General features: G+C 38.9%; 2 long non-coding RNA genes across 2 annotated transcripts; one reads left to right on the top strand and one right to left on the bottom strand.

Moving 5' to 3' along the window:
* Positions 1-22516: 22516 nt before the first annotated feature.
* LOC135281009 (uncharacterized) lies at positions 22517-25451 on the bottom strand. Its single transcript, XR_010347795.1, has 3 exons — positions 25428-25451; positions 24805-24876; positions 22517-22741 (listed from the first exon to the last, which is right to left on the bottom strand). It is a non-coding gene; the product is annotated as an uncharacterized LOC135281009 (long non-coding RNA).
* LOC135280667 (uncharacterized) lies at positions 25354-51867 on the top strand. Its single transcript, XR_010347542.1, has 4 exons — positions 25354-25510; positions 26766-27011; positions 49169-49272; positions 51533-51867. It is a non-coding gene; the product is annotated as an uncharacterized LOC135280667 (long non-coding RNA).
* Positions 51868-72089: the final 20222 nt, after the last annotated feature.

Below are 72089 nucleotides of genomic sequence, written 5' to 3'. Positions count from 1 at the left end.
CCCAACTGGCTTGTCCATCTGAGGGCTATAATTAATCACTGAATCGCAGCCATACTTTGTTTTGGAGGCTGGGTCCCAATCCAGCAGGGCACTAAACTTTAAGCACATGACTAATTCTTTAAAGTCAAAGGGATTACTCATGTGCTGAAAGTCAGCTGCATATTGAAGTAGTTTTCTAGATCAGGCCTCGAGGAGTTAGGGAACATTTATATTTATTGTACAGCAGCACCAAGTTCCTTAGTTTCCCTTTTCCTCACTCTTGTCCTCCTTGGTGCCTGGGAATTTTCTTTACAGCAGCTGTGCAAAGAGCAGGATGTCATCCACTCCCAAAGTGTGGGATTGAGAACTTAGTGTTCAGACTTAGTTTTGTAGACTTTTGAAAAAAAAAAAAAGATTCAGAATCTAGTCACTTCCACATTTAGGGAAGTTTCTTATTTATGTTCTGTATCATCTGATCTTCACACACCAGTAGTTTATGTTGCCATGCATTTATTTCTTGATGTGAAGTTTCTTTATCATATCAAAAAATAGACAGACATGTAAAAATCAGTATTCAAGAAAACCAAGAGAAATCACTTGTTTGGATCTTTTGTAGTAAGTGATTATATTACTTCAAATTCAATTCTCAGCTTGCCTAAACAGGTAGCAACAGCAGTTTTACATCACTTGAGGATTTGTCTCCTTAGGAACAAACAGGCCTCACAAATATGCTTTTTGAATTGTAAAATGAAGAGGGAAGTGAACTCAGCTACATCACACAGGCTAAAACCTCCCAAGAAAATGTTTTATACTAATTAAAAAAAATAATAAATAAATTAAAAAATCTGTCTTTTGAAATGAAACTAAGATTTTCTGAGGGTACGTCAAGGGTTTTATTACTGGTTCTACATAATAAAGTAATTGTGTAATTAGTAATACATTTGTCACTCCTTTACTGAGGAAAAAGTAAAACACGTACTGCTTTTGTGTAAATCCTGACAGTGGTGATTTTTTCCCTGAGAATTATACCATTATATCATAAAAGTGTCAAGGCATGAGTTTACTGTTCCTACTAATATTCTAAAATATTCTCTTAGGCTGACATCTCTGTCAATTAAAATTAAACAAAATTGCATTCTGCCATATACACTTCAAATAGGAAGCTTTCAAGTTTATGGCTGTTCTTTGAATTGATTTTTAAGATGGCATCTGTAAAACTTGGCTAGTACAAGATGAGGTAGGATGTAGTTAAGGTTCAGTCAATTTTAAAAATGTTTTAAAGATCGTAAATTGACAACTGAAATAGACTGAACATCCTTGGGATTTTTGGGCTGTCAAATATAAATCCATTTTTTTAAAAAACAGAGCTCTTGCAAACTGAAAATTTTATGAAAACATGTTCTTTCCTCTCCCCCTTCTCCTCCCCCCAGCTCCTTTGATATTTTTGCAATAAGTTACACAAACAAGAGGGCTTCTGGTGTTGTTTCCAGTTGCTCGGTCTCGCGGGATTTGGAATTCTTCTTCTCCTGGTGTTTCCCACAGAAATAGAGTGAGAACGTGCTTTCTCACGGGACTGTATTTCTCATGGAAAATAATAGGGTTGCCGGCAGCAAACGTTTTCTGCAGTGATGCCCTGCCAATAAAGTCTTCAGGGAAATTATTGCCCTCAATAAGATGAAGACTAGTAAATTGGAACCCCCATCCCTACTCCACAAAGATATGTCTTTAGGAAGCTTTCTCCTTCTATTATTCCCTGGAAACCCTGACCTCAAGAAAATGCTGTAGACAGTAATGCTTGGTTTACACTTAATTTTGTTCCCCAGAATAAAGATGTCAGTTAGTGTGTAAAAATGAAAAAAAAGAACAATCTTCCCTCCTGGACACCTTGACTAACACATTTATATCAACACAAGCCCTGGTGTAGACAGTTATGTTTAGAAAAGTTTTTTACAGGATAGCTTTATTTTGTAAAAGAAATACTTCAACTATAAGAAATGACCATTTTTGCTCTTAAAAATGGCATCCTCTGAAGGGGAGATCTCTGACACAGCAAAACCCTCATATGTGTAATCTTGTCTAAGGTGTGTTGAATGCCTTCTAGTATTACTATTATTATTATTATTATTAGTATTATTATTATGGTTTTACTATGTGCCCAATTCTATCATAATCCATACTATCAAAGATGTAAAAATGGACTGTATTCATTTAAAGCACATATTTTTGGAAAGTAATCTCCTGTATGGGAATTCAAATTCAGGCAGTGTGCTTTCCACTGTTGGAAATGCAACAGGTCTCTGTAGAGTGGCTAGGGAAATCTGCTCATTCTTAGAGAAAAAGTTTCTGGGAAGGGAAAAAAAAAAAGAAGAAAAAAGCAAACCTTCCCCCATGGAAATTTGCTCTGAAAGAAATGCAGGTGTTGCCATGCAGGAGTTCATGTCAAGAGAAATATTTCCCCAGGGTCCCATGAGAGGAAAGGGGAAAGGAGGGGGGACTCTGGGGTGCGTGACCCAAGAGTAGGGAAAAAAAGCAGAGGCTGGTGACAGAAAGACCTTAATTCATGCACCATGTGCTTGAGTGATGTGTTTACTTTCAACCTTCAAGTCAAATTCAAGCAGCAGCCAAAACCCACAGATCAACACATTTTTAGTTAAAGTAGGCTCATTGGCACCCTCGGTCCCCCACCAATTTCAGAAACAACATTAAATCCATATTAATACCCACTTTTAGTTATTCATGTCAAAGGAGATGGTAATTATGGGTAAGTATGAAGATTAGGATGAAACCAAATAGTTGCTGCTGGAGGAGGTAACATAAGCATAATTATTTGGAAGGGTTATTTTTAGTCTTGTTGGAGACTTTAAATCTAGTTCTGTTCTGGTTTAGGTCGTGTCTTTAAGGGCCCTTCTAAACCAGCCCATTCTCTGATTCTATGACTCTAAGAGGGAAATTTATTTTTTAAGCTGCTCTTATCCTAATTATGTCTTCTGGCAGTGTTTTAGGTGTTGTAAATCAACAACACTGAAGTTCAGTGCAGTTCACGCTGGCTTACCCTGGCTGAGCACATGGTTCAGCTGAGGTAGAGATGGCCTGAGGTTTTCTAGACAAAAAGTGAAGGAAACAGTTCTGCTCCAAGAAGGTAATGGTGTTTTTAATTTAGCCTTCATTATTAGCCTGTTCCTCCAGGAAGGGAGCATGCTACATACAGAAATGAACTCAAAACCCAAATGTTGGGGTGAAGTAGGAGGCATCAGAGAAGACTTTCTTTTTCCAAGGCCTGTGAATTACTGAAAGTGCTTTGTCTAGCCCTCCTGCCTTACTGATTTGGGATCCTTGGGGCATCTCATGTGCTTTCCTTACAGAGAGGGTAGAAATGCTGACAGCATCTCATCTGGGAGCAGCTCAGGGTACTCATGGATTTAAGGCAACAGGGGTCTTTCAAGTCTGATTTTCTCCATGAGCTGTAAAAGCCTGCTTGGTTCTGAGGCAGACACTGAACCTGAGAACTATCAATGAAAACTCTTCTTCAAGCAGCAGTGACATCCATCACAGAAATTTTTTTTCTTTTTTAAAAATAAAGAATATAAATTAATTTTATTAGAACAGTGATATGACAAATACATATATTTTCTGAGAAACTCCAGTGAAAACAGACCAACGTTTAAAGAAAACAGCTATGCAAAATTGGGGTTTTTTTGCCTCACCTTTACGGATTTGTATGAAAGCGTTATTTTTGTTTATTTCTGTTGACTCAGACATCTGTGCATTTTATTGCCTGTTCTCGGGAACTTTGCAATGTTTTTGTGAAGAGCAGTAGGAAAGCACTGAGGAAAAAATTGAGTAGATATAAAGCCTTAGAGAAGTGGCACAACAGGCAATTTCTCCATTTGCTCCTACAGATATTGAGCTGAGCTGGGGAAATTACTTTAAGTACGTAAGATGACACAATTACTGCAGTTGGGTCTTTGTTTAATTTTCAAAAAGACAATCCTGGACACCAAATTCAAAGGTGATTGGTTATGGGCTCTTCAGCCCTTCACCTCTAGGTCACTGAGTTCAATACCACCCCAGGTTGTAGCTCGGCACTCTATCCTTTTTGAACAATTAATGTGAGAAATATATATCTTTATTTTGCTTGTGACTTATGTAATGACAAATTTTGTGTTTTTACAAATATGAGCACAATCCAAAATTATTTGGTGTGTGGGTTATGGGGGCTGATATCAGCTTGTGGACTAATCACAGACTATTCACCATGACTGTTGCTTTGAGTATTTCCTATTCACGAGGCCTGATTAAGATGCATAGCTCTGTTTCATTTGGCTTCATTGGATGACACCCGTGTTGCAAAGAGCTTTCGACTGACCTTCTAACCCTTTCGGTGAAAATATATTGCACGAGTGCCCACAAGGCTCTCCTGCAGTTGTTTTTTTGTGGGCAAAATTTCACAAGTGTTGGTGAAAAGTGCCTGATGAAGAACAGAAACAATGTTTGAAGAGATGTATAAAATTTATTCATGGTGGTGTTCTGAAATGCTATTTTTGAACTCCTTCCCTCGATCTTGAAGTGAGCAAAAAACTGTTGTGTGAAAAATTCCCGTGTGAAATAAATGAGTGGTTCCCCTCCATTTCTCAGTGAACATTGTAAATAGAGTCACAGCATTCAGCAGTAGCTGAATAATTTTGAAGCAGTCTCAGCAGCAAAGTCACTGGATACTTGGAATTCAGTGTTGCCCTGGCCATAGTACTCCTGGGTGTAGTACAGGCATAACTAGCTAGTAATATATTAAGTTTCCTGTACTGTCATTTCAGGTGGAGTACTTTTACTAAGGATGTCAATCTCTATATCTATTAACCTTTAACCAATTAATTTCAGTTTAATTATTTTTTTTAATTAAAAAAAAGAGAAAAACCCAAATTCAGTGCTGCACAGAAATAAGAAATGGCCAAACCTTGTCTTAGAGTTCTAATGCCAAAGAGAGAACAGGGCTACAGTCCAGGCCAAAAAATTGGCTCATTTAATTACACCTGCACAGTATTTCAATAGTATGCCTTGGTGAGAGGGGCTTTTAAGAGTAAAGTGCTTTGAAATAAAGCTATTAAATGCATACAGAGACATTGATCGATACACTCGAGTTATGGGGAGGGGGGGAAGGAGGGAGAGGGAAGAAAAAGTCTTTTTTTTCTTCTCTGTAAGAGTGGATTTGGAATCTTCAAGTGCGTAAGGATGGTAAACGATTGCTAAAAGTCCAAATTAAGAGGTATTAGTCTATTGTGTGGCAGTCAGTCACATCATATTCACATTGCTGTTTTCTTGTCGGAGGTTTTGCCTTGATCTACCCCGGACCACATTGACAAGTCACAATTGAAGCATTCTAAATAATCCACAGTGAAATAAGGCATAGGGTGTCACTCTCTAGGCTACAGAAAGCCTGAGCGCAGTGAAGTTAGAAAGGGTAGCAAAGCCCTTTTCAGTCGCGTTTCTCAGCCGATTAAACTCATTCAGGGCCAGGCTGCTGGAACGAAAACAGAAAGATCACCTCCTGTTCGCCAGTGTTTTGTTGGCAACAGCAGACAGATGTAGAAAAGTAGAAACATTTTTACTATAGCAACAAAGGGGAAAGGGGTGGGAGGCAAATTTAAAAAAAAAAAAGTTGGAATTTGTGGTCTTGTTAATGTACCAGGTACTTTGGGACGACACACCAGATTAAGAGACTCTGTCAGCACAGATTGGAATTCAAAAGATCCATGTGAAATGACTGTGCAGTGCAAATCTGCATCCTCCTTTCTCCCCAAACTCCTCCACTGGTACAGTAATTAACCATAAGAACAGATTGACACATGGAGATCCAGTTCATTAACATTTTTTGTTTGGTTGGTTTCTTGGCTTTTCAGAAAAACCCATTTAAGACTGATGCCTTCTTTAAGAGTAACCCATCCACCCATGCAGCCACACTGATGTGACATATTGTGACACAAGATGCCACAGAAAACTAAGCCGAGCCCTCAACTGAAGGCTTGATTTAGCCATACATTCTCCACAAGTCACCGATTAAATTAACTGTTGTAGATTCAAGGCAGGAAAACGATAATTCATCTACTGTGAGTAGTTGTGCAGAAATGGTTTGCTGCTGCAGGAAAAATAATCTGCAAAATACATCTTTAAAATATGGTACTTTTCCCTTTCAATGTATTAAGGTAAATAAATTCAGTTGCAGGAAATGCAGCACATTTTTAAGAGGTCGCTGCAATGACTTTTTACCTGCTGTGCATGATGCATTTGTGCATACACAAAATACAGTCTTAGAAAATGCAGATTTGCATGTGCAAATGAGTACACAGATGTTCAGATAAAAAGAATCAAAAAGTTTTTGCTAACTTTTGGTTTGGAAATCCACATACATCTAGTTAGGGATAAGTGACATTTATTTCATGTCTCTGCAATAAAAAACTCTCAACTAAAACAAGTGCAGGAATGATTCTGTAGCTGTGTAATTAGGGCAGTAAATGGGGGACCCATGTCCCAGCCTCTTCACTAATAAAACAATTCTGTACAAAATAATAGTTATAAAGTCATTACTGATTTTTGTTCTCTACCAAGACCTGTGCTTAGGGCAGTTATTTCAGATATGGCATAAATTTCACTTCTGTAAAAAAATTGGGATGAAAAGGATTTATATTGAAGTGTTTCTACCTCCTAACTAAACATGCTGCTGATGAACAGATTAAATCCAAAAGTTAGCTCTCAGAAAGCCAAACATTGTCACTGCCTTAGAGTCTTTAGTAAATTTATCCATTAACCTTTATATTTACGTCAGTGCTGAGCCCTTTTGAAGACCAGATCTTTGGAGATGATTGTATAGTTTAATGTTTCTGAAAATAAAATATTACTTTAAATTCCTATGTCTGTTAAATACCTAAGATCTACTCATTTTCACTTGGGTATTTTTGGAAAACGAAATCCAAACCCAATTGCCCTCTGTCTCAAAGCAGGTGATAAGTACAAGGAAGACTTTGCAAGGCCTGTGGAGGGGGCAGGGGGATGCAGGGGGGTTTTGCTCCAACTTGTCACCATTGGGATAACGAGTTCTGACCCCTTGGAAATCAGAGGCAATTCCCCTGAGAACATGGAGAGCAATGTCAAGCACTTTAGCAAGTAGGCTCCTCCACAGATGAAGCACTTGAGCTTTTATGCACAATGACCTGCCCAGAGATGTTTTAAAATCTCTTATGGTTCTGGGCTTAGATCCGAACTTTGATCTAACAGCTCACATGTTATAGACCTCCTTTTCCAGCCCTCATTTCCCGAAACCTTTGAGTCTTGCCGACTCTGGGCTCAGCATTTGCAAGGACTGATCTAAAATATTGTGCTCATTTATCACTGTGTTGTGCTTTTACCGTGCTTTAAAAATTTGTGCAATATATATCAGGTGTCTATGGATTTTGGCATGGTGTTGGGTCATCTCAGAGATTTGGCATTGTTTAGACTGCAAAATAGCACACAGGGTCAAGAGCAGTCAATATTGGGCCTATAAATTTTTTGGCTGGGCTCTCATAAATTGTCCTCTAATTTGTGGCTTGAAAAAGGGGGAAAAAAATATCAGAAGTCAAATCACATTGCCTCTACAACTGCACTTATGTTTTCAGAGAAAAAGGAAAAAGAGCTGTCCTTCCTAGCACTGTGCTGAGGTATTTGCTTCTTTTGTTCACATTGGACCACTGAACCAGGGACCAGGTTGACTTCTGATGTTGTGGTCCTGCAGTGAAATGCAAAACTAAATCCCCAGGCTGAATTTCAGACAAACAGTCATTTTATTTACTTATATTCATCTCTTCTGGAAAAAGGGGGGGAAAAAAAGAGAGAAAATAGCTTGCTTAATCCCAGTACTAACACAATATTGATTCACATTCATGTTCAGTATTTATTGACGTGCATTGCATACGATGGAGGCTATCAATTAGGCTACTCTGCTGAAAGGAAGGGGCAATCATATTAGAAAACAGATGAAGCTCATAGTTTATATAGTCCTAATTTTATGTAATGTAAACCTTTCAAACCCTGGGCACATGAGAGTGAAAATGCATGTCCTGATGAAAAAAATGCAGAAAACAAATGGATTTACTCTCCAGCTAATTACTGTGGGTGACTGTCCTCCGAGTCACATCATTGTTTCCTGAAGTTGTGTAATTAAATGAAACTTCTCTTAGTACAAACTGCATTTCTGTGTATTTTATTATCCAACATTAAATACTTTTGTACAACAGCTCAGCACAAGGTTTTGTTTTGTGAATGGGTCAGATATGTGAATATTTGGATGTGGTGCATAATGTTATCATGTTCCTTCTGCACACTGAATCTGAGGTTCAGCACACTGAGCCCCCATTAAACATCAACGTCAAGGAGAGAACAGTGGCATATGGGCAGTATTCAGGAGACCAAGTGGTTGCATGCAGAAATCAAATATAAAACATTCCTTTTTTTTTTTGCCCCTTGGAGGTTTTATTGCATGGTTGCAGCTGGATTTACACTGTATTTAATAAAACATTAGTAGCCATCAGGGATTGAAATATGTAACGTAATTCTCTTTCAGTAAAATAATTCCATAAATCCAAATATGAAGCTATTTGTTTTTTTGCAAGTACTGTATGCCCACAATTAAATTAAATCCTATATATGGCTTTTTTTTTTCACCATGGAATTTAATGGAAGCAAAATCCATCTGCAAAGTTGATTTTGGATACATATTGACATTTTTTTGAGCTGAAGTAGGCCTGGTGGCTAATAAGTTTTGGGGAGAAAGAAGGCTGCTGGCTCTCCGTCCTTGATGAGCTACTTATGATACAAAGCTATGGAAAAATGAGGGCTGCATTGTAGAGGCAGGTGAAGGAACTCCAAATTGTGCACCAAAAAGAAGTTCAGATTCAGTGTAATTCTCACCAAAACCTCTGGTCTCTACCTACATCTGGACCACTAAGAAAATGACCTGAATGCAGCAAGACTGCCTTGGCCAGGTACTTTTCACCTTCTGCAGTGACCAAGGTGACCTAACCACACTGTATCATATTTTTCATCCCTCAGATGCTTTTGATAAGTTGAAAACTGTGGAGAAAAAAAAAAAAAGAAGAAAAAAGAAAGAATAATCTATATCTTACTTAGCAAGTGTAATGTTTTGGAGACATCTTGAGTGTTTCTGGCAAAAGACACAATTGGTCATATCTTTAGTGGGATGCAACAATTGCGTTGAGGTTTGCACTAGCTACAGATTATTTTCTTGTAGGCATTGTGCTAATTGTAATGAAAAAAACAGACAAAGGGAAAAGAAACAGAAAGACTGTGCAGGGAAATAAAACAAAGGTATTAGAAAATGAAGCTTGATGAGATATCTTGAGAGCTCTCCATACAGTTTGCAGAAACAAAAAGTCTGAGTAGGAAAAACCAGCTATTTTGTTATTTTTTAAATGAAAATAAAGATAAGGAAAAGAGACTCGATGCTCCCAAGGACATATTCTTGGCTATTACAATAGGGAGCCATTTTCCAAGTAGAATGAAGTTTCTGTTTTGTAACAGCAACTGTGGGTAGCTATGCTAGGACAGGAAGATGACTCCAACTGGAATTTGACTAGATCCATAAAATTGCTACTATTGTACTTCTGTGTGAAACGTGATCTTTGAAATTGCAGATCAACAGTCTCTGATGTTAATACTTTTCTGTAAGCAACAAATTTGGCAGCAAAGTACCAGTGCTGGGGGGTAGAGATTCAGTGTCTTAGAGGATCTGTGCATCACTTTGTGGAATGCCTGAGGTTTTATCCAATTCTCCTCTTAGAGATCCAGTGGAGGCAAATGAGTGATCCAGTCTGGCCCATGTAGCTGATGTTGCATGAACTAATGATGGCACAGCATGAAGCAGAAGGTGTAGCATTTCAGCCCTGTGAGGAGTTTGGGCAGAGACGCAAGAACATCTGAAATGTGAATTCTTAATTCATATTTCATACAAATCCTTCAGCTTCCCTGCACCAAAAGCTGCAGTAAAGGACCATGATCTCCCATCCTAAAGAAACAGTTTTTCCTCTTCTTCAGCTTAGGTGGCTCTTGTATTGAATAGCTGCACCTCACTGAAGATCAGAGAACTCTGTTTTAAAGAGAGAATTGTATTTTAAATTGTAAAAGTCCCCAACACTGAAATCGTGCAGATTTATACTTTTTAAACAGAATAAATGCTCTCATATTTTTGAATTTTTGCTTTACTTTCTTGTATTTACACTTAATACTTTCAATAGTTCATTTTCACATTGTCCCTGAAAAAAAAAAAGCAAAAGGAAATATTAAATGTGCAGCTTGTAATCATTCAATTTTTCACTTTTAGCATTTCTCATTAAGCAAGTGTGAAGCTTCTGGAAAATAAAAAAAAAAAAAACAGAGACATTTGTGAGCTGGGGCTAATTATTGTTTTCAGTAAAAACCACTGACCACATTCCTTTATTTTTCACCCTTTAGTTTAATGCAATGTTTTATGTTAGATCAGGTAGGAGACTTCTTTGTATTTATTTTTCTGTTTCTGTCAGTTGTAGCTGAAGATTGAAAAATCTGACTTATTGAGATGTTCAGGACACTAATCCAGATGAACTTTGAAACACTGGGATGTGAACCAGGCATGCATTCAGATGGTGGATTCACATCATCATCCAAGTGGACTGAAATTTGCCACAAAGGTCTTCAATCATGGTGCAGAAACAGATTTCACTGTTGCTGAGTTCTGATTTTCTTTTTGTTTTCTTTTGTCCTAGCAACTCAAGAATAAGACAAGTATTTTCTTCTAGCTGCTGGTAAATACTTATCTTTCTTTGGGGTCAGTGATTTTTCATATGTCTTAGTACACAATGGAATTATTTAATTACTTTTGCTAGCAAGTTTACAGACAAGTATATCCCCATCATACTGCATATCCTCAAATAAGATTATTTACAATCCAATCTAAGGAGTGCTGACTGGTGTCATTGGAAGCTAAAGCTGCATCAGCATTTAAATTTCTACTTTTCTGGGCAAAAACCCAACTGGCTGATTCAATTAAACTCTTTATGTTATATATTATCCAGAAGTTCACAATCTGAAGTGATTCTGAGAGTCTGAAGCCATGCCTTTATGATTGCAATTTGGTAGCAAGACAATTTCCGAGGACTGTTTTACTTGAACTGCAATGAAAATGTCAGGACATAACACACTTTCTGATGCGGGTTTTATGAAAGGCACTCCAAAATCAACCATTATTTCAAGCACAAGCAATAAATAACCTTCATTATTCATTAGAGTGTATATATGCATTTGTGTTTGCAAATACCGTGGTTTCCTGAGCAAAGAACCCTTTAATCAAAAGACCCTTCACTCATTTAAGGAGGTAACAAATGGGTAGGCAGGAGGCACGGGAAAAGACACTCTCTTTAATCGGTAATGGAGATAATCTATAGAGTTCCTGCAATGCAAGTAGTCCATCTTCCAGGCATAAACTTTAGATAAGGCGTAGGACGTGGAAAGATTCATGCAATATTGTGGAGCTACTTTTCATAACAGTCATTTGGACGAATTTTGTTTATGGTCTATATTGAACAAAGAGAATGGACCTTTCCCATAGCCCGTAAATCACGGCCCTCCTGAAGGGTGTCTGCAGTGCTGCTCCACTATTACTATGCACAAGAACATTAACACCACTGAAATAGTCTCTGAATTTACTGCTATTTACCTGCTCAGATTAGGTGCACCTCTGCAAACAGCTGACACAGTGTGCCAGACCTGCAGCAGCCCTTCCATCTTCAAACATTGTGTTAGAATGCCAAGCAGCCTCCCCATGTATATTTAATTTACATGAGGGTATTTATTTTTCTTATTTTTAAGGAATTTTTTAAAAATTTGTTTGTGAAGAAAATGATGAATTAAAACAGTTTATTTATTTTTTTTTTTTTTGCAATTCAAAAACCTAAATTCTGGTTTCTAGAACTGGCATTGTTTTAACAAATTCAAAATAATTTTCAATTTTAAATGATTTTATTTCTGGGGTTAAAAATTAAATTGGAGGAGATCTTGAATGCAAACAAGCTGAGTGCTCACTGTAAAAGACTGAGATGCTGTTTCTTGGCCTTTCATACAGAAGGGTATTTGTATAATGAAATCTCTGGGTTTGGTGAGAGGTGAAATTGGGAATAACTCTGCTAGGAATGGATTTTTTATAGTTATTTAAGAAAATGGAAAAAAAGAGATATCAAACTGTAATGACCAACAATTTCAAACAGAGGCTTTGGGATGATGCTGGAGGATCAGATCAAACCAATTAAAGCACCGGGGAAGGATACTGGCTCTCAGCCCCTAGATAACAGCTCAGAGAGGAGGGGAGGAGGAGGAGGACTCCTCTCTCTTTCTCTTTCCTGCCTCTTTCTTTTTTCCCACTCCTGCTTTTCATAGTGGGGGCACTAATGAACTTTTCAAGTCCCATGAAGACAACCCTTGTGTTCTGATTAGTTGCCTTACTTTTAATGAATTGTTTTAATCAAGTTTCAAAGCAGGCACTCTATGCTTCATTGCAGCAGCCCAATGACAATGAGCTGAATGTTACCAAGACAGTGCATCTGATGGACTTTAATGGATTTTATGTGACAGTGTCTAGTGGCCTCATATTAGACATAGCTTTACAACAGAGAACCCATGGGGTTGCACTATGCATTTAATCTATACAAACTGTAAGGATAAGGGAGAGGGAAGCTGTGGAGGGGGAGAGACTCTGAACCCTGAAGACCTTCAAAAGACATGCATTTCATACTAATAAGAAACAGTCTTCAGTAATTTTCTTTTTTTTTTTTTACTTTTTTTTTTTTTTTTTACTTTTTTTGCAATAGCAAAGTCCCGCTGTGTTTTCTTAGGGAATGTCATGAGTATAATATCTCCAGGGCTTTTTGCAATAACATTCTCCAAACATGAAGTTATCTGGAAAAATTAAGCTCTCAAGGAAATCTTGGCAGGGCTGTAACATTTCCTGGATTTCAGGTAGCGATTCTGAGTTGTGATCTCTTAAGTCCGTAACAATTTGCTATTTCTAATTTATTGCTTCATTTGTGACTGCTGCTACAGCGAGGTAAATTTATTCTGATTTGCACAACCTAAGTCTTAGCTCTGACAGTGACTAATTATTACCTGAGTTAAAATAATGAAAGTGTCGGAAAGTGTCCGAATGCAATTTGTTAGGAAAACATGTGGCATGCTGTGTTACCCAAGCCCAGAAAAGCCTAAGTGATCAGAAACCATGGAGAATTAAGAATTTTTCCCCCAAAGGTTACAAATCAATGTGGAAATTTTTCAGGGAATTGGACTGCTGAGGGGTTCCATCCACTGGAATATAAAATGCAGACCGTACCTTTCTAATTCTCTTCTTAAGAAAGAAAAGTTAGTCCTTTAGAATAATCTAGAATAATATTATAATGGCAACAGAAAGTTTCCATCAATTATAGATTATTGTTTGATATTATTTAAATTATACACTAGTTGAAGATTGTGTTGCAGCCACTCTTTCTCAGAAAAAACCCAAACATCCAAAATAACACATAGAAAACAAAATCTGTTGCAAGAAAATCCAGAAGTAGGAGCACCTTTAGCTGATGTAACAGAACTGCTCAACTCCAGCTGTGTAAAATGAATCCTGAAATGAAATGGTCAAATGATGTTAATGACTCTGTCTGCTTGCGAAAGTTTCTGAGGAATGTTAACAGCTCTGGGTTAGAATTAGAAAGCATCTGACAGCTCTGTAGTTCTGGTTGTTCAAATAACTCCACGCAAGCAGAAGGGATATCAGTAAATTAAAATAATAATGCAAAAAATAATAAACAGCTATCTGGCTGAAAAGGTAAGGCAGTACAAATGATTTGGGTTTGCTTCATCCTGAGTATTCATCACTCTCATGAGCCATTTAAGCCACACTTGGAATTAAATTTATCTTGAACAGGATTTAATTTAGATTTAATAAGGCAATTGTTTTATTGTTAAGCACCAATTGGATGTCAACACGTAATGTTTCCTAGAGTGATAATTCTACTGTACTCTGAAAAGATGCAGGGACTACATGAAGGCTAACGATTTCATGGGCCGTAATGATGTACCTGTGCTTAATATTGCTTAATATATCTGTATTTACTGCCTGTATTTCAGGCTCTCCTACCACACAAATGTCCTGTTGTATGAAAAAGGTACATAATATGTATCTGTGTCTGTTCTAACACACCTGCTAGACCTCTTGAGAGATATGATTATATTAATTACAATATATTGATTGATTTCTACTTTACACGGACTGCTTGTATTTAATTTAAATATACAATGAAGCATATTGAGGACACAATTTGGATTGTTACTGTGATAAATAATTGCTAATTGTGTCATGATAGATCACCTATTTTAAGGCAATGTTTCTCTTATGCTAATAGCGACTGCATATATGCAGTACATTGAGGATCTGTTTCAATTATTCATATTTGTTCCTGGACTGTACTTTCCTATTCAGGTCTGCAAGGAACAATACATATCTTGGCACTTCAAAACAAATGCTGGCATAATTTTTAGGGAAGCATTTATGCCTTTTCACATAAAGTCCATGCATGCTGTTATGTTGATTACATGAAAATACAGATGTCAGTATGCAATTCTGGTCTTTGTTTTGCTAATTCTAGTGTGTATACAACATATATATATATATATATATATATATATATATATATATATATATATATATATAAAGATCAGTCAGCTAAATCACTAACGATATTTGTAATAATTATTGCTATTAAAGCCTATCAGTAGTACAATATTATTGTCAGTGGTTTTGCTATTGCCCAAATATATTAGATTTGTCATTATATATGAAAAAATAACATTATGTTTGAATCTTCCTGACACCTACAACAGGCCTAACAACAAATTTTCCAAGAATTTACATTCAAGGGAGAAAAACCCAACAGCATTATCTTTTTTTGCCTTCACTCTCAATTTGTGTCTGCTTTCTGCAAATCAAACTAAACTTATACAAGTCAGTTTGCCAAGAGAAGTTTCCATGAAAACAGCAATTTAACAGAAGCCTGGAGAGTATTTGCAAATTGTGAATTTGTAAATACAACATTTATTATTAAAAACTTGGTTCTAAGAGTCTCACTCAGTTAATCAAGGAACAGAAACAACTCTGTGTGATTCACACGCCCAATAAAAAATAATCAGAACAGACCCCAGACATATAATTTCTAATCTATGACTACACTGAAAAAAACAGCAGCTGTTCAAAGAAAATTCGAGTACTGAGAGAGAGGATGGGGTTTATATTTGAAAAGCATCTTGGAAAGACAGATCCTTTTGTTACTGAGTTCACTTGGAAATTTCTGCCTGGGCTGGGGTGCAGGGAGGGTGCAAGGACCCCTCTTTGTGCAGGCCAGTGCTGCTGTTCTGCTGCTTTTTGATCCCTTTCAGGAGGAGCTCTGGTTGGGTGCTGCTCCACAGCCATTTCCAGTGGCACCAAGCTCAGCTGAGGAAGTTTCTGCTCTTTTTCCAGCTGCGATTGCTCCAATCCTGGCAGTGCATTCCAGCTCTGCAGCTGGATGTCCCTTTGGTCAGCCAATTCTTTGTGTGTCATCTCTGCGCCCTTCACTATGGCAAGAATTTGGGTTGGGTTGAGTTTTCCTTCCTCTTCTTTATGGAGGGAGTCACCAGAAGGAGATTTGCATGTTGTTAGGTCCAAGACAAGAGCCTGTTATGAATCTGGAAGCCAAGGCTGCTACAAAAGTTGAGGATAAGGTGACCATAAAGCACTGAATGTCTTATTCAACCCCATCCGATATGTTGTGGAATACCTATGCACTCAAGCCTCCCAGCACAGCCTTTCACAGTTTTAAAGGGTGTTTTCATCCCAGTCCTGCAGTGAGGGGGCTCCCAGCAGAGCTGTGAGGTGGTTCCCAGCTCAGAAGGGACAATGTGCATCCACAGGAGATGGCAGTCCCCTGGCACCCCCTGGACCCATGGCTCCAGCACACAGGGTGGGATGCCCTGAGCAGTCCCACACCCAGCACAGAGAGGGAGCACAGCCAGGAAGCCTGCAAGCATTCTGGGCCAGTAATGAGCAGCCAATTAATTGATTACTGAAAGTATAACTGAATCCTATGCCTCGGAGAAATCTAAAATATAGTAACTGCTTACTTTATTGACAGCATTCATGCCATATTTAGTAGCTGGTATGTAAGAAGTAGCTGGACAATTTTGTTACACTTAATATGTTTCAGAACACAGCATAAAACATGTTTTAACACTATAACAACTATTGAGCAGTACCTCTGGGAACAGGCTTTATTATTAGATTACATTATACAAGATTAGACTAGTCAATAAGGGATTTCTTTCACACAGCATGCCATCTGAAATACCTGTTTTCTTTCCTTTTTTTTTTTTTTTTTAAATTACTTCAAGACCTTCTTTGTAGGATCTTAGGTACAATATACCCATGAATCATAAAACTGACAAGCCCCAGGGCTGAATGGTCTCTGTACTGGAGATAGGAGGCCTAGAGATAAAGGTGCACTACAGGTATACAGTGACAGGGGTGGATTATAGATAAACAAAAGGCACAGTTATTAGATGCGAAATGCCAGGCAGGATTGTACATGGAGAATGCAAATTGTAAGGACTGAGTCTCGGGGACCCTGCTCTGCTTGGACTGTCAGGCATGAGGAAAACAAAGACAATGCATCAGTCTGGTGCAGTCCTGGGGGTTTTTAGATCTGCTTTAGCTGCTGGTTGCTGAGGGTTTTCAGCGAGGTTTTGGCACTTGGGGAAATTCAGGCCCCTCAGGAGGTTAATTCAAAACTCTTCTGATCAAATAATTTGCTGATTAGTTAAATAATAATTAGAAAGGCAAAGAATAGGTGTGCTGTGAGATAACCTGGGCCGGGGCAGCAAACAGATACCTCAATCCTCCCAGGATCCTGTTCCTGTTGTATTAATCTTTTCTGCACTTGTTCAGAGCAGTGCAGCAACCAGAAGAGAGACTGGGCACTGTGGTCTCTCCTGGCTCAGGATGAGCCCCTGGGGGATTTTCAGGACAACTCGGGTTGGGACAGGGATTCCCATCTTGTGAGTTTGGGTTTCAGCCTCTGGTGCTTGCAGAGTGCTGAGGTACTATTCTGGTACCCAGTGCCTCTATGAGCATATGTCTGCTCAATTACACTGCTGAAATAGAGTGAGAATTAAAAACACTATTTGCTTTTTTCCCAAATGATATCCGGTGCTATTCACACGTTTTCCCCCCTTTAAATTCCGTGTTGCACGCTACATTGCATCTGTTGCTGGCAATTTCTCTCTTAGTCCTAAATTAAAAACCTCCCCTGAACTACGCAGTTGCTGACTACATCCATGAGAGCAACTTCTATTCAAAATTCCTAGATGGAGGAGACTTGTGGCCTGCTTTGCTGCACAAGCTGGAAATGAATATGAATTGAAAGGACTATATTTAAGAGCAGTTTCCCTTTTTTTTTTTTTTTTTTCCCTACAAGGATATCTCTTCTTTTATATAACCAAATTTCCCCACAAGATTGACATTTCAGGAAAGGGGCAGAGGCAGACAGGTGACTACAGATCAAATTGGATTTCTGCAACCTTCCATTGTAAAGGTCAGCCCTCTGCAGTGGTTTTCAGCCAGCTTTTCCTCTCTTGGTTTCCAACACAGGTGAAATACCTCGTGTGCCCAGGTATCTTTTAATATTTTATTTTTACTTCGGTCTTCTTTTTCTTAAATGCTCAATGGAGAAAAAAGTTAATTAGGCTTTTGGCTTTGCTGCAGAGCAGGATCCTCCAACAAGGTATGGTGGAGAAGGGACTGGAGAATGATCCCTTCCCACCCCTGGCATCCTGAACCTGCTCAGATCAGTGAGAAGTATTCCTGGAAGTAATGACCTGTTGCAATATTTGAGGGGGATGGAGGATCTTTAAATCAGACACATGAGCAGTCAAGAAACTTCCCAACTGGAGGGCAACATTGCTTACTTTGAACAGGACTTGGCAGCAACTTTGATGAAGAAACTGGAGAAATAACTCCAGTAATTACCTTTTCCCCGAGTTGGCCAGTGGGTTGCCATGGACACTCTGTTCTGACCAAAATATGGGCTCTGCTGTCTTGTGAGCAAGCTGTCAAATAACCAATTGGGTGTCAGAAATTTATAGCCAGTAATTAACTGATAGGTTTATAATTAAGTGGAGATGCCCCTGAACAGCAATGCTTGGATCTGAATTCAAATTCTGACTTTTCCCAAAATTCGGGGGCAAAAGAGAGTGACAATTTGGGTACAGTGCCATCTTTATAATTAAACAATGATTTTTGACAGGAGGGGAATCTCCAGCAGTTAATGACTGACTGCAGGAGTTGAGGGCCTGAGGCAAAGCTGAGGGCTTTTAATCCAGGTGGTCATTAACTGCCTGGGAATGCCTGACCCTGAGGTTAATTGTTTCTATTTTAAATCATGAAAATAATATACACATATACAGACCCCCCCTTTCCTTCTTTTCTGCTGTACACATGTGTAACAAATACACTGCTTTTTATGCATTGAAAAAGATGAGAGCCAAGCTGTTGGGATGTTCTTGATGTGTTTGCTAAAGAGTTCAGGTACTTCAGATATTCTCTTGGCACTTTCCACCCACAAAATTTGACCCAGAGCCGAGCCAGAAGGGACTGGCCTGGAAAGGCTCTGACTTTGGGCATGTAAGGAACAGGAATGCCCAGTGGAGTTTTTAAAAGTGCCTCTGAGTCTGGCTCTGAGTTTTTAAAAGTGCCTCTTTGGCTGCCTCTGACTTGCTAACTCCAAAATCTTTGGAGATTATTTAATTTTTTATTAGTATCCTGTTTTAATAGACAGAGTCTCTCTCTGTGATTCTGCACGTCCTGAGATTAAGGCACAAAACTACTTTTAGAAGTTGTTTGTGCACCTTATCCAAATATTTCTTGGCTTTAAGCACTGGCTGCTCCACACAGAGCAGGATCAGGCCCTCCAAGACAGTAACACTGCTTTCGGTTCTAACTCCACCTTGTGCAGAAGAAGCCCCCAGGAACTGAGCATGGACTGGAAACTCCGAGTAGGTGACACTGTGAAGGGAGCAAACCCAAGAGCCAGCAGATACCCCACCTGAAACAGAAACAATTGTGCTGTGGTTCATTCAGATGCATTTTCTTCCCTGCATCCTTCCCTCCCTATCCCCTCTTCGCTTTACTTGTTTTTAAAGAGACATATGTCATCATTGCCAGTTCAGTTTCCTGAGTTTAACCCTTGCTATATCTAGCCTGATTACTCCTAATAAAGCTTGACAGTTGGAGGGTTAATCCAACCCTTGCTCTCATGGTTTCTTCTCTGGAAACAATCTGTCCCTGAGAGCTTTCTGGCCTGTTGCAAGGTTATATCCCCCTGGGGTGCCATCAGCGCCAGCCAGGGCTCCTTTCCCATTGTCTGCCAAATGGCCACCAATTAAGTCAACTGTTCCCCAATTAGAATTTTGAGGAATTTATCTTGTTCCTCCTGTGTTCCAACTCCCAAGCAGGGGCAGTTCTTGGAGTCGGTTTCAAGGGCTTTTTTTTTTCTCTTCCATAGTGAGAAGGGGGGGAATTAAATAAATAAAGAGCAGCTCTTTCCTGTAATTGGATACTCCTGGGTTTTTCCTGTTGCCCATTCACACAGCTTAATCCTGGGGTATGTGATGAGAACTTGGTAATATTTAAGGGAGGATATTTTATTATTGTTCACCTGAATTAGTGTGGCTGAAATTTTTTTGAATCAATGCTGCTCTCAGTAAAAGTCTTCACTGTGACATCAACTATAAATATATCACAATTCTCTGAGGTAAAGGAAGAAAACCATAATTATATTTTGAACTGATATGATAAACAAATATGCAGGCTTGCTGTTGGTTTTTCTTCCCTTTTTTTTCTTTTTTGTTTTTTTTTTCTTTCTTCCTCTTCCCCCAAAATTGCTTTATTGGTTGTTTACATCTTTTTGTGCGTGAGTTAAATTCTGGGCCCTGGGTCCTATTTAATATGGGAAATGCAAAGTCTGGCAAAGTTATCAGGGTAATAGATTTAACCTAAATGTACAAACTCTGATTGATCCATTCTAGCCAAACAGGACCTTTGGCTTTCTTCCTGAGAGAGCATGTGAAGGTCTTCAGCAAGCTCTCTATGTGATACCTCAACTGCCCTTACCATGGTGGAGTAAAAGCTCTTAATGCCATAGGGAGACTGTGCCAGGGCAGCTGAGTGTCACCATCAATCCACATAGCTGAAAATAACTTTCAACAGAAAACAATTATTTTTCCTGTGAGTTAAAGTCAATTTTGCTAAAACAAGAAAAAGGTAAGAATTAAAATGTGAGACGGAAGATGGAAACATCTCCTGCCTTTTATTTGCACTTTTTAGAAGCCAGTGCCCAATAATCAATTTTTCCTCTTTGATGTTGTTACGGGTGGACCTCCCTTTCTGGAGTCCAGCTTTGGAGCTGAATAAATCCAAGGTTTCAGAGAAAACTTGGGGGTTAATAATGAAAACCTACTTTTCCACAAGGTATTCACCATGATGTTAAACAAGTTCACTGAAATATGGTCCTGGGTCTTCAAACATTTTGGTGATGGAGCCATCTGACACACTCTTCTGCTGATCTTTTGCTGTGCTTGTCCTCATAGTTTCTGAATCTGTCCTGGTGCTGCATTAAGTGATGTGACTAAAATTGTAGCCAACATCTGTCATGTATCTCTCAATTTTTTTCCAGAAGAGTCAAGTGGTTTATTTTGGGATTGCTTAGAGAAGATTTTTAGTTCTCTTTTTCACACATTTCCTTCGTATTACTGCAAATAAGGCCAAAGCACTCCACTCACATCTGCTTCCAAGTGTCACCAATTTCCTACAAGTTCAAAAACATGAGGCAAGATGGAGATAAAGACCACATACAAAATTCAGCTGGCAATCCAGTTTTCTTTAGGGTTTATGTATGATTTTATCTGAAGTTGTGTGCCTAGCCATCCAGATTTGTTTTCAATCATGACAAAAAATGGTAGGTCTGATCCTTTGTGGGAGAAATTATAGAAGTTATTCCAGATGTACACAAATAAGATTGAGACCTATAGCACCCCTCTTAAGTCCTGTAGTTTTCTCCTATTTGACTGAAGGCAAATTGCAGTGAATTGTATGGAAAACTGACACCCTCAAAGCTTTGCAAATTGTTAAGGTTATATTATATTCTTACTTTTTTAGAGTTTTGTTTGTTCAAGATACACAGCTATTCCAGGAGGAAGGGGTGAGAACGTGTCCCATACACAGTGTAACTGTAGAAAACAGAAATAGATAGACAAGCTACCCTCGAGGGCAGGAGGTGGAGGAAGTTAGTGAAAAAATATAGCACAGTAATAATATCAAAAGAACAGGACAGCAAATTATAGCTGTCCCTGGTCAGATTTAATTGGGTTTTCCTCAATATAGTGAAGAGTGGTTGAGGAATTTCTTTGCTTGCCATAAAGCTCCCAGCAGTCCCCCCAGACTGTACTCAGCTCCAGTCCCATGGAAGCAAGAACATAATCTTTACCCACACATCAATACCCAGCTCCCACATCAACAAGAAGGAAGCACGCCCCATTAAAGAGGTTAATTCCCATGCGTCAAAACAGGCTGCATTTGAGGACGTGCAAGTAAGCATTTTAATAGAAAATTTTAAACCCATTGGGCCTGATTGTCCTCACATTGCTTCAAAATCAGGGCTGCTTGGTTTAGTTAAACCTTTGTTTTATTCTGGAGCAAGCAAAAGGATGATGCAAATAATTCTCCCCTTTTCCTAAGTAAACGAATTATTTTGCTACAACTTTTTTCAACCTGGTCTACTTAAACTCAGTGAAACTCCCAAATATGGGTGAAAATCAAGCACATATCTCCTGTTTGGCTTGCACTTCGTGCTCATCCTTGCAGTGGCTCTGTGCACAGTGTAATGAATGTGCAACTTGCACGTGGTTGTTTTGCTTGCCCATGTGGCCCTCAGGTGAAAAAGCAGAGCACATTTTTACAGATGCAGGTTTTATTTTCCTGTAGCCATGCTCCAGGCAAGTTCTTTGGTATTTTCCATCTCTCCCCTATGGAAAAATAGAGCAAGGAGAGAGGCAGGGGACCCAAAGTGCAGACATGATGAACACACAGTACTGCAAATGCATCCCAATTCACTTGCTGCTGTACATGTATGTGAAGGATCGACTGCTGGAAAATTCTGTCAATACTTTGCCTGTATCAGGAAGATTAAAGGCCCTGAATTTTTTCCTTTCTTAGTTTGGGTGTTTGATTTTTATCTCCTCTGTCTTATATTTTTTCATTTGGAAAAGGCTTACCCACCATGCTTCACTCCAGATAAAGACAGGAACCTCCACATGTCAGCCTGTGTAGGATGCCCTAATGTGGTAAAAAATAAATACCAATGACCTCCTCTGGCTTTTAATGTAACTGCTCCATCAAAATGTGCTCCTTAGAGGAGGGCATCCTTAAGTTCTCTTCATGGGGCCTCATAGAATCATAAAATCATGGAAGAGTTTGAGCTGAAAGGTCCTTTAAAGATCATCTAGTCCAATGTCCTGCCATGAGCAGGGATATCTTCCACTAGACCAGGTTATTGGGATGCCCTCAAGCTGGCCTTGAATGATTCCAGGGATGGGGCATCCACCACCTCTTCTGGGCAACCTGTAAAAAAAACAAACTCCCACTGTAAAAAAAAAAACCAAACCAAACAAGCAAACAAAAAAAAACCAAAAAAACCCAAACCCCCAAAAAACAACAAAACCCAAAAAACAACATATCATGGGACTTCCATATGGAAACAGCCAAGAGGTGCCCTGGGGCACTGAGACTCCTCTTGATTTCCCTTTCCTGGCCTGTTGGGTACATGCCACTCTGAGGAGGGGGCCCAGCAAGACATCTCCTTTGATGCAGCCCTGCAAGGACTTTTGCCTGGGCACAGGATGTGTCAGTCCCATTCTCTGCACCCCACCAGGGCCGCGCTCAGCCCAGCCCCGCCACGCCTGGAGGAACGGCTGCAATTGCTGCAGCATCAGCAACGAGCTGGTTGTGCTGAGCAGGGCTCCAAATAAAAAGAGCCTTTGTGGCCCCTGTACAAAGGGCTCCTGGTTGCTCTTCAAGAGCTCTGCTTGAGCGTGCGTTGTGCGGTCACTGCCTCCTTGGCACGGCGCTGATGCGCGCGAGGGCAGCGGCAGCAGGAGCGGGGGCAGCACAGATGTTTGTGGCAGGAATGGCCCGGTGTGCCAGCTGTGACACGGCCCTGCCACCACAAACAATTCAGCAGCACCAAAGAGGGCTTTCTCAGGCCCGAGAGCATCATCAGCAGTGACAAACAGGAAATTGTTCCCCAGCCAACGGCTTAAGTAGATTTGCGAGTGATTTATTTCTGTGCTGTTAGTTGCAGCCCCAAAGCCTTATATGTGTGTGTATATATATATATATATATATGTATATTAAAAAAATTAAATCTCAGAATTTGGCTCATTTACTGTGAGAAACAAAAATCGTTCCCAGCCACTTTGACACAAAGTAGGTTTTGACAGTCGAGAGCTGTGCTTCTCCTGCACATCAGAAGTGATATTGAATTCTCTGGGGAAGATGCTGAGGATCCTTTTTTGGTGGGTGACTGGCTGGGGTGATGCTGATCTCAGCACACCTCCTCCTGGTTGTGGGGAGAAGTGGTGTCAGTGACATCCTCTAATGGAGTCAGATGGTGCTGCCAATCTGATAATGCAACAGGTGCCCAGTGCCTGCCCAGGGCTTTTGATACTTCACATCAACAAAAGGAAACCTGAAATGATGGATTGAAGAAAAAAAACCCTCAAGAACGTGGCTGCAATTTTCAGCATTGTTACCTCTCACAAGAACTTCAACATCTTCCAGGTCAAATTTGTTTTTTCTTTTATTTCCCTATTCTACTTTGCAGTTTTCTTGCTCCAGAGATAAAATGGTGGTTTTTGTTTCTTTGTCTTGTAGACCCCTGGGAAAGCCAAGTGATCTTTCTCACAAGTTATTTTTTAACTTGAAAAAAACCAAACTGACAAACAACTCCCCACTAAGTCAGAAGAATTCAACTAATCAACTAAACACACAAAACAAAGGACCTGAATGGATACATTTAATTTGAGTTATTTATCACTTCCTAGTAGATTCTGATTTTTTTCAGGGTATGGAGTCAATTTCTGTTCGTAGAGTTCCTACTATAATATGGCCCACTTTTACTTGCCCCTTTGCCACTGCAATAGTAATCATGAAAAAATAAACAAATGTCAATTTTAGACCAATTTTCCTTTTTATTCTCTGAAAATATACTGAAAGACCCTGCATTTTCTCTGGTGTTTGGTAACCTGAAAAGAAACTTGATATAATACAATTGCAGCCAAAGCACTATCACTGTGTGACATTCAGTTTATAAGGAAATGTGGGAATGTGCAATCCATTCACAGTAATTTAAATGGATGTTTTGATTGGATTATGTAAGTATATTTGTGTTTGTGTGTGCATGTGTGTGCATGCATATACACCATAAATTGTCAAAAGAGGTCACTCCATAAAAGTGATTTTAAACTTAATTTTACATTCTTGGTAAAAGTTCAAAGGCTAAATTCAGTTTAACCTTGGCTCAGCAGAGCTTTTCCTTCTGATTTTTCAGTCTGATATGAAAATTGCTTGTGAAATAAAGACAAACATAGGTTTGCCTGAGAAGGCATTAATAATCCGATCCTTACATGTTTGTATAGAAGAGAGGTACAATCCAGTGCTGATTGCTTCTTAGCTTCTCTTTGCTTTTGCAGGAAATCCTGGGAGATAATACCAGGTCATCACAACTGAGCACTGTGCACCCACAAACAAACATTGGCAACTCTGAAGAGCACAGCTCTCGATGGATCAAATGTGTGAGACTGATAGGTCCAGATATACAGAAGGAATCATCGTTGCAATAAATCATTCTCTGCATTTCACAACCCACATCTGACCATTTTCCCAAACAAATATTTAATGTATGCATTACAATGAATTTAATTTTTTTTTGTTGTTTTAAAAAGACTTTTTGCAGAGAGTCTAAAATATTATTTTATGAGATAAACTTAATGGTGAGTTTCCCAACGTAAGTAAATAAGAATCCCATGGGAACTAAGAATTTTGGGATACATTCAAACAAACACTGTAAAGTTTTGAGAAATGCCAAGTTCTTGGGAGATCAGTGCGTGTGTGTGTGTACTACGTGTTTGTATAGTCAACAATCTCCCAGCAATATGGTATGCCAGTTATTAATTCTGCACATTGCAGATGGCTTCATTATGTGTATTTAATTTCAGTACTTAAGCAAACATACAAAAGTAGGGCTTACAAACTGCTTTAGGATACGACGGTTATGTACAGTCAAATGAAACGGAAACAAAACGGAAACAACTGATACTCCTTGGGCTGGAGGTAAATCTATATTGATGGGATTAAGCCATTCAGAAGCATCCCTCGACTTGAATAGCCCTAAAACCACCAATTGCTTTGTTTGTGGTGTCGAGAAGGTACTGATCACTAGAGCCTTAATTTGCCGCAGCAGTTAAGTGCTCCAATTCCTCAGCGCAGTAATTGCCACATGTTGAGTGTGCAGATGTCTAAACACGTGGGAGCACTTCCCTTTCCTAAAGACAAATGAAGATTTTCATTTTGTTTTGTAAACGTGTCAGGATTTATCACTTAGTCATGTGTCATGCATTAGGGTGTTTATACAATACGGCTTTCCGCACCCTGGTTCTGGACTTCTATGATTTCAACAACAAGGCCGTGGAGTAAAGAGGGTTTGCTAGACCTTCCCCCTTAACCCAAGCCTTTGGCTGGACTAAAGGGAAGCATAAACTCAAAGTGTAAGTGCTAAACAGAGTTTTTGCCAAGAGTGAGACAATTGTGATTCACCTATACCCTCAAAGACTGCTTGATAAAGGAGACAATATCAGCAAGGCACTGGATATTTAAATTGGATATTTAAAACAAAACAAAAAGATAAAAATAAAATTGAAATAATATCCATCAACAATATACATACATAATATACATACACACAATTTTATGTATCTGTCCATATTACTCTAAGTTGTATTTATAGCCTCGCCTCAGCCTCCATGTACCACCCAAACACTGAATATTTACTTTTTAAACTTTTCATATAAGTGGCTACATTTTAAAACATTTTGAAGTTTGCATATGTAACATCTTATCAGAGACAGGGCGACTGACAGTAGTAATATTTCTGAAATAACTGCTCTGTAGTGGAAATGGGAATGGGCACATGTTGTGAAGTTGGGAAGTGGCTTGGGCACCAAGCCTGAAGTTTGATTCATCTCTGTTTGGAGTTTGAGGCTGATGTTGATGCTGCAACTGTTCAGTGTCTCCTGGTAGGGCTGAGGAACAGATCTGAAATTCATACATAGCAGTGAATGTTTGGTACAGTCATCTCTCAGAAAAGTTTTACAAGCAAAGGCAGAATTAGATAGCAAGATGCCAAAATAGCTAACTGATATTTCTAATGAATATTTCAATTCTTTAAAATCTGAAAATAAAGACGAAAAGCGTCCACAAAGGTAAAAATCTTCCTCTTTGCTCTGTTACCATTTTGGAGGCTGATACTATTTTGTTTGCAGAAGCCAGCAAAAAAACCCCAAACCAACAGTTATTTATCTGTTACCAGACAAAGACTGTAAAGAAATCCAAGAAGAGTAACCCAGCACAAAAGCCTGAACTCTTTGACCTCTCAGGCCTTGGGCTTGGACAATTGGCCAAGCTGGGCTTTTTCCTGAGAACTGCCCGAGGGCAAAGGCTGAGAAAAGATGCACATTGTTCATGGCACCATCCATTAAAGGCAAGGGCTGAAAGGCAAAAGGATCTTTCCAGGTTATAGCAGAGCTGAGAATGCAGCCTGACACTCATTTTCAAGGTAATGTAATAAAGGGAAAAAAGTGAGTTGTAGAGATCTTAATTCTTTAAAATTTAAAAGCTAATTTTGTGTCTTTTAGTCAATTTCCTATGCAGGAAGGAAGAATTTATTAACTGACTTCTGATGTTAAATGGAGTGCTAATGGGCAAGTACAACAATTCAACAGGTGCCAAGGAGAAATATAGAGACATTATATCAATATTAATCTTAGGGCCTCAAAAAAGCCTTGGTAGGGGGTTTTATTAGGCAGGTTGTGATGGGAACACTCCTGCCACCTGCAAAGTGAAAAGGGGGTTGGGTTCCCCTGTTGAAAGTATTTGGATGTTCACATTGCAAGATGTTTTAATGGAAGATTATGAATTTTGTGCCATTGGAATTTGCTGTTTGTTGATAGAGGGTGTCCTGAGCTGGAATTCCTCCTGGGACTGATGCCTTGGAGCTGCTCTTCTCTGGCCAGGGCAGGCAAGGCAGCACTGCTGAAGAGCAAAAGTATTTCCAGCACTGAACACTCAGCTGGAAACCTGAACACCCATTATTAGTCTGGATAGAAGTCAAAAAGAATAGTTGAACCTGTTAAAAATCTACACAGCCGCTATTTTACAGACTGATCTTCTGCCAGTAAACAAATGCTGACTGTAATGTACTTCTGATTTTGACCCCTGGGTTGAAAATTTTCTGTATAAACACCAGATGATGAACAGGTCACTTTGTTTTCAAGACAACTCTCACACTCGTGCCCCACACAGCAGGCCCCTGATCCAGATAAAAGACTTCAAAATGTCCAGCAATAATTTTCACTGAACAATTTTTTCTTTGTTCCAAGCTGTCAAATTATTAGTGGGAAAGGATTAGCAGGGAAGGGAAAATGTTTTTGTCTAAACATCTTATTTGGGTGTAAAAAAAAAAAATCTATTTTGATGTTCTCAGGTAGAAAATTTCCACATTTTATAGACAAAAGGGTTTGAAAATTTCACAGTGTAAACGAAATACAGCTTTAAAATGATAAAGCAAAATACAAAGAAAATATTTTGATGTTTCACAGTAATTTTTTTTTCAGCCAGTTGAACGTATTTTCTGGCTGAAAGTGTGTTTTTTTGCAGACTAATAGCATTTTTGTTCCGTACCAAAAACAGATAGAAAGGAAGACACAGAAATTCCCTGGAATTTGAGAACTATTCATCTGTGGCTCTGCTCCTCTTCACAAATGCATTAAAATAACAAACAATAGGGATATCTGGGAGCACTGAAATAATAATCAAAATATCAGTGGAAAAAGAGCTATTCAGTTATTCAGTTAACTGAGAACCTGCTTCTCAGGGTTTTGACTCCTGAGAGATTTACCACTAACCATCTTATCTGCCTGGATCTGTTCTTTAATGTTGATTTTTTAGTAACAGAAATGAGCTTTGGCAAAAATGCCCTGGAATTTGCAGGCTGGGAAGGAATTCTGCCATGAAGGTGGCACGAATAGGTGCAGTGATAGCACAGCACCCACAGCCCCTTTTCTGAGGAAGATTTTACTATGTGACAGCCACTGGGAACATCTGAGCCTGTTGCTGTTTGTAGCCAGGGAATAAACATCTCCATTCCCAACATTTTCATATTTGGCTTAATTGGAACCACTGCTCAGAGGAGGATGCTCTGAGTGTTGTCAGCACAGAGTTTTTGGCCAGCCCATCCCTTTGCAGAGGAGCAGTAGCAATCCCAGCCCTGCTCAGCCCCTTTCCAGAGGATGTTGCACAACCCAGCTGCATCATGTTCTTGCTCTGTCATGTCCCTTCTCGAGCAGTGTCGTAAACAGCATCTTATTCACCTCAGTGGCATGTGCAGAGGAGAAACATCACACGGTGATCCTGGGAGCTGGGGCCAGAAAAGGGAATGAAAACTGCGCAACATGAATGACACCAGCTCTGGGGCTGCTTGACAGCAGGGTTTTGTTTTTTTGGGATGTGTGTGAAAATGGTAACAGGCTTTATCTCACATGAAGAATTAGTTTCCTGTTCTATTAATAGTAATAGTAATCACAACAGTAATCATAACAAAATTTCCCTCAAATTAAATGAATATTTTCTGGGTTCCAGCATCATCTAAGTACTCCCCCCACCCCCTTAACTCTATAAATCAAAAATAGCCCCAAAGAAACCAGCTCATTTTTATACATGTGAAAATATGCTGAGTGGGACTGGCAGCATCTCCCATTGCAAATCCCAAAAGGGATTTGAAAAAACCCAAGGCAATAAAAACCCCCAAAATCTGGGAACACCATTGATGGGGTGTGAGGGAATGACGTGGTGGGAAGAGGTTTGAACATTCAATGTTAGTGTTTAGCAAAACTTTATGTAAGAAAAATAATGATGTCGCATTCTGTAGCTGCTAGATATATCCAATAATTTTTATTCAAATATAAATATTTAAGATACTGAAAAGATGCTTTCTCTACTCCCTTAAAAATTCCAAACTGTACGACCAGTTCCTATAAATGACTAATCTTATTTTAAATGAAGCTAATTTTTGGCTAGGTCTTGAAAAGAAAAAAAATATTGGATCTGCAACAAAATCCATATTTTTCCCCCCACACTGTATCTTAAAAATGTATCCAAACTAACAGCTTGTTTCCAGATGATATTAGATGCTCCTTTTGGTTTCCAAAATCGGGTTTTTGTATCTGGTTGTGTGACACAGAGATTGGATACAGGTTCCAGACTTTTTTTGCCCCCTCGACTTTGTGAAGTTCAGGCTGGGGGATCTTCACAAGCTGCTGGCAACAAAAAAAAAAAAAAAAAAAAAGGAAAAAAAGTTAAAAAAAGAGCAGGTTTAGAAAATCTAGGGATTTAAAGTGGAAGAGCACAGTCCTTCCCCCCTATGGCGGGTGGATTTATTGGGTGTCATGATGACACAATGTGTCTATTTGCAGGCGAAGAAAGCCCCCTACTTAACCTTCATCTTTTTGTGTGTGCACGTACCAGAAGGCACCACACTGTTGCTGGAAAGCAAATAATTAGTGACATGTTCTGTAACACCATTGCTATTTAAAGCTAAATCAGTGGGTTAATGCTTCTCGAAATGTGACATCCATGAGGGATTCTCGCTCCAGCACTGTTAGTCACTTGGTGGTCTCCAGAGTGACAGGATCAATGCCCTGAGTTTGAAAAGTCTTGGTTGCAGTAGGAAACAAGTGATCATTGGAGGTTTTTATTTTTTTGGGTGGGGTGGGAGGGGTGGATCTTGCAGGCTTTGAATCTTTCTGCCCTAAGAGCCACACAGGAGGTGATGATGCTCAGTCCTCTGCTGACCTTCTCAGCCTGTGGGGCAAGGACGAGCAGGAAAAGCATGTGGGATCAACTTCTGAATTGCAGAATCCCTGAAGGCAGAGCCCAGGGCTCCCCAGGGCATCTGCACAGCACTAAACGCCCTGAGGGGCTGAAAGAATGAACCCCAAGAGTTTATAATTGCACACCAACGATGGAGAGAGAGACTCTGGGGCTGGTTTTGCTCAGGAACTGAAGCAATTCTTCACTTGGGCAAATGACCTGAACAAAACGCTTTGCATGGGTGAGAATAAAATCCAAAAGCATTGAGGAAAGCAGAAAAAAAAAAAAAAAAAAGAAGAAGAAAAAGGAAGAAATAAACCAGTCAAATCACATTTTACTTCTTCTTACCCAGGAGACTGACACAGTAGCTTTTTTTTTCTCCTTCCCATTTTCCATTAAGCTGGTTCTTTAAAACACATCTGAACTTTTCCCATCCTGACGATTCCCACGGACAATTGGCAGAGAATCTAGGACAACTTGCAATACTGGGATTTTTTCCAGGCATGAGTAACTTGTTAAAAAGCCACTATTTCCCTAATACTAACAGTAAACAGAGTTCACATCCACATGAAATCCTCTGTGACCCATCGGGGAAAGTTTTTTGTATATTTATACAGGGAGATATATGAAATCATTTAATTCCTTTATCCATCAAGCACTTGGAACTCAGCATGTCCGTTTATATTTCACTTACAAAAATAAATATACACATGCATGCCAGGCTAGATTTAAAGGTATCCTTTTCCCCCAGTTGACAGCTCCATGCCTGTAGTTTTATAAGGGAAAGCTTTAGAAAGAACAGTATTTAAAATAAAGTCAGTGAGCCATGTTTTATGTCACGCTGATGAAATATAACTCCATCACACCTGCTGCTCCTACTACTTTGGGTGGTGGACAACTCTATTGAGCAGCTATTTCCCAATTTTCTGAGCATTTAGAAAACTGTACATTTGGGCGAGCAGAAATTTTGGAGAGACATCTGCTGTGTAGATGTATTAAATGTACACTGATTTCAAAACATCCCCAAATGATCACTACTTTTTGGGATCTGTTGATGTATCTAATTAAGGTAAATCTATTTTGGAGAAGGAAATCCAAATTGCAGTAACATTTGAAGTCCTTCTTACACCATGTCCTGCCACAGAAATGGGCTCTGCCTGCTCAAAGATGTTGAAACTATCTAAAAATAGATATAGAATAATATTTATTTCAGGTTATTTAGTAGTGTAAAAGTACCAGGAATCTCTTGTAAAGTGCAGGAAAAAGGGCAAACTGAGGTCTGCCTGTGGCTGAATTTTGGGTGCCATATAGGATGGAGCACATAGGTGCCATCAGTTTGAGCACAAGTGCCTGTTTTCTCTTGATTGCCTTTTCAAGTTGAGCCACAAAGGCAGTGTGGGTGTTTCCAGTAGGATCATACTCCCTGTTACAACCCTGTTTTTTTGTGTACTGAACAGAAACTGGGAACCCTGCACTCTATTCACAACAGTGCAGCTCTCCCACTCAAATCTGTTCTCCTGGCTATGCCTCAGTTTCCCTCAAAAGAAGAAATCAACACAACAGCATGAGCAAAATACTTTATAAAACACTTTGAAGTTTGTTTTATCCTAATTATAATAATGTAATCCTAAATCATATGGCTAGAGTTATGTGATGTAAAGACTTTTCCACGTTTCTAACTTTTTCCCATCCAAAAAGGGTGTGAAAAGGCAAAGCTGTGATTTCTTTCTAGTAGGGATTTCCAGAAAACATTGGGTTTTGGAAGAATCAAAAGAAAACACATTGGCTTTGGATTGCTTTCCTCTTGGAAGGTTTTGTCAACCTCACATTCCCTGCAAGTGAAATTAGGTGTGTTTGCATAGTATTTTATGTGCAGCCTTTTAGTCTGTCCACAAAACATACTTCTCATTAACAAGAGCCATTAACAACCCTCTTCCATTAGGCTGGATTTCCTCAGTGGATTATGATTTCTTTGTTGGCAAAGTGAACACTGTCCTTGGAAAAATCTCAATTAAAAAAAAGGAAATTATTTGGTTGGAAGAGTGTTTTGACTTAAACATTGCCAACTGGGTTTGCCATTCAGTGCAGATTTAGGTAGGGCGGGTGGGCAAGGTTGAACATTGACAGTTCCACAGACCTGAATAATTCCCAGACCAAATATTCCAGCTTTCCTGACCACCTCTGGAACCATGGACCACAAAGTCTGGGGCAAAAGTGAAGCATCCACAGACACAGGAGAAAAGAGGATGTGGCCATCACTATCAGGACCTTAAGACTTCTTCTCCACCTCCTGCAGAAAAAAACAGGGTTTCTGTGCATACTCCACGTGTTCAGCCTTAGCATCTCTAGGTATCAAAGCAATTTCCCTTGTCTTGCACAGGAGAAACTATTTTTTGGTATTTTTTGTTTTTTGTTTAATGGAGCTCTCCATTCAGACTCACAGGATATTCTGGAAAGCTCTGAGGGTCTCATAGCACATTTCAGCCAAATGTTTTTGTGTTTTCATTTAATGTCCACATGGGAAAATGAATATATGTTAGTTTAGTTTTCACTTCTCTATTTCAGGGGCACCCTTTGGAATTGATGTGAGACACATATCAGCAAAAACACACAAGGGAACATCCCCCCATAATTATTCTCACTATGAACCTGATTAGAATCAATAAATTGATCACCACCTCCACATCTAAAAATTATCACTTAAGTCATAGCCAGGCTTCTAAACAGAGAGAGTTATTAGGGGTCTTTTTGGCACTATGCCCCTAATTACTGTCTGGTGAGAAACCCTGAAAAATTCAGATCTTTTCTTGGAACTATTGAGAGATCTCCTATTATAGTAGTGATCCAACAATAAAACAAACCAAAACCAAAAAGAATTGGTTCCATCTCTGAGGGCTTACAGTGAAACATTTGCTAAAGTTTTATTAGTTCTGGCATAATGCAAAGTATTTTGAATTTAAATAAAATAAAAGTATGGTAGTTACAGCAACAGGCTGTATTTTTGCTGTTTGGATGAAACGTTCCAGTCTTGCTGGGAATGAGCAGATTGCTTTTCCCAGCTCCTCAGGAAGTCAGTGCCAGTCTCGTAAACTCTTTCAGATTTTCTCAAAGTACAACTGAGGCCAGAGCCATTTTTTTTTTTTTTTTTTTTACTAAGCAGTTACATTGCTAACTTCCCCCATCTAATGGATATTCCTTTGGCTCAGAAGTTCAGGCCCTGAGAGTATTTTACCTAAACTCCCCCTGCCTTTGTGACTAAATCTGCAGGAGGGATTTGAACCCCTCCTTTCAGCATTAACAGGGTCCTCAACCTTCCATGAGGTCACGTTTGAGGACTTCCATAGAAGGAGCAGGGAGCTGTTCTGTGGGAGCTCCTTGTACTTCATTCTCATGGAGCTCAAGTCATTTAAAAGGATGAGAAAGTTTTAGTGTAATGTTTTCCTCTTTATTTGTGGTGCCTCAAATTATTTTTTATGAAGTTATTTGTACACATTTCAGCGTTTCCTGTTTGGAGCAGACGTGGTGGCTGAAATACCATGAGAAAAACTTCTTATCCTGATGGCAATTTGGATCCGGCTAAAAGCAGGAGAATGTGTTTAAAATCCTCACAAGAACTTCTGCTTTTTTTATCCAATGTCTCCCATGATTTATGACAAAAGATGTGTTCTGACTGACGAACCAGATATTTTCTGATTTTGAGACCACACAAATATTGAAAGTTTGGCTTTTAACAGGACTTTGAGGTTTGTAGTTTCACTAGATCATATCAAACAAGTAGAATGTCAGAGTGAGATTAGGTGACTTTTATACCAGGCAGATTTTAGACTGGTCTAATCTGAAAGTAAATTTTGTTTTATTTTGTAAAAATGGTATATTTCCCTGCTATGTCCCACCAACTTATTTACAATTTGCATTCTATATACTGCAGATACTGTCAAAAATCTTATCTCTATCAATATTTTCTTTTGTCACAGACCTGAACTAGGTTGGTTTTTTTGTTGTTGTTGGCTCAGGGCAAATGAAAGAATGAAGCATCAACAGATGCACCACCAAACAACCCAGTTCTGTCTGACTTGGTCCTTGGCATCTGTGTGCTATTTCTGTCAAAACCAATCAAACTGAGTGTTAATTTTTGAAGCAAAACCCCTGTGATTATTTCACTTGTGATGTAAGCCAGATCTAACCTCAAGACTGTCAAAGGCCAGAAGTCAATGACCCAATTTTTCATGCCATGCAGCCCTTTATCAGTAGCCAGTGCTTTTCCTAGTTCTCATTCCCACTCATATAGATTATTCATTCTTTGTGAAATTTGTTATAGATGCCAAATACAGTATTTATATAAAAATCAGCCCAGTTGCAACTTAGAGGAGCTTTGCCTACAGCACACTGTGGCAAATAGATCCCAGAGTGCATGTCAAGTGTGAAACCTCATCCAGACAGGAATCTCACTTTGCACAGGGAAATACTTCTTAGAGCAATCACAATTGAATGCCAATAGTCCCCAGTGAAAAGTTTCAGTGAGAAATTTGTGTTTGGATATTGCGATTATGGATCTTTCTCTAATTGCTCACTCACTTGGAGTGTAAAATGGAGTGATCTTGGTATTTTAGGACCTTTCTACTCTGATTACACTATAGAGTCCAGTGGGACAAGACTTTGACCTGGATTTCTGCCTTCACCTGAGCTGACTTTGGGTTTTGATAGTTCACCAGTATTGGTGTTCTTTGATTTTTTAACTTTTTTTTTTTCTTTTTTTTGCTCCTGAGGCCGGGAATGCAAAACCTTAGCAGTACAGATTTAGCTTGTGCTTTTGCAGAACTAGTGAATAGTAACCCAGGTCAAGGAGAGAATTTCAGCAAACTGGAAAAATGCCATGTTTAATAAAAAAAAAGAGGAGGGAAAAGGGCAGAGTGGCTTCATACATCGATAATATCTCTCTAGCTTTCTTTTGATCAGCAGGAGCACTGTGTAATGAGGCAGGAGAATGTCTTCTTTCTGGGAATGCAGTTATTCAGAGTTGGTGACAGCATGAAAACTCTGCATACTTGTTCTCTCCAGTTCCACAACCTATCCTGCTTTTTGCAGACTTCATCTTCCCCATGAAAAGACTGATTTTGGGGGAATCTTTCTTTCTAGGACAGCATGAGCTTCACAGGCATCTCTGAACCCTATCGTGAGTGGAAAGGGTGTAGAGAAGAGGAACTGAGACACAAACAAAAATAGACAAGTACAGAATTATAGTGAATAAAACAGGAAAGCTGAAGAATATTAACTGAACTGTAAAACAGTTGTTGGCTGAATTTAATTTAAGTTGGCTGAAAAATGGCAAACTAACAGAATTTCATACTGAAATTCCCTCTAAGGTGCAGGTCCATTGAAAGCACTGAAAGAACTCTGGTACATTATTAATGCATAAACTAGTCTGCAGAATGAGATGGAAAAGTAAGACTAGGAAATAATGAATTTTTCCATGTTTTTCTTCCTAGCCCAGCCCTATTTTCTAACAAAAATTTATTAAAGCAGTGCATTTTGACAGATTAAACTGCAGTAATTATCCAGACATTGTCAGTCTCTTACATACCTTCATTTTGTTGTTATTGCATATTCAAAATCTATAGAAATAGAGGGTGTTTCCTACAGCTGGTCTCCACACAGAGCCTACAGTATGTCAAAAGTTAAAAGCAGCCAGGCTGTGAGGCTATCGATGGTTGCTGGTCTCTGAACACAATTACAAATGCACAAACCTATATTTAGAACTCTACATTCCTTTTCTTTTTTTTTTTTCCTTTAAAACCAAAACTTTCATGAAAAAGCCGTGATATACATTCCAGCAACCAGGTCTGAAAAAGAAAAAAAAATCATATTAGCTGTGAGAGAATAATCCTGTGGTCAGATGTGCAAATATTTGCTAATAACTGTTGCTGTCCTGCAGGCCTGGAGGAGTGTTCCATCTCATTCTTCTGGCTTGGTTTTTGACAGAGGACTTCCCTTAAATCTGTCTTCCACCCTCACTGGTTCTGGATTCCTCCCATCCCACAGGTGCTCTGGGCTGGGTCCTGCTGCTGGTCTTTATCCTCGGAGTTCAACTGGGGCTCCAGGAAAGAATGTGACAGACATGTGGGCTCCCACATTTGCTTTTCCTGGTGTGATGCTCTCTGTGTTTGCTTATCATAACCAAATAAATGTGGTGGATTCTCAGGACACCTGCAAACCCTCGTTGTTCCCCAGGAGAAGTCAGGAGACCACCATGAACTGTCTTGCCTAGACCTAAAGGGGACATCTATGAAATTAATTGGTGCTTTCAAATAAAAGGTATTTAATGTAAAACTGATAAATCCATTAAATGCGTATTACGGCTGCCGTGGCTTTATTCAGGGAAGAGATTTATTCATGGAACAGTTTGCTATTGCCTGTGCAGTTATCAGTGAATAATGATCTGGTGGTTTCATGCCTGAATTCCAGGTAGATAATAAAAACAAAACAAAACAAAAGGATTAATGCAGTTTATTTATTTCTGGTCCCTTTCTATGTGTGTGACTCCCTGCAGAGCTGCAGGCATGCAAGTAAGAGCAGAGAAATTGGTCTGATGCTGTAACTCCTGTGTGGCTGGGTGTGTTTGCAAAGCTGTTGTTGTGTCACTGTAAATGCATAGAAATTGTGTGGACACATCAAATCCATCAGTCTGAGCTCAAAGCACACATTGGCCACAGTCTCCCCAAAAGTGCACTAAAATCCAGTCTCCAGCTGAAACTCCCCAATGTCCCATGACTCTCCTCAATGCTTTGTTTTGCATTTTGGGTCCCAAGTGTTCATCTCTACAAAAAATGCATGTCCTGACCATGTGTGTAAACCCTCAAAATGCTCTGATTTTATCCATAAGTCAGGGGAGCAGCTGGGACACATTGTGATTTTCTTCCTTTTTTTCCTCCCTCTTTTTTTTTTTTTTTTTCCTTTGTTTGCTGCCCCATCTCTGACTTGGAGGGTCAAATCCATGGCAAGTTCATTTCTGGGCCAACTCTGCCAAATTATATGATGTGAATTAATGTCTACTAGAGCTTAGAACAGCAAACTCTGATTTAAGCTCTTAGGTTGAACTTGTCTACAATTGTTGAGGTGAAAGGCCAGTTCATACCCATTAATTAACCTAATCCATCTCAATCTACTTTATTTTATACCTTTTAGGGTTTGTGACTCTAAGAAATATATTTAGATAAAGCAATGCTGTTAAAACCCGGGAACATTGCTAAAGACACTCTCCACCAACCATTGGTTTATATTAGAGATCACTCCAAGCATTTTTTAAATGCTGGGAATTAAATTTAATCATATATTTGTTAGTTAGTCCCAACACATGGAGCAGTTTGCTATCCAATTGGTTCAAATAAGAAGTCCATTAATGTCAGGGTTATTTTTGATTCTGACTTTTAGTCCATTTGTGGTAATTTCATTAATAGGCAAGCATTACTGTTGGACTCCCCCTGATTTTTCCTTCCACCTCCTCCTTCATTGTGGTTTTAGTGCTAAAACACATGAAAATGAGGGAGTGCAATTACCTCGTGAAATCTGAACCTAAACACAACCCCTAAGTACAGCTTTTAGGGGCTCTTGTGTACATAGCAGCAGGCAGAGAATATTCAGAAAGATTAGCAAGGTTCAAGCTTTATCTAAAAGCATATGGGAATTTCTTAAGAGGATCTAATCTAAAAATAGGATTAAGACATATTACCAGATGTCTATCCCCTAAATATTCATTTTTAAACTGAAGATATTTAATGACTGAGTAATATTTAATAAGTTATTAGTTGACCGTAGAGGCTTCTGAAATTGAAATTCCTTGGAAATGTCTATCACGATAATAATTAATAAGGATTTTAAAAGAGCATCTTCATTGCAATGGTTTTCTGCCACATTACAGAAACCCATTTTTAAAAAGTATGGGCTGATTTAGATTTGGTTTGGGTTCTTTTTTGGTTTTTGGGAGTTTTTTTAATAGTACATGGAGAACAGAAAATCCTGTATGCTGTAGCATTGAAATTCCTAAGGTTAAAATGAGCAGAAAGCAGACACAAATGGTTTGAGATAAAGATCTATATATTTACACATTTTTATCTGAATGCTTTTATTCTGGAAAACAGTCCAGAAGGACAGGCAGGAGGCACTTAGTGTGGTTTGTGTGGCTGTGCCTTGCATGTGGCCCCTGTGTTGTAGGATGCAGTCAGACAGCTCATTTAAAGGACAGCAGGTCTTATTGATCTCAGCATCCACAAAAACCTGGAGCACATCTTAAAAAAAGCATTTTTCAGGGATTTAGGTTTTCTACTGTAAGACACATGAAGAAAAGCTGAAGAAAAGCTATTGCAGAGTTTTCAGTATAGTCAGAAATGTGGGAACATGCAAATAAGTCCACTTTCACCTTTGGATTTTTATCTCAAATTTTCTAATATTTATCCATGCTTGAATCTCAGGCTGTGTTCATTTTCTGGTAAATGTTGTGGTAAATCCAAAGGCTGGGCTCAGACAGAGGTTACTTGCTCAGATTCATGAGGTAAGCTAAAGTCAAAGTTCTCCAGAGAAATCTCATCTTTTACTCTCCTATGGCCATGATGTTGTAAGTCAGGAATATAAATGAAGTACATTTCTTGTGATATTTGGGCACATGTTTCACAGAGGAAAGGAAGGATTACTGTTCTTTCTCTCCTCTCCCCTGTTAAAATTTTTAAAATCATGGACTACTATAATTAAAAAAACCAAAACAAAACAACAAATTAAACTACTTTTATAGGTCTTAGACTTTCTCCTGAAATTGAAAGCTATAGGTGCCATCCATAAATTGTGGTTGCACCAGTTCCCTCACCTGGAGAAATCTCATCACCTTCAACAGGGAAAGAAAACTGCTGTCACACAGAAAGTGCAGAGTACCCTGCTGGAGTGACAGAGGAAAAAATATTGGATTTGTGGAAAACCACGAAGCTCTAAGTCATTTCCAGGGTTTCATCCACTGCTGTAGCTAAGGAGCAGCTCTGGAAGATGAGGGGAGGGAAGCTGGAGGAGCTGTAGCAGCCTTGTGGCAGCACTTGGAAATTGTGCTCCTGTGTCCCTCTCTGCCAGTCCCACTGGGGGCTGGCACATAAAACCCTGGGCACAGCTGTGCCTAAGGGGGAAATTCCACTGCCCTGTTTTACAGTGGTTGTTTTGAGTCACTGATAAAGCCAAGCACCAGGGAATAGTTTGTTTGAAGTGTGTGTGTGCTCCGCTCTGAGCAGGATGGGAATTATGGGTTCGTGCGTCAATCAGGCCAGCACGGTGGACAATAACTGGCAAGTGTGGTGTTGATGTTTTGGCTGAGTGATGAAGAGGATAATTTCTTCTTCCTCTTCATGTACCTAAAATTCTGGCTCCTAGAAAACTTGGGAATCCAATGCACATCCAGGATTTTGTTGTGCTTTGTTTTGTTATATTTTATTTTTTTGCCCAGCCATAATAATTAGTTATAGGAAAGAAAATATAGTGAAGCAAACATTCCTGGAGAGATCTTTCCATTATTTTTGCTTTTTCCCTTCATCGCTTGCCAGCCATGGGCTCTGCACTTGGCTTCTCAATCAGGAAGAGAAAAGAAAAGATAAAGGGACAAAAAAACTTTCATAAGGAAGAGGTAGCAGCTCATGCTTTAAATATTTTTTGCTTTCACTACTGAGAGGTAAAAGACATTAACCCAGGGCTGGACTGTACTCTTTGGGTCTCAGGGCCCTAATATTCATCAATATTACCCCTCAACCAGCTAATAACAAAAATGAAGACTAGTCCAGCAATTAGCTTGCTAGTGTGACCTTGATAAATGTGAATTCAAATAATTGTTCTTGTTCTTCATAAAATCATGCAATGAAGGGACCTTAAAGATCATCTTGTTCCAAGCCCCTTGCCATGGACAGGGACACCTTCCACTAGGCCTGATTACCCCTAGCCCCATCAAGCTTTTTTGGTTCTTGTTTGTATATTTCACCAAAAAAGTTGACTGTTTGAGACTGAATCACAAAGATATTTATGAACCCAGAAATGCATTGAAAATACCAATAGGACATGTTTTTTAGGGATGGAATGTGAATGCCTGATTTTTAGTCTGAACTTGGCCTCTAATCTCTTGTTACTTTTCTGAATTCAAATAGCTCTTTTCCATACCACAGCAGTTTAAAGGTTAAAACTAAAGTTTTAAAGAAAAATAAATTAAAGATCACACAAGTATTAGAGGAAAAGAGACAGAAGTTCAGCATTTCTGAGTGACGGGTCACACATTGGAAAGATATTCTCTTGTGACCCAAAATTTCATACCTATGTATATTTATGAAATATGTAGCAGATTATTTATCTATGCTACCCTTGTCAAGGAGCTGCAATGTGGCTATTTGAATAGCGTTTCAACTTTTACAGTCACCTGGAGAGGCAGAGAACTTGGTGAACTGCATAAGGCAAGTCACATGAAAAAATGGCAGTGGCAATGACCACACACTCTGCAGAAGTTTGGAAAGGAAAATTATAGGATAAAATCCTCCCACTCATTGGAAACTTAAAATAATTGAGTTTTCTGTGGGGGGAAAATTCTGAAGTATGGAGTTGCTCTTAGACCTCACTGCAAATCACCAAAATTACATCCTTGGGTGTTTGCACACTTCCACTGCAGCATGAGAAGATTATCTACTGTGTAGAGAATTACACCTGCAGTCTTATCACCAAAATGCTTTCTACCCCTCCCAAAATATCCTTCAGTGGTCTTCCAGAAGCCACTCCACTCCCAGTACCCACAGCTCTGTGACACTGGTGGGGCCACCAGCAGCCCTGCAGCTCTTTTTTTGATTTGTAATGAGTTACTCTTTGCTGGACATGAGGCAGATGGCAGGGAGTGGGAAGGATCACGACACACAAACAACCCCCCTTGTGCAAGGTTAGCATGTCTGGCTGTGTACATACCCTGTGTGTACACTCAGGGTGACTCTGATCAAAGCTACCACATCTTGGCCTGTACCTTCCAGCTGACATAATTTTGTCACGGCTAAGATGATGTTCTGGTATGGGAAATAAAAACATAGAATAAAGCAGCTTTTTTTTTTTTCTCACCCCAAATTTCATACAATTTTGCCTTATGCATTCTTTATTCTGGCCCTCTTCTTTCCATCAGTTGCCAAACTAAAGTTTTGTACTGGGCCATTAAATAAAAAGTGAAAACAAAACTTTTATTGACATGAACACTTTTTAAAATTTCTCTCTCTTTGCCATTGGGGCCTCAGCTAAAGTGACCTGAGGCTAAATAGGCTCTCAAAGAAAGCTTTCTTGCCAAAGAAATGTCATTGCTGTTAAACAGTACTAATGAATGCATAGATTTAGAACCTTATTTACATTGAAATTTGTTTAGTAAGCCAAGTTAGGTCTGAAAATTGGGACAAACTGTTTCCTCAATAATTTAATAACTCCAAAGACCTCGTCCATTTGAAAAAGGCTGAGCCTCAACATCCACTTACAAATGCAATGTCACGTTTCCCAAAATTGAATAAAATGCTAATAATACAGCAGATCTCCAGATCAGCAAGTAAAGTGGCTTTTAGCTCTGAGTTCAGCTGGAGACAGAGTGAATAACAACAGTCAGCTTACTCTGTCCTAAGCAAAATGGTTTTATTACATCAATTGCCTGTGTTTCAAGTGTTTTGAAGGGTTCACATTTATTTTCATAACCTCGCTGAATTTGGCACCCTTGCCAGTAGTGCTGGAAATTTCATATCGGGAGCTTTTCATTAAAATAGGCCAATTAACTCACTCAGGTCACATTCCCTATATGAACTGCTTTTAATAGTCAGCCTTAACACCCATTTTGTGGCAAACAAAAATCTGCAACAAAACCCGAATTCATTGATTCATTTTGGTGAATCCTTCCCAAAGGAAAGTATATATCAGCTGATTAACCAAAAAAAGGGACACTTGGACAAATAAATAAAATATATGTCCATCATACTCCTCCTTGAAAGTTAGTGTCTGTTTTGTGGAGACCATAACACTTGTTTCTGTCTTATGGATCAGTATTTCTGCAAAATTTTGTTTTAGTGCTTTGTACCAGGCAGCCTTGGTGCAGAGGCTTGGATCTTTATCCTGATGGAAGCTGCTGCATCATGGGAAGGGTGGAAAGTAATTTATAGCCTGGCTCTGAGCTACACAGTAATGTTCTGCTTTGCTGTGAGAGACAGAACTGTGTTTTCTAGAATAAAGACAACAGTTGCCATTTAATGCATATGTTGGAGATAGCACTGATTTGATATTTTATTCTTGAATGAAAGTTAAATGCTCAATATATTATGAAACATGTGAAAGAGGTACTTATGAACACCCTATATTCCATTGTAATAAAGCAGGTAGAAGAAACCTCACCACAGAGACAGATGCCACAGAGATAAGACTTTGATGTCAAAACTTGAACAGCCACCCATTACTTCGGGGCTCATGATTTTTCCACTAGACTGTAGTTATTATACTGAATTCCAGTCCCAAAATTTGTTCACATTTTCCCACTGGTATCATTTAAAATAGTGTTTTAAATGGAAATAAACAAATGCAATCAGGCCATTATAACTCTTGTCCTGAAACTGGGGTAATAAGCAAACAAGAGAGACACCAGTAATGTCTAAATATTTTAAATATGTCTGAGAAATGATGTCCTGTTCCCACACAGCAAACAATTTGTGGAACATGGCAGATCTCAGTCAAACTAAGAGCTCCCAAACAAATGTACCTTTCTTCACTACAAACTGTTAGGAAATACATTTTTGAAGCTGAGCCTCTATCAGAATATGATATTACATGACACTGTAACCTTTTTCCCTCCAGAAAACCACCCTTTATGAATAAAACATAGGTGACCTTTAAAAACTTAGCAGTTGTACTAGGTGATTGCATATTAACAAGCTTTTTGAGGAACTAGGACAGGCACTGTACGTTTCAGTTAAGGACAGATAATAGAACTATTCAAATAATTTATTATTTTATACAATATAGGGAAATGTAAGAAAACTACCTCAACAAGAGTCTACTTAAATTTTTGTACGTGTAATTTTATGTGGCTTGCTCCATTCATCTAAATTATACAGTCACTGCTAAATGAAAGACTTCCTTTTAAAGGACAACTCTGATTCTCCTTTGCTTGAAGTTTATGAACAGCTTTGGTTTGAGACTGCTTGATTGGACAAGTTGCAGTGACTACAAGGCATTTTTCATAGGTGATCAAAGGTATCTGAGGCCTTCTGTCCTTCCTTTGCCAGGATGAAAGGTTTGGAGACAAAGACTGAACTGATTTAAATCAGCAGAAATGGGGAGACATCACGGCATATACAGCAATGTATGAGGGTAAAGAGGACTCAGTCCTTTGGCTGACTTTCTCTAGGAAAGGCTCTTGACTTTATTTGATCATCTTTATTAAAGCCAAATGAAGAAAAGAGAGAGTAGGTTGACACTAAAGAGAACATTTCTACCAGAGGGATAACTCTGGAAATTCATAACATTTATAAGTTTGAATAATTACACTAAATCTCATCTTCCTTCCTTCATTCTCTCCCTAGTTCTAAAGTCTACTTATATGAAGTAGAAATTTAGGGTGATATTCTGATGTCCTCCAGCTCTTGAATGGTCCATCATGTTGGCATCTCTCCTTACACATTCAGTACATGGAGATCTGACAAATGAGAAGAAATAAATTGCTCAGCACTTTTTCTCTTTTTTTTTTTCCTATCCCAAAACCAATCCTGTGGCATGTGAGCAGGATTCTGTCTTTTATCGAAAAACCTAGTAGTCATAAACCTTATGCCATGAGAGCAGCCAGTTCGCAGCTTAGTAAAGATGAAATAATGGTAGTTACAAAGCAGATTAACCATTATGGAAGTCCAAATTATTATTTTAAAACCTGATACCCATTGCATCTGAATGTATCATCTGGAATCCTGAATGTATCATCTGGAAGGCTGATAAATCATGCCCTGTTTCTTGTTTTCTATGCACTATGTCAGGTATAATTGCCTGAAGGTGACTAGATTTTACTTCAACCTTTTGCCACCTAAGCAGCTCCCTTTGAGTATTAGAGCTGTATCCAGGCACAGAAGAGAAAAAAAAGTCACCAATTTTCATCATTTTATATTTTAATGTCCTTAGGCTGGCTAAAAAGTTTCCAAGTGGGAGTTTTGGGGGTGCTGGGTGTGTGTGTACCTTCCCTTGTGCAGGCAGAGCACATGGTGGTTTACCCTTTGAGCCAGTGGGAGAGAAAGGGAAAAATGTTCCACCAGACCAACCTGATTGGTTTTTCTCCAATGTGTCATTACTGTGTTTCAGAGCATCTGTGTTGCTGCTGTATGAACTGGATAGGAACACAAAGTAATCAATTTCAGTTGAGAGCACCAATTTATCACCTTGCCATCTTTTATGCAAGGTAGAGGATCTCTCTCTCTGTGTTTCTCTTTTACTTTCTAAATGCAAAATCAGGACAATAGACACCCCCCCCCCCCTTTTCCTTCCTCCATTCCCTCTCCCTATTTGTTTATAAGCCCTTGTAATTAAAATAAATGCTCTGAGAAGCAGAAATGTACATTATCATGCTCCATCATTGCCTGTTAAAGGGCAAGAGTCATGCTGGTTCTTAGTAGAAAGTATACAGGAAAACTCCAAATTTTAGCCTCTTCTGCATTGCTAAGAACCTCCTCTTAATGCACAGCTGTCCACCAAATCATAGCAGATATAGAAATCAAGTATCCTTTAATCCTCTCCTATGAAAATGGAAAAAAAACCCCTGTTTTGTTGTTCTAGGCATAAATCTTCTCTATTAAAACTAGAAAAAAATGTCAATATGGTGGACACAGACTTTGGGTGCCAGAAACAGCTGGCACTTTGCTGTCTCATATCACAAAAGATCCTGAAAGAAGCCACTAAAGAAGGTCAGAACCTTCCCTATTCATGTGTCTACATGTTCTTTTGGAGTCAAACATGAGCTTGGAATTTAAAGTCCATTAATTTCTTTGGTTTTCTTTCGGCATTTCTCCAAAAGCTGAATTTCCCAAATCCTCACTTATTTTAAATATTGATTTGAAATAATATTTCCAACCTTCCTAAGAGTTTTTCTATCTTTCATTGAAGGGATGCTGTTTAGTTAAAGCCAAGAAGGCTTTGGGTCCACAAAGGTACAATTGATGTGCTTTCAGGACTATTAGAGATAAATTTACTCACTATATATGTCTGGGCCAACCTGAACATAGTGAAACATCTTATTCAAGGTACTGGGCATTGTCCTTCCTTTTTTTCCACATTGTCTTTTTTTCCACATTCCTTTTTACCTGAAACACTACTAACCAACAAGTTCTGTTTGCATTCACACACTTTTTACTTTCTTTGTTTGCTATTCTTTCAGTCTTTGAACCTTTACTGTTGATGTTAAAGTCTTTCATCATCATTTTCCTTGGGAAAAATACCCCTAGTTTATGCACATACATGGATATGTATATAAATTTTTGGAACATGACATTCCTCTGCTGTCCCCAGTATATCTTTCTAGGCCCCAATTTCCTAACCAAAAGCACATTACAGATCTGATTCTTTCCACAGCCTAGCAGCACATCAATAAACTAAAGATTATTGTGCTTTGTCAGGTTTTATTTTGTAACATTATGGGAAATTCTCTGCTGCTTTGGATGAGTGCATAAACTCTTATTGCCTGACAATTAACAGAGCTAGTAATAGAAAATGCAATGTAATTTACCTTAGTACAAGGGATTTTGGTTAACAAAAATTAAACTATTGAACTCTCCTCTCATAAGGGAAGGACATTCTCTCATTATGTGTGCAATTTTTTTTTAGGCGGTTAAATAAATAAAAAGCCCTGTACACAACAGCAACTGGGTGCTGGGCCTTGGGTGGATTTATTATGAAGTCTATGTGGAATTCTTCTAATGTGCTTGCTTTGGAACTAAACAACATGATCCCTTTGCAAAATAAGCATGCTGTAGCCTTTTCTGGGATACAGAGAGAGTTCACCAAATAAATAATGTTGAAGGGGGAGTTCCTTTATGTGCTCTGTAATTCCACTGTGCTGGAGATGACTTCTTACCTCTGTTGCTGAATTAGGAAGGTCAGAATTCAATTCTCTCCCTCAGCTACTACTTACCATAAATGTCGAGGGGCCACCACATTACTCTGAGGACCAGTCAATCTTTTCAGTTTGACCTCCAAAGAGGTGGCTTGTGTATTTTTGATCTCCCTGGCTTAGGAAGGTCATGTTTCTTTTCCCTTTTTCCTTCTCCTTTCCATTTCCTTCTTCTTTTAATTTTTTTTTCTATTTAGGACAAGAAAGTAAGCTAAACCTTAGTACAAATTAATTTAAGGTTAATATTTCCCTCACCAACTGGAAATTTTAATCTGTTTGAAAGGAAACAGCACATAAATGAAACCTTGAGAGAACAAAACTGAGGAATCAGGGTGAGGAGCTGGCATTGGGGTTAAAAGAATAAACTTAAACCATGGTGCCTGATGTGAACCTGAAAGATCCATGCAGAATTTGCTTTGTGTAGACTACACAACTAAGTTTTACAGTTACTTTCCTCAGCATACCTAAAGAAGAACCTCAGTAAGAAAATATACCTTGGCACTGCAAGTTTTATCTGTGTCACTTGAATAAAACTATTTTTTTTTATATTATAAAAGACCCACTATGATCCATTGCTAATTTCAGGCCAAAGAAATGATCTAATAAAATGTAAGGCTATAATGATGAATTCTTTATAACCTCCTCATTTTGCATACTTTCTTTATAGTGAGACTTATATCTGATTTTAAAATGAGTAACAGGGGAAAGGTTAGTGTTTGTCTGTGCCTACCTCTTTGTTTATCCATCCCTTCCAACTGCTCACAGCCAATGTTCTTCACTGGCACCAAATAAAAATTTTGGTGAGGGTGAGGTTTGCTCTTTAAAAAATTGGACAGGGTTACTTAGTTTAGATATTGCATGTTTATTTCCTGTGATGTCTCTGTGGGTTTTATGTTCTCAGTTTTGGAGGCCATTAGATAATCCCAGCCAAAGGTAGGAGTGTTTTCCTTTCCTGTAACTATAAGTGTGCACATGAGTGAGAGAGTTAGAACAGTTTCAACAAGGGCACAGTCCAGTTCAGCATGGCTTTTTCTGGAGAATTGGGTATATTTGAACAGTGGGCTTTGTGAGGAAGGCAATAATAGCCTCACATAGACAGATAATGATGGATGTTATGGAATTGAGAATTGGGGTTTAAAATTGTGCCCTCTTGCCCTCAAACCTCCTTACACACACAAGCAAAACAAAGCAGAGTTTGAGATGGAAGAATTAGACTGGATTGGTTGAAAAGCTTCCCTTTTACTGGAGGGGGTAAGCCTGTATCAGAGAGTGTTGAAATCACCTACTTGACCCTTGTCTAACCCTCAATCCAGAACGTACAAAGTGGGACAGAGCTAATCCCAGCAAGTAGGTTTAAGCAAACACACTAACAATTTACTACCACTCAGAGAATGTCACTTTCTGAACTTTCAGCTCACATGATTTTGGAAGCAAGAGCCATTTAAAGCACAGATGCATTACAGGGAGAATATGATGTTCCACTTCAAACCCAGGGAAAGCTCCTGGCTCTTCACCACGGCTGAAGAAGACACCTCTTGTCATTACTGGTGTGCATGGAGGAACATGCACAATGTGTGACTTCCAGAGTACAATTTAGGGCCTCTGCAGCAGCTTTTCCCACTCTTGTAATTTCCCTGAAAGCTCTCAGGTCTCCCATCCAGCCATGTGCCATGACACTCAGCATCCTCAATAATACAAATAAAAGCAATTACATAAAATATGAGTATGGGGAATTATTGATGTTTATGAAGATTTTCCTTTATAAAACTGCTTATGAGGAGGTATTTCAGGCTGGAAACCTCTAGACTCTTCCTATATCACCTCAAAGCACAAAGACTGTGAAAAAGGAAATTTTTCAGATTTATCCTGTCAGTTGGAGAAGTTTTCTTAGTTTTGCCAAGGGCAGGCTGTGCTGATGTTGGCTAGGTTGATCTGTCCCTTGCCTCCCAGTTAGGTCTGAAAATTTAAATGCTTTTATCAGGAAAGGTATGGTAGAAATAAAACAACAAAGTAGAATTCAAATTGATCAAAGTCACAGGATCATACTCATTATGGAATGGATTCTAACCCTCAAATAATACTTCTACACATCTCACAGGGTCAAATCATGCTGATTTTTAAAAACAGATTTTTTTTGTAATTTCACTAGAACAATCTGTGAGATAATCTCTCTCACTCCTGAATAGAAAATTTGTGTGGTTTTGAACATAAAATGTAACTTTGTGGCTTTACTCAACAATTGAGCTTTGTAGGTCCCAACACCAATGTCCTGTCAACTTTTAGGGGAGTTTGGATCTGATCCAATACCAGGATATTACGGTTTAGATTAAGTTTTGATGTTCCTTATTTCCAATAAGATAATATGATGACAGAAGTTCAGAAAAATGTGGATAGACGCTGACATAAAGAAATTATAATGGCAGGGTGGTTTGAGGGGTTTTAATGTCCTGTGAAGCATATATCATATTCCTTATTTTTCCTTGAGGTTTAATTTGCCCTACAAAAATTAAATATGTTGTTAAAACATTAATCAAGAACAGAAACAATTCTGATTAAGAAATAAAATACATTAAAATGAGAAAGAAGTGCAAATCTACCAAGTGCTACCATAAATTACTGACAAAACCCAAACTGTAGTTATGCAATTCTTTGTTTGTCTGTTTTTTAATCTTTTCTTCTGTTTGTTGCAGCATGAGTGTCTCCTTTTCAAGATAGATCTAGCCTGGAGCAGAAAAATACCACCAGCCTGCAGCAGGAAAAAGGAGACAGTGAATGTTTCCCACTGAAATATACAGTGAGCTCATTAAAAATACAGTCAATTTTTTAATAGAAAAATCATTTTAAGTTTGCTTATATGGTGCAAATAAATCCAGAGGCCTGGATTATTGAGTGTTATTAAGCCTAATGCCTTGAAACCTTCACTGTTGTTTCCTCTGCACTTCCAAATGCAGAATTTAGTGCCCACAGTCCCCGGAAATATTTTCCTTTTCAAATGTGTGTGTTGAAGCCAACAAGACCCTTCCTGAATCCTTCATTCTCTTCTTGATCCTTTCCTGAGCTTTCCCAGGTAATGGAGCCAAATTCCCAGTTTCTGGAGGTGAGGCCAGGTTAGGAAGATGATCCCAGGGAAAACAGGGAACAAAGTCAGTCCTGTAAAAGAATGAGTGGAGTGTGGAAAGCCCAAGAGTTTGGATCTCCTCTTATCTGACTTCTCCCACTCTGCCTCATGCTGAATCTGCTGTCTTATCTGTTTCTCATATTTGGTATGTGATTTTGTTGGCACTGACAGGGATTCTTTTCTCCTCTCATTCTGGAAGACATGCCAAAGAATGCACTGAAAGCTCGTATGACAATCTTTTAATGGTATATGCGAAAACATGAGGAATTTAAAAGGAAGAAGGAACATACTTGCAATTAAAATCACATGCTCCATCCTGTAAATAGACTTCCACTGAAAGAGTCACATCTCAGGCACATGCTGCAACAGTTCCTGCACATGGCTCTAACTGTCATGGAACTACTTGCTGGTAAAATATTTACATTTCCTTAGGCTTATGCAGAGGGCATCTTCTCCTGAAGCAATGACAGGGGAAGGAACTTACTGGACACTAATTCCTCTCTGCCATTTCTGTTCCCTATAGTAAATGAATCCCAAAACAGCCCTGACTTGTTTTTCAGTTGCCAGATTAGTTTAGTAGCTTCATGTTTTCTGAATTTGTGATGCAGCCTTTCATGCTCACACTTGCACAGAGATCTGCCCACATGCACCGTTACACTCCTTCATTTCCTTTCCCATTCCTGCTAGTTCTGGATCAAATCTGGGCACACATTACCCAGTTTGTTTCTTTTCAGTACAGCTCATTTTAGCTGAAAGAAAAACCTGGAGACATTGCAATCAGGTACTTACAAGAAGCACCAGTCCTAAAGTCTTGTACAGACCCAAACTTTCCACCCTTTATGTTCCGGGAATAAAAAAATGCCATTCTGCTGATAATTTTTTGGTTTGCAATTTATATTTATTTCCTTAAAAATGTGAGTTCCCTCTTCATGTAGTTCTGACAGGAATTTATCACTCCTCCAGACAGCACAGAAAGGATGAGTGTGTTCCTGAAAGGCTGGATGAACATGTGGAGTTGCATGTCTAGGACTTATAGTGACTCAACCACTTTGCAAAATTGGGTTTGTTTTAACCATAGCTTCACTGGGTTTTGCTGGCATAAAAGCTTCTCCAAGACTTAATGCTGAAGAAATGTTAAATTCTGTTTGGAAAATTCAAGCATTTGCATTCAAGGTTGCCATAACTGTGTTCAGTTTGTAAAGATATCTGTTGCCAAACCATAGAATGGTTTGTGGTTGTCCTTAAACAGGAAATATTTTGAAGTTTTACTACTATTTAAATTTTATACTATGTCAGTATAAAAGAATAAAGTTAAAAAATGATATTTTCTTGCTCATTTTATAAAGTATAGCATGTTAGCTGAGGTAAGGTTTAACATTAGGATAAAAGACATTACTGTCACATGTTGTAGAAAGCATCAGAAATAACACCTCATACATCTTTCTTCACAATTAATTTTTGTCTTCTGTACCTTAGACACTCTGCCAAAATTTTCAGGTTTCTGTCCATGGAGATCTTTATCAATTGGAAAAGTACACCAGTCTTGAAGCAATAATGTTAAGCACTTTTCCACAAGAAAGTATTGCTTTAACAAGGGTGGAAAACGCTCTCCTTAGAAGAGCAATTATCATTAAAGATTCATTATCAAAAGAGTAGTTACCTAAAGCAGAAAAGTATGAACAGTACCACTGATTCATTCCCCTGACAGAGGGTGACAGCAATCCCAAGATGAATATATTCCAAGGACTAGTACAAATTTGGTGTGTCTGTCTCTGGGTGTAATATGGCTATTGCTGTATGACCAGATTGAGCACATCCTTAACGGATGCCAACAGGCAGATACCTTTAACAATGATAAGTGTTTTACACTGCATGAGGACCTGCTCATATATTTTGAAGCACTGGCTGAATTTTCTCTTTGGTTTTTCAATTCCAGGTCATCTTCTCAAAAGGATTAACTTCTTCATCAGCATCTTAGAACTCAAAGTGAGCCTTCACCTTCACACCAGAGGCTCATGTGCTTTCAAACCATTTGAGATTCCACTTCTGCTCATCTGTAGGCACATGTGACACAAAGTGTGATCTGCCTGTGTCTTTATCATGAATCATTTACATTCCTCTGCACAGCATAAAGCACTCAAGCTAGAGATGCTCCACACTTGTTTTGTGTATGATAAGGGTTTATGCACTCCCTGGCTCAGACTTTAGGAAAAGAAATTTTTTATAATTGGTTTACTCCAGAGGAGATTTGGGAGGAGTTAGACATTAAGATTTACAGAGTTTTTTGAGATTTTTAATTTAAGATAAAATAGAGATGTGTATCTTTTAGAGAATATATTTGTATACACACATTAAACTCTGTATATAGACTTATGTGTACCCACTTTGAATAATAGATTTGGCTGATTTTAGTAGGAACCAGTAGATTGAATTTTTTTTGGTATCATCTTATTAAGTCACAATGCACCTTTTAATGTGAAAATAATAACAAAAAGAAATTCTGCTTTGCCAAGAAAAACAATACAATGACAGTAACCAACTGAGTTGGCTTTTTCTCATATCAGAGTTTGGGCAGGAATGCCAGACCAAATTATAAAGTCCTTCCCCAGGCACAAAACTCTCAAAAAAATCAATGGGAGTTTGTTTAAATACAGATTTAATTAAATCCAGAGTAGATGGCCAGTTATTGGTCACTTTGGTTGGGATGAAAATCTTAAGGAGACAGTTGAATCTTTCCCATCACTGCCATTATATAAATGTTATTTTTGCTAGGATATCTTCCTTTACCCCCACCCCCCAAGCAGTTCAGAGACAATAAAACACCAGGAATCCCTGAAGAGTGGTAAAATGCTGACATGATTTAAGGAGGAAGACTCTGATAAGAAGATAAAAATCTAATAAACAGAGTCTGGAGGACCTTGGCAAGTCTCAGCTGCTTGCCAGTGTAAGCAAAGCCCCTCCCAAGGAAAACAAAGGGAACCTTAATCTCAAGGACATTCCACTCACAAACCATCTGAAGGAGAAAGTCAAGGCCGTGACCTCTGCAGTCTGAAGTTATGAGCATACTGACAAGAAAATATTTGACTTGGTTCAAGAAGCAAAATCAGTCATTGGATTTTTTTAATATCTTTTTTTCTTCCATAAGAGACAAAATAACGCAATGCTGTGTTACATGCAAATGTGTGCATATGCACACACACACCTCACTATTAAATGGAAAGGATATTCAGATGCATGGGATACATGTATATTTTTATTTTGCATGACATATACATCACTTCCAATATCTGCACCCAAAGACTTCCCAAAAATAAATAAGTGGATTGTATATGACTGCTGTTGTTTTTTGACCAGAAAAGGCACAATGTCAGCAGTTAAAATGTTGCCCTTTTGTTTTTCTTTATGTAATTTCAGGCCACTTAAATGCTTCTAAAAGATAGCCAGGCTGTAATTAGTTACAAGGATATAAATTGGTTCAGATAAATCAGACGGAAACACAAAATGGCATCTAACAGCCAAAGTTTTCTCAGGCTGCAAAGATTCATTGGTTACCATCTACTTACCCCTAATATTCACTCTCCTGCCCTTCTGTGGATGCTTCATAGGTTTTTAGCATTGGAAATTATGACATCAGCAACATTTGAAAAGCAGGATCCTCAGAATGCCCCCCAGCTCTTTTCTGAAATTTCTGCCCAGGCTGGATAGATTGGTAGGGTTTAGGCACGAAGGTGCATAAGGGGATGTGGGATATTCTCAACTCCCCATGTGATGTGGACTTTGTTAGTGATTGAGTCTGGCAGTCAAGCTCAAATTTAAGAAATGCTGGTGACTTTTTCTGGATCCAGCTCTTAAAGCCAGCACAGCACCATAAAAATTCTTTCCTTTTCTACCTATTGCTGTTTGTTGCTAGGCATCTGTAAACTCTCCTTATCTTGGAGGAAATTCTCCCCTGGTGCAGGGGATTAGGATGTGGTGTGTCAATCTCTACTCACTTATGGGAAGATCTCCAGCTAAATATTTCATACAGATTTTTAATGCCCCATTTGTTTCCAGATGCTGGTAACTTTATTAAGGTTAATTGTGGTGCCCTGAAACATGGCTGTGAAGCACATTATTCACACACATTGCTGCAGCTCACTAATCCTCTGGGTTTCTTAACCAATGCCTAACACTTTGATTTCATCACTGGAAGTTGTAATCTTCTCAGACCAGCAGAAATGTCTTGAGGTGCAGACCACTAAGACATAATGCCAGATATAAGTAACCCTCTACATATTCAGAGGGGATCCAGACTGACCCCAGCTCTTCTTACAAAAATAATTAATGCAAACCCTGCATAAGAATGATCATTACTTTTGCCAGTGCTTCACCAGAAGCTGGGAATTTGGATTTTGAGCTGTGGGGGAGGAAGTTGTACAACATAAAGAGAACCAAGGATGATCTGTTAGAGAGATAAGCCTGACAAGAAAAATTTGGGCTCAGTCTGGAGCTAGGCTAGCATCCGTCAGAAGTCTGAACTAATCTGAACTGAACCCTGCCCCTCCAATAACCTGCCTTGTTGTTGTGGCACCTGATGACATTTTCTGCCGTGTTGTGTAATGACTTAAGGGCTGTAATGGGTTGCATGCTGCTAAATGTCATCAAATGCCATGAATCATAAACAATCCTGGCTTCTAAACCAGAGATTAGGGATATTTATGAAGTTTAGTCTCAGTTTGGGTTTTCCAGACTATTGAAGTTCAGAGGGTTCCTTTTAGTCTTCCTTTTTTCCTTTTATTTTTTTCTTTTTATTGCTCAGGCTGCTTCCTGCTGCTGTGATTGACCCTGCTGCTAATATACCCAAAATGCAGAGCTTGATGTTAATCCAAAGAAGTTGAATGCCTGAACTGATTGCCTGCTGACAGCCAGTGTAAAACCCAAAAGCATGACTGCAGATATTGAGATTACATATTGGAAGATAGAAAAAAAAATTAAAAGAAAAAAAAAAGGATGCAACTGTGCAGAAGCATCAGGAAACAACCCCTATTATCCCACTCCTCAAGTGCAATTTCTGGTTTCCAAAACTTTGCAAAGTGACAAACCTTTTATTGATCCTATAAGAATGAAAACAGATACAACACAGAAGCTGTAAAGCACAAAGATAAAAGAGGAATAAAAGGACAAGGCACTTACTGTTGTTTGTTACAGTCTTAAAAGGAATTAAATGTAGAAAAAAAAAAGGAAGAAAAAAAAGACAAGCAACATAAAAAGTAGTGAGGGTGTGCAAAATCCTGGTTTGGTCATGGGTACACTGATTCACATTCCCATGTTCATACAGGATGGTGCTCCAGGGGATGGTTCTCTAGATCCTTGCTTTTGTTTTATTTTATTTTATAAGAATTTCCTGAAGAAAGTACTGAAGATTATTTTTATATTCAGTGTGATACTTCTATTCCCCAATGGCTTCACTGGAGGACACCAGGGGATCACCCACACACATGTGCATAAATGTTCTCCAGTGCCCTGGAGTGATCCCTCTGGTCATGCTGGGTTACACTGTCTGATACTTACACGTGTACCGTACTGATCACATTTGGATTTCTTCTCCCCATCCTCATTAACAGTTGTTAAAGATTTTCTATTTGATAAAGGTGTCATGTTGTCTGCCAGGTCATCTGACGCTGTTCAAGGTAAATGTCCATAAGTCTTTTTTGAAAGCCCTTTTGAGCCAAATGGAAGCACTTTGGTGAAACCCCTAAGAAAAAAAAAAATATTACTTAACTGCTCTGTAAAAGGTCTGATTCTGCCCCAACCTATTTTTTCAGCTGCAGAATTAACCTTCTTGTACATGTATTACAGCAAGAAGCACTGACACTGAGCGAATGTAAATATTCATTAATAATGACAAATCATTCTGAATGCTGCACACAACACAACCAATAAATGCAGGGGTTTCTACATAAATAAACAAGCAGATGTGTCTGAAGGTTTAAGGCTTTATTGTGATATTTCCAAAGCACTTAAATAATGGAACTCCTTTGGACACAATTGGAAATTCTGTGTTTGGACAAGCTGCAAGCACCTGAAAGCATCTGCTTGGAACCCAGGGTTAAAAACAAACTGTTTGTGTTTATATGCTACTCTACTGCTGAGCCAAGCTCTTAGAAGTGTAGGCAACCATCCATCCCTCTTCAACTCTCCCTCCCCTGCACTCCCTTCACTTGTAGTAGGAGTTGAGGGAGAAGTCAGAGGTGGTTATTGTGCACAAATCATCTGCTGGCTGAAGTTTTTGGTGGCAGCCCAGAGAGAAGAAGGAAAAAAAATTAGAAAAATTTCAATTTCAGGACCATTATTATTTTCATTAATCATAAGAGGCGCTGTCACCCCTGTCCTTATTCTTTAGAGGGAGATCTATTATACGGTCCATTTAGTCCAAGCCATATTACCTCATATGTTTTCCTGGCTGACCAAATAAGACTTAAGAGATAAAACAATTTACTGTTCATTATGATCCGTGTCACTGGAATCAATCTATTAACCTACATTAACTGGATATGTGACGATAGCTCACATACACGCTTCTCCAATTTAAAAAAAAAAGAAAGAGAGGATGAGGGAGGGGCTGGAGGGAGGGGGGTGGGAAGGGAGAGGGAGAGAGAGGGGAAAGGAAATCAAGGCCCATAAAGTGCAGCAGACGTATAATTTGCCAAGCGAATACAACTTAATTTTCCAGCGGCCACTGCTGCGCCCTCCACATCTTCACGCAGCCCCTGACCTGTGAAGAATTCTAACAAATTGGCTTCTATTGTGAAGCCAAAAGGTGCCATCAATGAAGGGACGGTTCGCTGGTCCTAAAGTATGATGGGAAATCACAGGCTGGAATAAAGAGCTGCAGTTTTATGAAGTTAACCCATTGAGGTTAAATCCAAGCAGGGAGGCTGGAACAGGGCTCTTGCCCCTTCCGATGACTTAATAGGGAGGAGAGGACTTATTCAGATGTGCTGCCCAAAAGCAGGGAAAACTCCCTGACTGAGCACGGCAGAAAGAAGAGTTTCTCTCTTCTCAGCAACTTCTGCTGTGCCACAGTGAGGATTCATTCCCTCTGTTTTGCTCTCTGTGCTTGATAGATTGTAAACGTCCAGAGGGAAGAAAGCGAATCAATAGGTGGCCTTCCCAAAGCTCGTTTGCACAGCAAAAGAACTTCTGAGTAAACAGCCAATGAGTGCAGGTAGTGCCACCTCTACACAGCTCCATCAGTCTGTTTACTCTGGATTTGCACTTATTAAGAGCTCATCTAGGTGCAAGTTCTATTTTTGTTATTCCCTCTTGCAGCGTGATGGGTCTCTGCTGGCAGCTGAAAACTAGGAGATATTTTATTTGTGCTGATTGTCTCAATGATTCCCATCCCAGATGTGCTTGCACCCAAGCTCTGGCAGGGATCTGTCCTGCTCCCAGTCACCACATTTGAGCCCAAGTTCCAGAATCACGTGCTGGGAAGAGGTGGGAATGATATTGGTAACATTTCTAAATGGCTTTAATCTGCTTTTTGCAAGCATTAATGTGGCAAGGATTAAAGTTCATGTGGTTACTACAGCTGCTCTAATTGGATACTGGAGGTATGTAAGCTGGCCCATATCCACTGATCCTAGCAGGAATTGTATCAAATTGGACTCACTTCCCCCCTTGAGATAAGATGGACTTTAACAGCAGGGACAAGTGGGGTCATATTCACCTCCATGTAACATACACCTGCCTTAAGGGTTCCTTCCAGCCCATAAAATTACATATACATGCCTACAAAGCCTGTGAATATCCAGGATTTGTTTTCTCATTTTTCTCTTAAAAAAAATTAAAATAATGAAGGGCTGATGCAAGGCTACTCACAGTGAATGTAATGAATAGTAGGATAAAAATAATATTATGGTTGTGCCTCATGGTTTTTGCTCTATGCAATAAGCCATCATGCTAGGAACTGGACTAACATTTTGCAGAGACTGTCACTACCCCACTGTGCCTTCAGGCAAGAATAGAGACTGCAAATTAACAGTCTGAGGGAGAAAAAAGACAAAAAGGCTTGCCAGAGGCCATCCTAGAAACTCAGTGGTAGAGCCAAGGATAAAATCAAAGCTAACTGCTTTGCCCATTTGCCCACATTTTCCTTAATCTTTATAATGATCCCATTCAATCCAAAATACATTTCTATATAAAAATATTTGAAAAATCTCAGTACTTCAGGGAGTTAAGGGAAAACTGTGAACTTTGTCCTTAACCAGTCTCAGGTTGGGTCTTTGGGCTCATCCTTGCCCTGTTGGGTCAGACACTGGTCCATGAATCTGGCTTCTGCTCAGTCATGTTCCCTGCTCAGCCATGCAGCCTCCAGCACTTCAGATCTTCATATCTCAGATTTCCCACTCACAACATGAGGCTAAAAATAATTTTCTCAAGTCAACGGAACAGGCTGAGGTGCTCCTGGAAAACTGCAGGGCATGAAGTTCACTGGGGTCAAAAAAATCAGCCACTGACACTGGCTAGATTCAGAGTTTTCTAAGAAAAAAAGAACGATTATAGAGGTTACAGAAACCAGTTTGTTATCCTCAAAAGCAGAATCTTCAGAAAAGCGAAAAAAACAAAACCCTGCATTGGAAAACATGATTTATTCTTAAGAGACTTTTGCAAAATCTGTATGAGTCTCTGTAGTGGAACAAAAAACGAAATAAATTTTCTTCATCCAGGACTGCAATTTTTCAATTAAAAAAGAACCAAACCAAACAACAGAAGACTAAAGCAATATAGCAAACCAACCTGGTTGCTCTCCTATACTCAGAAATCTGTAAGGGCAGAACTTACTAATACCCAATTAAAGGAATTCAATGTTTATCTCACTGCAGGTAAATATTCAGTGATAAGTGAGATAGGCAGAGAAGAGGAGTAGTAAAGACATACATATCTCTCCTTGAGAGGCTGGAGGATTAAGAAAAATAGGGAAATTAATGTACTGGAGGTCTAGTCACAGCTGGAGAAGGAAATAAAAGTTGGGAGTGCATTAACATCATGGTCCCAGACTTTATTCCCTCTCCAGAGCACACACCATTGCGACCTCAAAATCTGAAAATTAAACAGAAAGGAAATGTTTGTTCTCGCAAAATAGCAATTCATTACTGGGAATGGAGATATTTAACCAATAAATGATTGCTTAATGGCCCATAGGACCTTTTCTGCAGTTACAAAAACACTGTATGTTGTTAAACAACCGAGGATACCTCTTGAAAATGCCATGCTTACAAATAACATGAGGGTTTATTTGCTGCTTGATGAATGTCCATAAACAGATCCTCCCCAGGTGCCCTGACATTAAAGAACACCGGGGATCAAGGTGGGGTCAGAGAGAGGAAACAAGGAGTTGAAATGGAAGAAATTTGTTCCTGTCTCTTGTTGCACATCTCTGCAATGACTTACAGCTTGTCCATTTGTCTGTCTCACTGATGATTCTTATCTTATCATGGGCATCTCAGTGTAGAATGAAGGGGAACAAAACCACAAAACCTATTCTTTTCCCCAGAACACGATCTTCTGGAAGTGGAATGCTGCTATGAGACTGTTCTCAGGCCACTGTAGAAATTATCTGATTGAATATTTTATGGCTGTTGTAAAGTTTTTCTGTGTTTTTCATGAGAAGTCCAAGTTCACCAGAGACTAGAATAACCTCAAGTTTTCCTTCTGAGCAAAAGAGTAAGTGGTGGACATAGATTTGGGTTTGTCTCTTGGAAACAATTCCAAGCATCGGTTGTGACTGAGCAGATTACAAGATCTGCTGCTTGGTACAATATTACAAGACTCAGCTCTTCCACTGGTGCCAGTCATCTCTGCTTAACCCTGGGCATTTCCAGCATGACAATGGCAGCAGGAATTAACTTAACCCCTACTGCCACATGAACATGGAAACACAGGGCCTGGAGCAGTGACGGCACATGTAACTCATCAGAGTCATTAACAGTGATATAAATGACTTGTGGCATTTGGAAATCAAGTGTGTGTGTCTGTGTGTGTGTGTGTATCCACATGTGTGTGTACATAAACAAAACATCTGAATTCAGGGCTTCCAGGGAGACAATTTTCACTCCTCATTCATCCCAGGATACTGTTAGATGTTCCTAATTAGAAACATTTTCCTCCATTAGCATTCTCTTCCTCCACCAGCGCTGGCATAGACAAATATCCTGAGATATTCTATTTTGTCATTTAGGCAGATGATTTTTGTGATTCTCCCCATTCAAGAATCTCAGCTTCCTGTGGGCCTGTCAAGAAATCACACTTCAGGGAGTGAGGATCCTGGTTTCTTCATCAGCAGCTCAGTAACATGGGGAGGGCTATGTGCTTCACTTGACTGCAGCCACATCCACAGCCCTAAAACTGTTGGTACGTGGCAAAGGAGCAGTTAAGATCTCAGTTTGATGCTTTTGTGAAAATCCAGTCATTCTAGGGAAAGCAATGGATTTGTCCTTAATGGCATTATTTCTGTCATATCTGTCATAGACATTCTCTAGCTACATATTAGTACATTTGAATAATGCAAACAGATTTGACTATTACCAATTGAGTTGGTGATTATTCCGTTACCATTTCATTCCATAGAAGCAGAATTGATTACTTTGACAATAAAAGGATGTTTGTAACCAGCAATATCATTCCACTGCACAAATATCCTTCCTTGGGGAGAGGACAGAAGAGCAAAAAGGTATGTGGTACCTGATAGTCCTGTTGCTAACTAGAAATTGTTCAGATGCAATGATGAAAAAGACAGTAAAGGGACATAAATAGACAAAAAAAGTCACCAAAACCAAGTCTGTAGAGACTTAGTCTTTTTGTCCAGAAAAAAGATACAAAAAGGTGACAGCAAGGCCAGAAAAAGAAATAGTGGGGTTATCATAGGGACAGCAGAAGTGACAGTCAAATTCCAGCAGCTGTAACTCAGATAATGTACAGCTAGAGTGGGATAAGAAGTTATTCTGCCATAACATGAACAAACTTTTGTTGTACAGACACAAGAAGAGGTTTATCCTGTGGTCAGGCCACAGCACTGCCTCTTCAGTGCCTCATTCCTTTGGACCAACACTACAGCATGGAGAACATGTTCCCAAATGAGTCCTGTCTGTGGCAGCTGATGTGTGGTGACAGGCACTGCTAAAACAGACCCAAAACTTTATCAGTAAAATTTCTTCCCTTTCCCCTCAGCTATAGTATTGAACTTCTAGCACAAAAACAACAACAACAACAACAACAACAACAACAACAACAAACAAAAAAAAACCAAAAAAACAAAACAAAACAAAAAAAAAAACACAAAAAAACCCCAAAAAACACTCAAAGGAAAGAAAAAACTACCTACTGGAAACTCCTCTGAGCAACCCCACAGGAGATATTTGAAGCTCTGATGAGGCATCAGATTCTCAATTACCAAGGCACACCTTTTAACATGCCCAGAAACTGACTTGCTGACATGCTCTGAAGAGTACATGAGTTGCCAAGGTCTGCTGGCATCAAGCCTAAATGTTTCTCCTTTTTCTGCTCAGGTCTTCCATTTGGCATCAGAAGATGTCATGGTGCCAATGTCAGTCCACCTGGACTGCAAACAATGCTTCCATTCACTGCCCAGCATTTAATCAGTAACTAGTATCACTGGTATTTTCATTCAGGAGTGTTTCCTTTAGCCCTGGCTCCAGGTGCCCTGGAACAACCACTGATAATGAGGGAGCAGTCGATTTACCTGCTGTAAGGACACACCATGGGATATTCTCAGCTGCAGCACAAGGCAGGGGGTTTGTAAGGCAGCTCCAACACGCTGTACCTGCCAGTGGGTGGAGCAGCTGACAGAGGAGACCTGACCAATTAGCAGAGTCACCCAACTGCTGGCTGGACCTACATTTTGTGCCCCTTGCTACCTACTGCAGTCAAAACTCTTACTAATATCCTGACTTAAAAGTCTTGGAAATATGCTATGTGAGCACCCTACATGGTGAACTTTATTCAAGAGGAAAATCCACGTACTCTCTTTGTGCTTGGTTGTATTTCAGTATTATTCAACTTAAACTCATTGCTTGTATAAGGGCAAAGCTCTGATGCATCAATAATCAAGAAGGCTGTATGCTGGGCTATAACTTTAAATTGGCATCAAAGATGACTTAACATGTCAAACCTTCTGACGACTCCTCAGGAAGGTCAGGAGGAAACAAAGAGCTAGATTTGTCCTTAGCATACTTTCCTCCTTTTAATAGAGTTATGCCAGGGCCTAAAATGTCCATCAGAAAGGAGGGTTAAGTTGTCTCCAGCTAACGAAGATGAAAAGAATAATTTAATGGAGGTGGGAGCCAGAATGCAGTGTAGGGATGAAAGGACGAGCAGTAACTGAGACTGAATTTAAACAACTCTGGAGAATAAAACGATCCTTTAAAAAAAAAAAGATAATTATGTCTTACAACAATTACCCTGGCTATGAAGCAAAATTAGCATAGTCCTTTCTAATTTAAATGTGTTGAAAGTGCCTGAGCATGACAGCAGAAAATTACAAGGTTTACGACACGGGCTTTGGTTAAAGTGATGGCAATCGGATTATTGTAGCTTTTTGTCTGTTGATAGTAATGATTGCAAAGTTACCTATAAATATTAACTATTTAGTACTGGGAGACTTTTGGTTTAGATGGCTAAGATATACCTCTTCTAGGCACTCCAAGGAATTAAGTTGTCACACAGAAAACACTTTCCTTTTTAAATCAGAGATGGTTTCTTCTGATTCATCAGTCTGCTTTTCTTATATAATTCCATGAACAGCAAGATCCTAATTTATGATTTAAATCTTTGCTTAAAATTATAAAAATTATAATACCCATTTAATAGCTACTTCCTAGCTTATCTTCATCTTTCTCATGCAATATGGTTGTTAGGGGGTAAATAGTGCATGGATCAAAAATATTTTTATTTATGGATTGAAAGAATCAAGTTTGACCTTGTGTAGATGTTTCTCTTGGGTTTCCAAAGACCTTTTCAAGGCATATCCTTAATTCCCAATGTCAAGGCCTGCAGTTAAGCAGGAGATTTATTTAAAAAAATTAAAAATTAGTAGAAAATCATGCTCTCCCACTGTAGCATCACTGAAGTAGTGGTGAATTAAAATGTGAATAAATTTACCTGAGTTTTGTCCTGGCTTCAGGACACATTAACTGCCTGCACTGCCCACATTTTCTTTACATGGCTTTTACCTCAGTAACAGTGATGGTCATCAATTTTTACTTTGAGATCTCAAATTCTTAACAGTGTTATGACCAGACTGTTCATACAAAAGACGCTTTTGTTCTCCTTGGAAATAACAGGCAAAACAACATTGGGCAAGACTCATGGACTCATGTGAGTTGGACTAGAAGCAAATCTTGGCCAAGAAAAGATGTGCAGCAGAGGGTGGGACAGAATCCAGTTGCATATTGTACCCCAAAGTTCATCCTACATTTTTGTAAATATTCTGTGGTGGAGTCTTTTCCTGCTCCATGTGAATTCAAACATTGTGATTTATATTTGTACTAAGAAGGTCAGTTGCTCAAATACTTTCATTTATTAAATTAGCTCTGCAGTAAATTAATACGATTTTCTTAAACAACTTTACAACTTGGGAGGTTTGGGAAACAGAATTGAGCTCAGCTGTTTCCTGTGGAATCTTGTTTTCTTAACCTCACTGAATCTTCTCTGCTTGACTTGAGATATATCTATATGTCTATATATAGATAGATATAAATTTTTGTGCACATGAAGCAAAAAGCATGTGTAAATTAGAATTCAGGTTCAAGTATTAGTCTACTTGATTAATGAATAAACTGATTTGTTCTTTGCATTATTGGGTCTGACATTCAGATTAACATAGGTTCTTCCCAACTTTACTAAAAGCTTTCTCTTCTTTTTCTTCTCCTGGCAGGATACTGGAAAAAAAAATCCATGCTATTGAAACAGTGGTTTATTGAATTATATATAATTATATAAAGAAGCTTTGTCATATTTTAAGAAGATCTCTGATAAGATGCTTTGCTCTGAATACTAAAAAGAATTTGGACTCCCTGTATGCCTGATTCAAATTATTATCAAAGACATTTATTTTTTGTATGTGACATGTTGTTAAATATGTTAATTTCCTAGAAGCACAGTGTATGAAGTGCAAGAGCAGCTGTGTAGGAAAGTGAGCTTCAAAACAGCAAGGCTGAGGTCTTCTTGGGAATTAGTGTGGTCCAATGGGTAGGCAAGTAGCCGACAATCCCAGACACCTGGGTTCTGCTCCGAAATCTGTCACTGACCTATTATTTTCCACTGGGCAAATAATTTTACTCTTTGCTTTTCTTTTCCTATCCATGAAATAATCAAGAGTAAAATATTTTTTTACCGTAGAAACAGTTTTGTGTCACTATAGTACACTCAAGTTTGATATGTAGAAATGCCTGAGAAGGAAAAACTTGGCATTATTCACACATAATTGATGCTTGTTAGAGTCCTGGTATTTAAAGAAGAAGTAGGAAGCCCAATTGTGTCTAGAGACAAGCTCAAAGGCTTGGCACAGACAGCAGCAGTGGACACATAATTTAAATGAATAAATGATTTCAACTTGAATAGTAGTTCCATTTAATTTGTGGTGACGATGGGCAGGGCTATTTAATTGACATAGTAATTGATTTTGATGATATTACCTGCTTGAGTGAAGGTTATATGCTGCAAAGGGAGCCACTGTGCTGAGGCAGGCAGAGAACCAATGATACCCATAGGCCAAAAAGGAATAGATCAGGGAAATCAGAACTTGGTTCTATTGCTAAACTGCTTGGCAATTTTGATTTATTCACTTCAGCCCTTCCAATTAATATTGAAATAATGGTCCTTTTAGGAGCGAGGATGGGTGAGTGCAACTTCATGCACATTAGAAGGAAAAAAAAATTAAACCACTAATGTTGTATTACTCTTGAACAGCTCCTTTCTGCTCCCTGAGGTACTGGGGATGAAGGTCCATCATGGCATGTGTTCACAGCAGATATTTTTGTCTGTATCTGAACTCACATTGTGAGGAAGGAAACCTTTGGAGCTTCCACACCTTTGTGTCTCTAGATGGGTTTGTGTCCATAAACATGATTTAACCTATAACAACTACCGAGATCTTATCCATGCTTTTAATATCTCTGAAGAGTACACAGTTAGAATGCAATTTGTCTGAGACCTCCCTGCATTTTTCCTGACATTCCAAATCTGGAGTAATATTTCATAATTTTCATATTTAAGATTCTAGTTTCAACTAGACCTAGTTCCAGGCCAGAGGAGCAGGGATACTCCTTGGAACAACAGAAGGAAGCACTTTCTGAATCTGTCCATTTATTCTGTTCTTTCTGTATGTCTTGCAGGTCCTTCTACAATTCCATTATAAATATCTTAAATGTGAGGATGTTTCCAGCTTCTCTTTGAATGTTAACCCATATTCTGTTCATCATAGAAAGGCTTAGAACCATAGAAAAGGCTTGGGTTGGAGGGAACCTTTAAGATTCTCTAGTTCTAACTCTACATCCTGTTTTAAGGTCTCTTTGGTTCCCAGAATTCCATGTCATTTCTCCAGTGAATTCTTTCAGTGGTGGAAAACACTTCTGCCTTAGGAGGAAATGTTCCCTTTATTCCAGGGTTAGATCACTTCCCTTGAGAAAATCACACCAGAACATGATCAGGGATCAGGACCTGGCTCTCACTAGGGCAGTTCTTATAAAGCCCAGCACTTCACTTTCACACTGGCACCTTTATACAGAGTCCTAGAAAGAGAAAGGAAAAATAAAGGTGGTGCAAATGCTTTGGAAAGGCCCCTTTGCACCATCAGACTTTCAGGGTAAGCAAAACATTAGCCAATAAAATGTTTAGATAATTTGGCCCTTGCCATTTATGTCTACAACCCACAGCAGAATTTCAGAAACGAAATTAACAAGAGACCAAAAGGATCTCCCTCTTAATCAGAATAATTAAGGCATGAAAGAACTTTCTAGGGAACTGAAGTTAAATTATTGGGAACTATGTTCTGAGCATTTTTTCTTTTTTTCAGTTCCTGTTCATTTTATGCCTGAGTTTTATGTTTGCACTTATTTAAGCTGTCTGGGAAAAGAGGCTGTACATAAAAGACGATTAGTTTTTAAAGCACTCCAGGGTTGGATTGAAGGAGAATTCTTTGTTTTGTTTAGTTTTAACTTGTTGGTGGGGTTGTTGGGGTTTTTTTCACACTTTAGATAGAAGACATAAACTGTAGCTCTTAAATAGATGAATATTGAGAATAAAATTACCAAAGATTTCTTTCCAGAAACAAAAGAAAATCAAGGAGAGAACAAGTAAAAATAATCTGTGTTCTGTAGCAGCCATGCAATGATACTGAAATACTGGGCCAAGTTCTCAATGGATAGAAATCAATATACCTCCAGTGAAGTCCATGAAACAACATCACTTTGCACAAGCTGGGGGTCTGATAGCCACATATATATTTTATCTGTCTGTATGCAGCATTACAGGGAAAAAAAGGAAAGAAAATAAAAGATAAAAGAGCTCTTGAAAGTGAATGAAGTTGATTCTCAAAAAAAAAAAAGGGTTTTAGATGTTGAATATTTAATTCACTGATAAAAGGACCTTGATTTCCTGCATACAGCCACCACAAATAAAAAAAAAAAAGAAAAAAAAAGAGAAAAAAAAAGAAAAAAAAAGGCACATCTTAAAAGGGAAGCAATGAGCAGAAACTGACCTTTCTGTGAGCAAGCAGATGAGAGAAGGTATTTGGTTAATCCCATCTGTCGCTGATTGGTCAGACAGAACCGTGTTGAAAATGTCTCCATCTGGGCTAATCTGCTCTCAGTTGGATGAGCTGAGGCCTTCAGAGTTAACCTGACATTTAACAATAATTACCCTTTCGGATGACCCCGGCCCAATCTCCTGCTCTCTTAGAAATCTCTCTTTTTTTGTGTGTGCTCCCAAACCCCTTGACTCCCATGTTAGAGATAGCTGAAAAGTGATGATACGATAATGAGATATGCTGTACAAACACACACACACACACACTTGTGCCAGCCCACACCCAGAGATGCCCCATGTCCCCAACACTCCTGCATCACTTATCAGATTCCTGTGGCATATAGGAGGGGAGATGTATTAAAAATCAAGGCGGGGATAATTTCCCAAATTAAGGAGTAGTCATGCTCGCTTGCTAACCTCTGTGTGGAAGCTCTAAGTTTCTTTCTGGCAGTTGGAAGTCTCTTATCTGTGGTGAGGAGAAATGGTGCATGGAAATAGGTTCAGATAGAAAAGCAGAGTTCAGAGGTCACAAAGGCTAACTGTAGATGAAATGTGGCTATTTCTTTTTACCTGAGGCTGGCTTCATCTTTCCTCTGAAAGGTCATTGCGATAAAACAAAAACACATCTCAGGAGAGGAATCATTTATCTCTGGTCAGGTTCTCCCTTCCATTCTGGTACTTTATTTATTTTTCTCATCTTTCAACCACATTTCTTCCAAAGTCACCTCCTTCCAAGCCTCCTCTTTCCACTGAAGTCCAATGATGGGTTTTGAGTGTTGGTAGAAGTTTGGCTTTGTTATACTTATTGTCTCTGCTTTTACTTGGAAATCACATCCAGAGACTTGGATGATTCCCCAAATCACTTTAATCTGTTGGTGATGAGCTGAAAAGTTTGAGAAAATAGCTATACTAATGGAAAAAGAACAAGGACAAGTCTATATGATAGGAAGCTCATTTCCAGGGTCTGATTTATTTCATATCTCTGCTCTGACCATACATAAATCTTGTCTCTACCTCAGTTTCTTTATTTGTCCAACTAAAATTATAATAGTCATTTCACAAAAGTGCTATGAGATTAAATTTAAATCACCTTGAAATTCTTAAATAGAAGACAATTAAGAAGAACTATATATTTATACACGGTATATCCTCTTACATCTTGGGTTGGAGCCAATAACCAGTCTTAATTACAGTAATTATGCCTCTGGTCACAGCCAGGAGCTAGGAGTGGAGTGAAGAAATCAGGAAAAATGTTTAATCAATGCCCTAGGAAAAACTTCTTTGTAAAAGTCTTGTTTTCTCAGTTTCTAAACAGTTCTCAGCTGTAAATTCAGCTCCAAGTTTATGTCTTGACTTTGAACCAGCAAACAGCAAGGATTTTTCCAGTTATTTGCTGTATAGGTCTTTGCTTAAAATCCATATCTTATGAGGCTGGATCCCTCAGTATTTCTGGGCAAAGTTCCTTTCACTGCAGAACTGCTGGGAATTACCTGACCTGGATTTGTAGTCCAATTCTGAATATTTTCATGATCCAAGGAAACAGTCCATTTCACTGAACAATGTTCAAACAGTCATCACTTGGCAAAATCTTTGCTTTTGCTTTTGCCAACCAAGCAAACTGTGGCTGTTTCCTTGCCTCACACCCTGTGGTGACTAAGGTGACATATGGAGGAGCTCAAGTTCAGTCTGAGATTTTAGCAACTTGCACATGTGATAGTTTCAGTACTTTTCTGGAGTCTCCAGATTAATTTAAGTGTGACATCATCTTTGATGATGGGTGGGAAGAGTGGAAGATTTTTTTTAACTTTTTTTAGTTTCTTCCTGGTTTCAGCTGCTACTGCTGATTTTATGCCCTTTGACATGTTCAGGTAGGACATTGGCTGCAGCCTTGGCTTTCACATTGTTACATCAAAGGTTGTCTTTCTATGGGAGATGGTGTTTGAGGTGGGAGGTAGGAAACAAGCTGACACATGGGCATCCACTCACCTGTATATCTTTGCTCTACAAAGTAGTTCGAAAAAAACCTGACTAATGTTTTTCTATTCTCACCCCAAGGACCAATGTCCAATTAATTCTGTGGTGGATGATCATAAAGCTAAAATGCTGAGCTCTTGGTTATCTGCAGAAGCATTTGAGAAGCTTAATTTGTTTAGGCTGAAAAAATGACTAATCAATTCATTATTGCTGAAATTGATATTCATATTGATCATAGGATCATTAACAGATGCCAAAGTTTTTCCTCAATGATGTGAAAGTGTGCCACCTAATTTTCTACTAGATACCATTCATCTGTGAAGAAAAGCAGTCCATAGTGTGCTTACATTATAGTAAATTGTTGTTAAATGGCCTCATCTGTATCTCTCTTCCCCTTACAGGCAAAAGCAAATATTCTTCAATAATAAGTATTTGGTGAGACCACTCTCAGCACCACCAGGTCCTATTTAGGATATGTCAATTTGGATTTCTACAGTTTCTGTACTTGTCCTTTAAGATGTCTTTGGAGCATGTCATTAATTATTGCAGAGTAAAAAATACACACAGAGGCCGACAGACACTCAAGCAGTTTCTCTTCCATATTCATATTAGCCAATGCTTTATGCCCTGAATAAACCAATGAAAGGGATCAGGTGAATAAGTTTTGCTCCATCTAAGAAAGGAGAACACAATTTTTGCCCTTTGAACTTCAAGGATAAAATTGTCTGTCTTATTCTCAGTGAGTGACACAGTTTGGAAGGTACCCTCAGCTGGACAGAGGAGCTGCTAACCCAGCAAGGGTGCTGAGGTGTTATCCAGACCAAACATGTAATACTCATTCCTTACAGCAACAGAAGCTCATCAGGGTTTATTTTAGTTAGGTCATGTCAGTGCTGGCTTTTATTGATTCACATGATTCTCACATCTGAAATAGAACCATAATATCAGTGATACGTGCTGCTGGATTAAGTGTTTACCTCTTTGTTGTACAGGAGCTATATCCCCTGACAGTGTAATTGAACCAATGTTTTGCTTCAGCTGATTTCCATCCACAAACTGTTTTGGAGTTCAGAGAAGAGATCACCTTAAACCATTGAATTCTCCATTTTCACAGTCAATTAGTGATGGTTGCCAATATGGAGGAGGGCAAGGGATATGGGCTGCCCTTGAGAAAATGTCATTCTATGCTGATGTCATAAAATAATAATACTACATACTAGGCGTCATTACTTTTGCTAGTACATAAAGGCAGCCAAGCACCAGAGCTACTTGGCTGTAGTCTTTACTCAGCCTGGGTCAGGTAAAACTGTGCTGCTGGAAGTGCAAGTGGAACTTGCCTGTGCCATTTGGGCAGACTGAAATTTAATACCACAAGGTCAGAGTTTACAGCACCAGTCTTCCTATTATCCAGTCCCGATTGTCACCCTGTGTAAATTGGCCCAACTGCTTTGAAATCAAGAGCTGTGTGGGTGCATGGTGTTTTTTCATTTTATGCCCTGGGAGAATTTGGCCAACCCTTCCTCTGTACGTCATTGAAACGTGGCTATATATACACCTATTAATGGCCTATTGACTTACTCTGAGCCTTATAACAGCCTCTGTATTCACAGGCCCCCAGGAAAATCTGCCTGATGATCATGCAGGCAATAATTAAGCCCAGTAATACTCAGGCAGACAGAACCACAAACATAAAATTCTCCATACAGAATTTTTTAGGTAGGATAAAACACATGAACTACAGGTTGGCCTTTGCCTCTGTGCTATTTTTTTTTCTGTAACATGATCAAACCAATTAGCTTGATCACACTCTGACACCTATCAAACTGCAAAGGGGAAATACATATTTTTGGTGAAGGCAAAGAACTGTCTGTACCCAGACAGATGGTAAACGTGTATCAGTTTCTTTCCTCTCCTCTTTAGTAAGTTTTTTTTCCCCCCATTTGGTTTAAGTCACCCAGACCTTGTCTTTTCAGTAATGTCATAATCAGCAAGCTGAAGGCAAGGCTGCTGATAATTGTTCTTTATGTTGCTCTCTGTTTAGTATCTGATTCAATACATCTGTGTGGACACCATTCCATCACCTTCTTAGTAACAGAGGTGAAAAAAATCAATGGCAATCAGATTACCTTTTTAACAGAAAGGCTAAAGGGCCAGTGTGTTAAGTTCACAGTGCATCACCTTTCATTTAAAACATCTCACTTCTGGGGTTTCTGTTTTATTTTTTTATTATTTACCCTTTATTATTATTTATAGCACCAAGGATTCCTCAGTATACCTTGATATAATTGCATTGGTCTCCCCTCAGTCAGAGTGGACAGCTGTGACATCTTTTCTGCAACCTGCAGTGTTAGTTTTGATAAGAAGCTGTGTCCCCAAGTCCTTGTTTTACATGTGGTTGATAACAAAATCCAGGAAAGTCTGAACATCTTCTATAATTGTGTCCTGGGATTTTACTGTTCACCCTCTCCTCTCCCCCTCATCCACTGGGACAGACCCAAAGGAATGCTGTGACTTGCAAGATGGGCTGTGTATGATGACTGCAGCACCAGCTGATTTTGATGAAATTTAGGGATTTTTAGCAATCATGAAGAACGAAATAATTGATAACAAATTCAGGATATGGTATTAATACCCTGTGAGTCCCTGAGCACCCTAATTGTAGAAATCTATATTAATGAATCACTCCGACTGTTTGTAGCTCATAAACATGCTATGTCCCTTTTAAATTTTAAATAAGAAGATTTATTAGAACCTTCTTCTGACCAGATATAGTTTGCATGATTATCTTATACTTTCCTATATTTCCACTGAGTTATGTCTCCCCCTGCACCTTCAAGTCCTTTCTTATTCTTTAATTCCACTAAATTTGGGTGAGTTCCGTATCTGAATCAGTCATGTCTCTGCCATAGGTAAAACAATTTCCAGGCATTTGCTGGATAAAATTGCTGGAATCCTTTCTGAGAAAAATAGTGCAGCACAAACTTTATTAATCAGGCTGGGATATGACAATTTGCTATCATAAATATGAATGAGCAGGGAGTGTCTCTCACAGAGAGCTTGTCATCTTTATAACTATTACATGAGCCATTCTCATCAGCCAAGGGACAGTTTCGAGTGGGTTGGAGTTAGGATTTTTACTAATGCTGACTTTTCTATAGTTTGAATAGCAAAAAAAGTGGTTTGTATACATTTTTTCATCTTTCTTCCAAAGCCAAAGTTGTGCTTAGGCAGGTACTTTGTGCACAGCAGCTTACAAAGAGTTATGTCCAGCAAATCCCCGAGGGAGAACAACAGGAAGGATAAAAAGAAGTGGATGAGTGATTAAATTCAACAGGGTCTTTATTTTTCATTCCTTGGAAAATGTTCAAGAATTTTTATCTTGAATTCCAGATCGAATAGCAGGTAACTGTTAGAGACCTCTTCATCACAGATTGCTACAGTAATTTCAATTCATTAAGTGTTGCAGAAGTTAGTAATGATTTTAAGTAGTGGAATAAATTATTTTAAGAAATGGTAAACTCCTTATGTGTTTTCTCCTGCCTTCATTTGGGTTATGGCTATCAGAAGTATAATTTTGACAATGAATTAAAGCCAACCTCATATCTAACACGTTGCAGTCAAAATCCAGCTGTTTGGTTTTAAGAAAAGATGCAAAAGGAAAGTAATTCAGAACTGATGAAATGTTTGTTTCTGCCAGTTCTGTAAGTCGTGTA

Source organism: Passer domesticus, chromosome 14 (genome assembly GCF_036417665.1).
Source record: "Passer domesticus isolate bPasDom1 chromosome 14, bPasDom1.hap1, whole genome shotgun sequence".
Lineage (NCBI taxonomy): Eukaryota > Metazoa > Chordata > Aves > Passeriformes > Passeridae > Passer > Passer domesticus.
The sequence above is the reverse complement of the archived record's forward strand: the minus strand, read 5'-3'. Positions and strand labels throughout refer to the sequence as shown.